Genomic DNA, 72,089 nt, shown 5'->3' on the forward strand with positions numbered 1-72,089 from the left:
TTTTTTTTTTAATTTATGTGCATTGGTGTGAAGGTGTCAGATCCCCTGGAATTGGAGTTACAAACAGTTGTAAGCTGCCATGTAGGTGCTGGGAATTGAACCCAAGACCTCTGGAAGAGCAGCCAGTGCTCTTTATCTGCTGAGCCATCTCTCCAGCGCCAACTTGGACTTTTTTTTTTTTTTTAAAGATAGGGTCTCCCCATATATTCCAGGGTGGTCTGAAACTTTTCATCTCTCTTAAGTCTCTAGAGTACTGGGGCTAAATAAGTGTACCACCACACCCAGCTTGAGTACTGGGGTTAAATGAGTGTGCCACCACACCCAGCTTGAAGGCTTTAAATACCTTCTGCTTGGTGACAACTCCCAGATGGGACCTCGAGCTTGGACATTTCAGGCATTTCAAACTTCATGTGTCCCAAATAGAACCCACGATTGCCACGGTCTCCCCTACTTGTCCCTCCACCGCCGCCGATGGCCCACCTTGGGAAGGAGCGCATTTGTTCCTGGAGATGGAGTCACACGCTCCATCATCCCCCCCCCCCCCCCCCCCCCCCCCCCCCCCCCGTCTGACCCTCTCCAGTCCTCAGCATGTCTCAGGAGCGTGATCAGGTGGAGCGCAGCTGACTTACCATCTATCCTGTAGGGAGTGGCCTCTACAGATGGCAGCAGGGGTCCTCATTGGAGACCCTCTAAAGTTCTGTGCTCCCCTCTAGGACATTCAGGACACACAGAGAGAGGGGGTCCCAGGAGTGCTCTGGACAAATTGTGTCACTCTGTTCAGCCCCTCAAAGGTTGTTAGTGTTCCCATAAGTGAGAACCAGGTACCTGTCCCTCGTGCTGCGGCCTGACCTACTGGCTTGCGTGCCCTCTTCCTTCATGCCTGGAGGGATACTCCCTCACTTCTGGAGGGTTCTGCCCTGCAGCCCAGGCCCTCTGTTTGGTTTTCACAACTACATCCTTGCCTTGTGTGTCTTGCCCTCTGGCTCCATGGACCCCTGTGCCCACCTTCTGTGTCTGGCCATTTGGTTTGTGTTATAGGGACAGGTTCAGCTGAGGGCTGGCTGCCCATGGCTGCAGCCTCTGGCTGTGAGAAGAAGGTGGGACCTTCCTTCCTTCCCGTTCCTTCTCTGCAGACTCATCTTTTTGGGAACAGAGGCCTGCCATGAGATGACCTCCTTTTGACCTCCCTGACAAGAGTTTTGTCAACACTTCAGGGAAGGCTTCTCACACTTGCCCTCTCCGCTTCTGTGGGGGAAGAAGGCTCCTGGTGTCCTCATCCCCCTTGTTCCTATGACTTCCCCCTCCAACGTCCTCCACCCATGGCTTCCAAGGCTTGGAAACACCTCTGAGGGGGCCCAGACCCTGCCCGAGACTGTGCTGACTTCTCTTTTAATTATGTGTTTATTAACCAAGTGCTCTTTCCCCGAGGCCCCACTTAACCCCGCCTGCCGCCTTTTAACCCCTTGATTAGACTCTCTGTTCCTACCTTCCTGCTCGACTGGTCATTTGAGGACTGTGGGTGGCCTCCTTCTGCTGAGATCAAAGGGTCTTTGCTTCACCCATGTTGAACACTCTGAAAAACGTTGACACACCGTGGCTCATCAAAGCCCTCTGCTGGCTTCTGAATCAGGAGTGGTGTTCCTCAGTGTTCCTTTGCCCTCAAGCCCCTCCCTGGTCCCTGTACCACCCGTTGGCCCCATTTTGACATTAGACACTACAAGAGATACCTGGCCACTTTTAAACTACTACATTCCCAGCTACTCAGGAGGCTGAGGCAGGAGAATTATGCATTTGAGGTCAGCCTGAGCTACAGAGTAAGGCTTTTTTTTTTTTTAAACTTTTTATTGATTCTTTGTGGATTTCACATCATGCATCTCAATCCCACTCAGCTCCCTGTCCTCTCGGTTCCACCCTCTGCCCTTGCAAACCCCCAACAACAAAACTGAAAAGTAAAACCAAACAAAAGCAAACAAGCCGAATAGAAAAATCTCATCGTGGAAGCTGCCTTGTGGCCCCATGAGTCGCACAGTTTACCCTTTAGTCCATACATCTTTACTTGTGTTCATTGCCATGAGCCCCCTCTGTAGCCTAGCCTGGTTCAAGGCCTCTGGCCTCTGTTCTACCCTCCATACTGAGCTCACTGGGGCTCCTCTTGGATATCCTGTTGTTGTCCGGTGACATGGAGATCCTGCTGTTTTGGATCTGTAGGTTCATCCCCATCATATGTTCTAACAGTCCATAGATGAGGCGGGTGTTGGGGTGGGCCACTTCATAGTCCTGGTTCGGGTCCTGGGTGGTAGCTGGGTTGGTCAGCCCGCCATCTTTCCCTCATCGTCACCACCTGGGCGAGCTCTCCAGCACTGCCTCAGCTAGCTCCTCCACTGCAGCAGACAGCGGGGAGCCAGGCCAGCTCTGCTCTCATGCCCCTGACAGAGTAAGGCCTTTTGAGAGAGAGAGAGAAGAGAGAGAGAGAGAGAGAGAGAGAGAGAGAGAGAGAGAGAGAGAGAGAGAATCAAAGAAACAGGAAGGAGAGGGGGTGAGAAGAGAAAGGAAAACGGCTGTGAAGTGACTTCCTACAAGACTGAAGGGAAATCATGACAAGAGATGAAGCATTACAGTTTCTCAGAGTGCAGACTCCAAGACCTTGAAACCCAATGCAGTGATTTCTCTGGAGACCCTCATCTGGTCTACAACCAAGAAGAACACTGGTGTCCTCAACATGCCGCCCTTCTGAGCTTCATCTCTAGTATATCTTAGCCCCTTACCCCACCACATCAGACTCCAGTACTGCTTTCACACACAGGTCACAGGCCCTTCAAAGGGCATCGTTCTTCACATGACCTTGGTTGGTCCTGATGCTGACAGATGGGCTGGGCATACACAGGCTGGACACGGCAATAGTTCTAGAGTGCCCTAGTCTTCAGTCCACGTTGCCTGAAATGTTATGCAGCACACGACTGCACCTGAAATGTGACCGGTAATGTGGGTACAATGTCCTCTGGCTAGAGCACATGGCTTTACGGAGTTAGGGGTCACTCAGCTTCCTCTTGCCTGTGGCCTCATGCCTCTTCCACCATGACTTAATCCAGGCCATCACAGAGGCAAAACCTTCTTTTTTCTTCCAGACTCTACTCAGCATCCCAGCCAAAACCTTTTTCTCTTCAGAGAGCCCTGTGACCTCCCCAGGCCGGGCTTTGAGGTTCACCCTTAATGCATTTCCTGACTTGACTTAGACACACATCCTGTTCTGTTTGTCCTCAGAAGATAGTCCCTTTCGGTTCCTTTCCGATCTGTTTTGCCCCCTCCATTCGGCCTCCTCTGATTGCCACACCGAGTCCTTGCCAGCTGCCTGAGGCCTTTTCTTTCTTGAGCTCCACTTCTCACCTATCTCTCGCCTCTCAGAACAGCCCAGTGGCTCCTTCGTTTGTACCGACTCTGGGCTACAGTCTGCAGTGAGCAGAATGGGTCCACAGTCGGCTCTCGTACACAGCTGGGAAAGTTACTGCTTTCTAACCTCAGATCTGGTGTTGTCGTTCCAGATCGCATTCATTCCGCCTTTGGCTTTGCTTTCTTCTATCCAGAGGCCATACTCCAAACCCTGGAGTTAGGGTTTCTGTTGCTGTGATGAAACACCTTGACCAAAAGCAACTTGGTGAGGAAAGAGAAAGTCAGGGCAGACAACTGGAGACAGGAGCGGATGCAGAGGCCATGGAGGGGTGCTGCTTACTGGCTTGCTCCCCATGGCTTGTTCAGCCAGTCTTACAGAACCCAGGACCACCAGCCCAGGGATAGCACCACCTACAATGGGCTGGGGCCCTCCCATATCACTCACTAATTAAGAAAATGCCCCTAGGCTTCCCTACAGCCAGATCTTAAGGAGGCATTTTCTCAATTGAGGTGCCTTTCTTTCAGATGACTCTAGCTTGTGTCAAGTTGACATAAAACTAGCCAGGACACGAACAAAACACTCATACCCATAAAAAAAAATTTAAAAAGAGATCTTTCTTACTCTCTTTCCGTTTCTTCTTTCTCTTGTTTTTCTGTGTTTTTGTCCTTCTCTACTTTGTTTTTGAACTTCAGGCCCTTGCTCAGTGTCCTGGATGCTAGGATTACAGGACATTGCAGATGTGTGCCACCTTACCACACACAGACAAATTTTAACCGATGTGCTGTGACCATGTCCAACAAACCCGGGTTCAGGAGTGAGCCCCAGACTGTCCTTGCTTTAGTAAATACACCATTTGCTCTGACAGGAACACTAACACATCCCAAGGCCCCATCACCATCAAAAAGAAATGGAGCTGCCAAGCGGCAGGAAAGCTTCCAGAAGCTTTGGAAACCTAAGACCTGTTTAGTGCTCAGTGATGTAAGGATAAGGGCTGCCGTTGTTTGCAGGACATAGTAGCAGTATAGTAAACAATTCAGGTTCCTCGGGCTAGCCTCAGACTCACTAAGGAGCCCAGGTTGGCATTCAACTCCTGATATTCCTGCCTCCACTTCCCAGGTACTGGGATCACATGCCTGTGCTACCATGCCTGGCCTTCAATTTTTTTCAGTTAAGATATACTGAGTAGATCAGGTGCCATTTCACAGGGATAAAGATCACATCCAGGTAATATGTAGCCCCACTACCTACCACCTTGTGGATCAGTTCCCCCTGTGTCCCACCTGTGCAGGGGCCTGTTCTGACAACTGCCACAGGTATATTTTGTCACAGTGTGACTACAGAGTTACACATACAAACGAAAGCGAGCATCCTCTCCAGGTGATGCAATCTTACAGGACCCTGTTGCTTTGCAGTCTGTCAGCACCACAACGTTGCTATGCAGCACGTGACTATTTAAAGTGCTATTATAACGCTGGGTACAGTATCCTGTCATTAAACTGTAAGCACCTCACAGAGTTAAGCAGTTCCCATTATGAAAAGAATAAGCTTGGGCTGCCTTCAAGATCAATCTGCCACATTCTCCTACATCTGAGGCACATTACTCACAGCACTAGTCTCAAGAGTGTGGTACTGATGTCAGCTGAACTACAGAGAGGAAGATCATGTCTACACAAAGGAAGCAGAAAGGCTGGCGTCCCACAATTCCCTCCAGGGGCCTGCCCGAGTCTATCTGAGGACCATCCAGCAAGTCCCCTCTTTGTGGTCCCACTACCTCCCAACACACTTGGTGGGGAGGAGCAAACCATGTGAACACGGGCATCCTCTTCCCAGCAGGATTCATTTGTCCAGGTGGGCCTCATCCTGCTGCATGCCACCCTGTGGCCCCAGCTGTCTTGTCGAATCAGCGTGCCCCACCCATCCCTGCGGACTCTGCTGTCTAAACTCATGTTAGGGGTAGAGTTAAAAAATGGTATGAATGGGGCTGGAGAGACAGCTCCACAGTTAAGAGCACTGACTGCTCTTCCAGAGGACCTGGGTTCAATTCCCAGCACCCACATGTCAGCTCATAACCATCCGTAACTCCAGTTCCAGGAAACCTGACATCCTCATACAGACAAAACAGGCAAAAACACTAATGCTCATAAAATAAGAATAAATAATAGTTTTTAAGTGGTATGAATAAGATGCCTCCAGAACGCCTTTGTGCCATCTGGAGCCACCTGAAGGAGATGGTGAAGGAGATGAAGGCCGGGTCTGCTCTAGATTTATCTGCTTGGCTCTAGCCTGGATCCAGACAGTTAGTCTTCCAAACAGATGAGGCAACCCTCTGGTTAAGTTTCCATCACACATGCATTTTGCCAAACAAAACCAAACCCTCACCAAGGAGTGCAGCATGGAGGCCCAGCGGGGGTGTCCAGGACATACCTTGCCCTTGAGGATTAGAGTAGCTGGGAAATTGCTCTCCCCTAGTTCTGTCCCCCTGTGGGTGACTGGTACAGGGGCAACAGGGCCCGTCTTGACCTTTGTCCGTCACCCATGCCTCTCAGGACTGGCGGTGGGCCTCCATGACCTCAGTCCCACAGCGGTTGTGTGAGTGTGTGGACCTTACTATGCAGCCCAGGCTGACCTCAAACTCATGGCAATCCTCCTAGTCTAGCCTCCCAAGTATAGAATTACAGGCAAGAGCCACTTTGCCCAGGTTGGTTTGCTTTTTGTTTTTGTTTTTATATATGTGTGCATGTGTGCATGTTCATGTGTGTACAGTTGTGCTTGCTCATTTGTATGTATGGTTGCACATGCTCATATGTGTGTATGTGGCCCAAGAAGATCTGTGGCCTGTGGAACCCAAAGGATAACCTTGGTGTCATCCTTAGGAATGCTATCTACTCTTTGCGTCATTAATATGCTTAAAATTATATTTAATATTAGTATGCCTTTCAGTAGTTAGGGATCATGTGAAATTTTTTTCAGTAATTATGAATGAACCATAATTTCTCATTTATGCCTGGCCTTACTCTCTTAGGAATTGAAGATAATATATCGATAGGATTGGTTTTTTTCTTTGTATATAAAATAGATATAACTTGAACCAGTAGTGGACTTTCCTCTGATTGTAAGAACCCCGGGTGCAGCCGGCAGGGCTGACTGAGCTGCCTCTCAGTGTGACAGCAGATGGCCTTCGTACTTCCTTGACCCTTCCTTCAGGCCCCCTGATTCATTCTTGCAAGGTGGCTGCCCAGCTCCAGACATCACATCTGTGCTCAACTTGGGAGGAAGCGGAACCGTCAGCACGAGGACCATTCTTTTCTTAGAGAGCCAGCCCCGGTTGGAGGGACACTCCGCAGTTAAGAACATGTGCTGTTCTTGGCAGGGTCCCAGTCCAGTTCCCAGCACCCTCATGGGGCCGGGGGCTCACAGCAGCTTATAGCTACACCTCCAGGGGATCCAGATACCTTCTTCTGATCCCTCCGGGCACCCATACATACCTATACAGCACACACACGTACATACAAAATTAAAAATAAAATATTTTTTTTTAAAAGAAAAGAAAATCAAAACTTTCTAAGAACTTCCCAGAATTCTTCATCTTCATGCGCAGATTTTAGTCCCCTTTCGATGGTCCCCTCTGGCTGGCTGGGAGGGCAGAGAACAAAGGTATCCCTCCCCAGCCTTGTCAGAGGTAGACCAGAGATATGAGAGTAGACCCTGGGTTGACCAGATCACCGTTGTCAGCCACAGCAACAACCAGGCTCCTTCTGTCTGTTTATCTGCCATCTATTAGTGGATATCTGTTTCAGCACCATTCATCCTGAAGATCTCTGAGGATTTCACTTGCAGCCAAAGGTACTGCGTCACTGTGTCTCTCACACATTACCAAATTCCTTCCCATCAAGATTCACCACTACCGCAGAGTGCTTGAGAACTGGCCTCTCCCTACGGCTTGGTGAGCTGTGACCACGGCCAGCGCACAGACAGGATACTCGGTGGCACATCGCTCTTCTTATAGGTTGCACAGGAGCATGTACTGGTGTGTTGTAAGTGCCTGGAGCTGGTGGCTCTTCTAGAGAGGACCCAGCCAGCAGAGTGACAGGCAGTCCAGCCAGCTCCCCCACCCCACCCTGCCACCATGCCTTTCCTCCACCAGTTTCCCAGGGGAGGATAGTTATTGGGCTATTCATGTTCCTCAACAGGTGCATATGATGGGCATATGGATCTGGGGTGGATCAGTTCCTCACTATGAGGTCAGCTCACACACACGGGGCCATTTGGCCTCCCTAGCCTGCAGGGAAATGCCAGCAGCAGTATCCAGTCTATTCCAAGCAGAAAAGTCCCTTCCTTCCCTCTGTGCCATCAACTGTGTATGAGGAGAGCCCAGGCCCGTGGTTCCAGCACATCTTGTCAATGTTTGCTAGCAAACAGAGTGCTTCTGGGAGATGAGCGTCTGGAAGAGACTTAAACACGTGCACTGGCCTCTCCTTAGCCATGGCTAGCAGTGTTTGCCCCAGTTCTACTGTAGACGTCTCCAGGGAAGGTGTATGTGCTGGCTCCACCCCCAGGGGTGGGACTAAAGGGGACAGAGTCTTTAGTCCTCTAGTGGTCTTGAGACTGGACGCTGTGGTGTCCTAGGTCAATAAGGAGAAAGGTGTGGGCCTGTGCGGGAGGCTGGGAGGCCAGGCCAGGTCCACAGGCTGGGCCCTGGAGAAACTGCACACCCAGGCCAGTCTGCAGGGCTTCTGGGAATTTAGTGTACCCTGGACTGTGGCCAGGGCCCAGGGAGGAGCCCCACCACATGCTACCGTGGCTTTGTGTGTGCAGTGCTACCTATGTGCTTACTTGTGTGTCACAGTCTCAGGGGACCCCAGGGAGGGTGGCAGAAGGGCCGAGACACAAGTCAGAACTGTGGACTTTTCCCCCTTGTGACGCAGGCCTGACACCACAAAGTGCTTAGCAAGAGTTTCTGTAGCTGGCAGTGTTAGAGGCTCAGTGGCAGGCACTGGCGTGAGTTCAGCTCTGTGGGGCCCCACCGTCTCTTCCCTTCCCTGTCCCTGCAATAGTCATGGTGGAGAATGAGGATGCGCATGTGTGTGCGCGCGTGTGCGTGTGCGTGTGCGTGTGCGTGTGCGTGTGCGTGTGTGTGTGTGTGTGTGTGTGTGTGTGTGTGTGTGTGTGCGCGCAAACAGTAAGAGTGAGGGTGAGGGAGAAGAGACAGACCGGCCCCACACTGTCTTTGAGGACTATGCCCCTGGTGACTTAAGGACTTGAATTCCCACAGCTTCCCAATACCACCACTCTTGGGAACCACACCTCTAACAGGTGAACCATACTGAAGCCGTGGCAAGGTGCCTTCCTGATAGCCTGGGGCAGCTAGGTACCCCTCCTTCTAGGGACAGCTCTGAGGGACAGGTAGATTGAGGGCTGACTGGAAGAGAAGAAAGGGAGCTAGAATGGCTCCCTTACATCCATCAGGAAGAAGAGTGCCTGCTTCAAGTGATTTAAGTCTTCGAAGGATGATGTTTTATCTCCTGAGAGCATGTAGAGCATGCCACAGCGGGGACAAACGGAGTGTGGAATTTATAAAGAGTACGATTTCATCCTTGTTCTTAACCCAATAAGCAAGCATTGGAAGCGTGCTTGGAGTTAACATTTAACTGCTCCTTTAGACTGCTAGTAAGTGAAGTTTTATTTAATTCCAAGCTGAGGATGGAAGATGGGGGGTGCTGGAAAGATGGTTCAGCTATTGAGAGCACTTACTGTTCTTGCAGAGGACCTGGGTTCTGTTCCCGGCATCCACATGGTGGCTCACAACCACCTGTAACTCCAGGTCCAGGGAATCTGATGCCCTCTCCTGACCTCTGAGGGCACCACGCATGCGTGTGGTGTGCAGACATGCAGGCAGAACTCTATTACACATATAATAAAGTAAATATTAAAATATTAAAATATTAAAAATATTTTTAAAAAGCTAGCTCAGTGGGTAAAGGGGCTTGCTGCCAAGCTGGACTACCTGAGTTTGAGCCCACGACCTACAGGGTGGAAGGAGAGAAAAGACTCCTGTGAATTCTTTTCTGACTTCCACCCAAATCAATAAATTTTTAAAGTTTTAGATTTATTCATTTTATTATTTTATGTGCATGAGAATTTTGTCTGCGTGCATGTCTATGTACCATGTGAGTGCCTGGTGCCCTCAAGGTCAGAAGAGGGTGTAGGATCCCCTGGGACTGTAGTTACAGATGGTTGTGAGTTGCCATGTGCATGCTTGGAATCAAACTTGAGGTCTTAACCACTGAGCAAACTCTCCTATCCAAATTATATTTTTTAATTAAGTAGATTAGTATTGTATATGTATGTACATGTACACGGGGTGGGGGCTGAAGTCCTTGGATGTCTTCCACTGTTACTGTTCACGTTATGTTTCTAAACTGGGTCTCTTATTGAACCCAAAGCTCACCAATTGGCTAGGCTGACTTGCCAGGAGCTGGTCCTATTGCATCCACAGTCAGGCATGCCACTACTCAGCTCTCTTCCTTCTTTTTATTCAGCCCAGAAAACCAGCCCGTGCAATGGAGCTGCCTACATTTAGAGTGGGTCTTCTGACCTCAGTTAACCTCATCTAGGAACTCCCTCACAAACATGCCTAGAGGTTGATTCCCATGGTGCTTCTGAATCTCATTGAGTTGACAAGATTAACCATCATGGTAGCCCTTCAGTGACCAGGCTCAGAGAGCGAAGGCCTCCTGTCCACAGACCTTGCTGAGGGTGTGCCCTGCAGGAGTGATGTCCACAGGCAGAGCACCACCAGATGCCTTCATGAGCCCTATCTGGACCCTCCACATTCCACCCCAAATCCAAAGCTCCTGGGCCTCTCCAACTCGCCTTTAGCTAGTACGATAGATAATAATACCCATACTGCAGCTGTGTGTATGATTCCCTCACAGTCAACACAGTACTGGAGACATGCTGTGTGCCCACTAACGCTACTGAGTGATTAGTTGCTGCAGGCCTTGCTCTGTTGGACTGGAGCCTTGGTCCTAAGGAGGAATCCATGAACAGCCAACTCTGGGTACTTCTTGAGCACTTAGCAGTGCTCAGGTCCCAATGAGCCTCTGCCTATGGCTGTCCCATCCAGTGTTGCCCAAGTATCCAGTTTGGGCTTCCATGGGGACCACAGAGATTTCATACATGATAGATGAGGTGACTTTAGGTGGTTTGTTAATTATTGAAGTGGTGATAAAATTGATCCTTTCTTGTGGTTCTTCTTCATGGTGGCCTTGGAAAGTGTCTGTTCCACACTAGCAGTCAACCCTGACTCCCAGCCAACTGACCCAACCAGAGGGTTTTTTAAACCTTGGTTGTTTTTCCCTAAACAATGCCGTGTAACCGTCAGTCATCTTTCTCATCACATGACAAGATAACAGGAAGACAACTTATTTAGCTCATGCTTTCAGAGGTTCAGTCCATCATGGTGGGGGGGGGGCCTGAAAGAGCAAATTAGCTCACACTGGAACCCAAGCTCCACTGCCTTCTCACTTTCACTTTTTTCCACACTCTCTAGTCCCCCAACCCATTTGGATGTTGTTGCCCACGTACAGGGTTGGGTCTGGCCCACTCAGTTCATCGTCTCTGGAAATACCCTCAGACATACCCAGAAGTGGGGCTCACCCAACTCCTAGGTGATTCTAAATCTAGACAAGTTGACAGTGAAAATTAACCATCACAGCAACCATTTGCATAGCATCATAGAGTACCAGGTGTGATAACACTAGCCAGAGACAGTTTGAAGTACACAGAAGGGAGTCATAGCTTCTACACAAGGCCCACACTGCTGAGCACCCAGTGCTTTTATCATCTGTGAAGAATCTGGGAGCCAATCATCTTTGCTGAGGACACATCTTTTCCTGTGCTTGTTCGTATTTATTTTATGTTTTTAAATAAGCCCCCACCTATCCCAAGCCGGCCTCAAACGTCCTATGTAGCCGAGGATGATCTGGAACTTCTGATTCTCCTCCAGCACCTATCAAGTACTAAGATTAAGGTGTTTGCCACCACACCCCACTCCTCCTCTAAGCCTCTTGATTTTCTTTTGAACCAAGAACGTTTATTAAGAGCTTCTGGCCAAAATAATAATAATAATGATAATACTGTTATCGGTATTTTGTTTGTTTATTTTGAGACAGTTGTTGACATGGAGCCCTAGCTGGCTGGAACTGGTTAGGCAGACCAGGCGACTCTGAACTTTGGGCAGTCCTCTTGCCCACTGAGTAGTGTCAGTGTATGTTTTCTTAAAGCTATCATCTATTTCTGGTGTGAATGCTTTTATAATAATTAAAATATTATAATTGTATAATAGTAGGAGAGAGTCTTGTATTTAAGATTTAGCATTATAAAAAGTGTTGATATGGAGAAAGAGAAAATGAATAATGGGTGAGGTGGTAGATCAGCAAGGAGAGAGTTTAGATGGTTGCCCCGGAAGGGCAGCAGTTTGGCAAATGTTCTGTAATCCCATGGGCGCAGAAAGGCAGAGGTCGGGAGTTGAGCCAGGTCCCCCAGTTCTATGCAGAGGCATTCTGGAGAGAAGGGGACACAGAGTTAGAGGCAGGGGATGCATTTCTCTTTCCTTGTGCCCCGCCTTCCTCATCCCTGAAGTGAGGGCAGTTAAGTCATTTACACCAGCAGTTGCTTACTGTGACGGCTGCTGAGTCGTAGTGGTGATTGGTACTCAGTGTCCATGGGGATTGGATTGGCTCCAGGACCCCCACAGATTCCCAGATTCACTGATGTTAGGGTCCCTTCTGTAAAATGGTGAAGTATTTGCAAAGAACCTGTCTCATCCCTCTGCATACTGTATGTCATCTCTGGATGATTTAAGATATCTAATACAATGTAAATGCTGTGGAAATTGTTGCCATACTATGTTGTTTAGGGGATAATGACAGAAAATGCAAATACAGGACAATTGCAATCACCAAATACTTTTAAATTACTTTATTTATTACTATTACTGTGTGTGTATATGTGTATGATGTATGTGAGTACAGGTGCATATGTGCCATGGTCGATGTGTGGGGATCAGAGAACAACTATCAGGAGTCGGTTCTTCTAAATGAATTCCCAGGACCTAACTCGGGTTATTAGCACAATTTTACCACGGAGGAGGAGGAGGAGGAGGAGGAGGAGGTATAATAATAATAAATAATAATAATAATAATAATAATAATAATAATAATAATAATAATAAAGTAATACAAGGTCTTTCTGGGTAGCTGAGGCTCCCTGGTTCTGGGATTACAGGCATGCGGCCCCACCCTAGGCCTCCACCTGCTTCAGCTCTGAGGTTGGTGGGACCCGAAGCTACTGAGGGCTGGCAGCACACTGGGGCCATGCTGCTGTGTTGTCCTGCTCTCCCCAGTAGTTAACAGCCATGTTCCCCTTGCAGGTTAGCTGTCGGGAGCGATGGGCGACTGGAGCTTCTTGGGGCGGCTGCTGGAGAATGCGCAGGAGCACTCCACAGTCATCGGCAAGGTGTGGCTGACCGTGCTGTTCATCTTCCGCATCCTGGTGCTGGGGGCAGCGGCCGAGGAGGTGTGGGGCGACGAGCAGTCGGACTTCACCTGCAACACGCAGCAGCCCGGCTGCGAGAACGTCTGCTACGACCGTGCCTTCCCCATCTCGCACATCCGCTTCTGGGCGCTGCAGATCATCTTCGTGTCCACGCCCACCCTCATCTACCTGGGCCACGTGCTGCACATCGTGCGCATGGAGGAGAAGAAGAGGGAGCGGGAGGAGGAGCTGCTGAGGAGAGACAACCCTCAGCACGGCCGTGGCCGCGAGCCGATGCGTACAGCGAGTCCACGGGACCCGCCACTGCGTGATGACCGTGGTAAGGTGCGCATTGCAGGCGCGCTGCTGCGGACCTACGTCTTCAACATCATCTTCAAGACGCTCTTTGAGGTGGGCTTCATCGCGGGCCAGTACTTTCTATATGGCTTCCAGCTGCAGCCACTTTACCGCTGTGACCGCTGGCCCTGCCCCAACACGGTAGACTGCTTCATCTCTAGGCCCACGGAGAAGACCATCTTCGTCATCTTCATGCTAGCTGTGGCCTGTGCGTCACTGGTGCTCAACATGCTGGAGATTTACCACCTGGGCTGGAAGAAGCTCAAGCAGGGGGTTACCAACCACTTCAGCCCAGATGCTTCAGAAACCAAACACAAGCCCTTGGAACCCCTACCCCAGGCCTCCAGCTCTGATCCGCCCAGCGCCTCCATTGGGCTCCCGCCTTACTACACACACCCTGCCTGTCCCCCAGTACAGGCAAGGGCCACAGGGTTCCCTGGGGGCCCACCACCACCAGCAGACTTCACAGTGGTAACCCTGAACGATGCACAAGGCAGAGACCACCCTGTCAAGCACTGCAATGGCCACCATCTAGTCACAGAGCAGAACTGGGCCAGCCGAGTGCCGGAGCGGCAGACTCCAGCCAGCAAGGCCTCTTCGGCAGCGTCCAGCCCCGAGGGTCGGAAGGGGCTCACGGACAGCAGTGGCAGCAGCTTAGAGGAGAGTGCCTTGGTAGTGACGCCAGAGGAGGGAGAGCAGGCCTTGGCCACCACAGTGGAGATGCATTCCCCACCATTGGTCCTCCTGGACCCAGGAAGGTCCAGCAAGGCCAGCAGCGGGCGGGCCAGACCTGGTGACTTGGCCATCTAGCCATAGTCTCTCCAGACAGCCTTATAAACCTTCCCTTTCCTCCTTAGAAACAAACAACAACAACAAAGCCAAAACGCATTTCAAATCAGCAGGTCGAGAGAGAGAGAGCCTGACAGCGCTGGAGTCCCCGGAAACACCGAACAAACCCAGTCAGGTGTCTGTTTTAATGCTTGCTGTTCCTGTCGCTGTGGGATATAGTGGGTCTGACACCAGCGTGTCTGAGATCGAGAGGGGGCGGGGTTGTTGGCTCTTAAAGATGTTCCCAGCAGCGGTTGCTCCCGGACTCCTCCATCTGCAGTTACTCTTCTGCCATGATAAAGCAACAGGTGTTTGCAGCCCTTCAGTGGGAGACAATTGGGTTTCCATTCCTAAGCTCTCCAAACAGCCCAGAGAGTCACAGAGGCACTTAGCTCTATCTCGGTTTGATACTTTTAACTTAGAGTTGAATTTCATTTGGGATATTTGCCAAACTGTACTAAAAAAAGATTTAGCGGGACTCTATCTAGTGTCATTTGAGTTTCTGGAATTGCATGTGAAGTCCAGGCTATCCAACTGCAGGCTGCACGGCAAAGCGACAACGAGCAGCTGCCCTCCAGAGGGTGGTTCTGTGGGGCAGGACCACAGACATTACTGGTAGAGGCAGGTGGAGATGCAGAGACCCTGGAAAGCCCTTCAGCAGATGAGGAAAATGACCACAGTGTGGCAGGTATGCCGTAGGTGTTTATTCTTTGGTGACATTTTGTGCTTAGCCTGAATGGTAAAAAAACTATTTGCAACACACACACACACAGAGAGAGATTTTTATCTTTCATTAAAAAACCTAGCTCTGTTAAAAGGACTGCTGATCAGGAAGATGTTTAATTAGTTGAGATTTTGAACTTTGCTTTAAAACAAATTCACCTTCCATGTCATCTGACTAATCACTGTGAGGGTGTCTAGATGATAAGTTAATCACTGTGAGAATGTACGCTAGGTAAAACTTGGGGGATTCGCGTGCATTTTGAATACTTGAAGTTTTAAAGTTTCCGAACGGGAGGTTCACCACTATAACCAGGACAAATATCTCTACAGATGAATCACTGATGACCTACACTTAAAAGTACAAAATAAAACACTTCAAGTTCCCTAACCGCTTTTTGGTGCCTGTTTGCTTTCTAAAGTGTAAATAAAACTGTCTTGATTTGACTGCCTGTGTAAGAGTGTGTGGCTGATTGTGGGTGTCCACTCTGTTTCCACCCACTTAAGTACTGTCCTGCAGGGAAGCTATTTATGTACTGGGCTGGGCAGGAAGAGGGCAGAATCCCTCTGTGGTTCTCACTGCGTTGTCTCTGTTACTGTCACCCTTTGTCATAAGCCAGTGAATAATGGTCATGCAGAGCCTGCCCCCACCCCACTCGCTTCCACTCTGAGTAGTCCATCCTTACTCAGCAAACATCATGTATTTTCCTATTTCATTTATTTTTATAAGTTAATCTAATGATTAATTTGGGGCACACCCCACATACTTTCTGTCTCCTATGTTAAAGGGGTGGAGAGGAACTTCCAGACTGAGCCTTTTGTGTGCATACATGTATAGTTCGTTAGTGCGTTCGGTTTGCTGTCGAATGCGATGGGCAATCATTGCTGTTTAAAATACACTGACTCTCCATACAGAGCCTGGGCCACAGTTAAGTCCTTTGGAAAATTCTAGATACATAAATACTAGCTCGGCACATGCAGTCTTTGACTTAGGGAGTCGGACTTAGCTCTTTAGAGAGAAGGGCTATGAGAAATCCTGGTGCTAGAGAATTCTGATAAAACAAGCAAATAAACTACTTGGTTCTCTTAGAAAATGCATTAGCAGTCACCAAAGAGCTAACGTTCAGTCGCACATCGATGTGGGTGCTTCCTGAGTTCTGCAAGTTGGACTGAAGTAAATGTTACATATGAGCCCTGCGCTTACCCACAGTTGATTTTTGATGGAATATTTATTTAGTTTTCACATTTAAAGACTGGGACTGGAAAGACAGCTTTGGGACCTGAATTGGGTGCCCAGTACTTATGGGTTTTGTTTGTTTGTTTGTTTTTGTTTTTGTTTTTTTTTTTGTTTTTGTTTTGTTTTTTAAATGGGCTGTGGTGGCATGTGCCTGTAATCTGAAGCTGGGAAGGTAGAGGCAGCAGGTCTCTGGAGCTGGCTGGCCAGTCGAGCCAAATAGGCTAACTTCAGGTTCAGTGAGAAACCCTGCCTCAGAAACTAAGGTGAGGAGCAACTGAGGAAGACACTCCATACATGCGCATCCTTACATGCACATACTCAAACACATGAGCACAAACTGAACTCTCTTCACAATATGCACAAAAATGCCAATATTATTTGATTAGGCATGATCTAACATAGACATTACCTACAGCCTACTTCTTGGGTCAGTGTGCAGGCCATGAGAAGAAAGAAGGCTTGTCTTGCATGGTGTTGCTATTTGAAATACGGTATCTTAGAGGCAGGGCTGCCTGTCCCCTATGGCTGTGTGGGATCACTGTGTACTTGTGTGATCAAAATAGAAATTGATTATGTAGGCAAGAGTCCACACAAATGTTCTCTGGCCATTTCATGAACTAGAGATTTTACCAACACTGTTTTTCTATTTATTTAATAGAAAAATTTTAATTCCTAAGCTTATTAAAAAGCATATATTGTTTCAACTGTACCATATAACACAGTCCCTTTAAAAATTTTTGGGACCAGGTGGTGGTGGCACACGCCTATAATCCCAGCTTTTGGGAGGCAGAGGCAGGTGGATCTCCATGAGTTCGAGGCCATCCTGGTCTACAAAGCAAGTTCCAGGACAGCCGTGGTGGGTACACAGAAAAATCCTGTCTTGAGAAACTTTAAAAAAAAAAAAAATTTGAGGATGTGGTGGTGGTGGTGGTGGTGGTGGTTTTTGTCTTGTTTTGTTGCTTTGAGACAGGGTCTCTCTGTGTGGTCCTGGCTGTTTTGGAACTTGCTCTGTAGACCAGGAGCCTCAAACTCACAGAGATCTACCTGCTTCTGCCTCCTGAGTACTGGGATTAAAAGCATGCGCCACCACCACCCGGCTACTTCTTATAACTATTTAGACTCTAGACATTAGTTGACCCTGCGCCCAAGCTAAGGGGTGATAAAATGTGAACATGAATAGCCACAGAACACAACTCATTCTTAAATTCTAGACATTCCTTATATTACCACCTTATAAGATTGATTTTACTGAACTAGTTTTGTTTTTTCATAAAACTAAGTCCAATAGAGAAAAGAAAAAGAGAGATCAGGTAGCAATGCATACTTCTGGCAAATCCTGGCTCTGGATAAGTAAGTAGGTGGAGCATCGTGAGGGGAGATGTGCACACATGCATTCTCATATGTGGTTTTGGGACAGGGTCTCACTCTGCAGCTTAGGCTGGCCTGGATCTCATGGAAATTCTCCTGCCTCAACCTCCTAGTGCTAGAATTACAGGCATGAGCTACCACATCTGGCTCAGAGTATTGGTTCTTGGGGTCTGTTGTTTTAGATAGAGTCTCTAACCCAGGCTAGCCTTGAACTCCCTATGCCAGCAATTCCAACCTGTGGGTCAAAACCCTGTTGGGGGTTGAATGACTCTTTCACAGGGATCACATATCAGATATCCTGCACATCAGATATTTACATTAAGATTCATAACAGTAGCAAAATTACAGTTATGAAGTAGCAATGAAAATAATTTTTTGGTTGGGGGTCACTACAACATGAGGAACTGTATTAAAAGGTCACAGCATTAGGATGGTTGAAAAACACTGCCTTACAAAGCTAAGCATGGCCTTGACCTTCTGATCCTCCTGACTCTACCTCCCCAAAGCTGGGATTCTGGGTGTGTGCCACCCTGATTATGAAATGCAGTGGATCAAACCCAGGGCCTCTTGCCTGCTATGAAAGCACACTACAAACTGAGCTATGTCCCCAGCCCTTAGAGAATAAAATTTTTATAAAAGGTGCCTAGAGCCAAGCATGCTAGCACATGCACATAATTCCAGCATGTGGGAGGCTGCTGAGGCAGGAGGATGACTGTGAGTTCTGGACCAGTCTGAACTATAGTGTGAGACCTTGTCTCAAAAGAGCAAAATGGGAGCCAGGAATGGTGGCGCACACCTTTGATCTCAGCATTTGGGAGGCAGAGGAGGGTGGATCTCTGTGAGTGCAAGGCCAGCCTGGGCTACATAATGAGTTCCAGGACAGCCAGAGTTATGTAGAAAGATCGTGTGTGTGTGTGTGTGTGTGTGTGTTGTGTTTCAAGACAGAGTTTCTTTGTGTAGCCTGGGATGTCCTGGATCTTGCTCTGTAGCCCAGGCTGGCCTCGAACTCACAGAGATCTGCCTGCCTCTGCCTCCTAAGTGCTGGGATAAAAGTCGTATATCACCACTGCCTGGCTTGAGATTCTGTCTCAAAAACAAGCAAATAAACAAATCAGAACAAAATGGAGAGAAGAGAGAAGGGCGTGAGAGCACAGAGAGTACTAGAGTAAGGAGTAAGACGGTAACTCAAACATTGTCTTATTTAAAGCTGGCCTAATTGGGTTGAGGTATCTTTTGCAGTTAAGCTCATTATGGTCAGTATTAATATTTTTTTTAATGCTTAGGGAATTCCTGAATAAAATCCTTTTTCTTGAGCTTTTTGTCTTTCTTCTGATCTTTGTTATTAATCAGTCCATGGATCTCCACCACGATAAATACTTGAAACTTATGGCATGACTTAAGAGTGCAGATGTGTTCAGTAAAGAGCAATAAGTTAGCCAGGCAGTGGTGGTGGTGCACGCCTTTAATCCCAGCAATTGGGAGGCAGAGGCGGGCAGATTTCTGAGTTCAGGGCTAGGCTGGTCTACAGAACAAGTTCCAGGACAGCCAGGGCTATACAGAGAAACAAGAACAATAAGTTTCTGCCACAGTTTGGGTTTAGTCTAACATCCTTTAAATACCAGGTGTGGGCATCATGCATTTCCAGTCAGGAGGGATGAGGGGGCGTGGCTTGATGGTTAGCATCAGCTTGGCATGCACAAGCCTGAATGCTCCACCCTGGCACCAAAAGAAAAAGCCATGGAGGAGAAAATCTCTCTTCCTGTATCTGCATTACACTGCAAACCTCAGGTCCACTCTGAGATTTCTTACTACCGAAAAGATTTTTTTTTGACTAATACTCTTGGGCCAGTTAGGAATTTCGTGACACTAGAAAGAGTGAGTTGCTTCTAGAGAGTTCTGTTAGAGTGGTATTAGACAATGGTCACATGTCAATCTCAATTTTGCTCCTATCTTTACAAAACTCTTACTTAATTTTTTTTTAAAAATTTACTTATTTGTGTCAAAACACATCTTTTGTCTTTCCTGGATTACACTGTAACTGGAAAATAAGCATTTTCTAAAAATCAGCAGTAACAAGTGCCATATGTTTAAATTGCTAGTGGGCAGAGTGTTTGAATAGATTCCCTGAGCAGGATTCCTGAACAAGTTCCGTTTTATTAAAACAAGGAGCAGAAAGCTGCTTCCTGTCGAAGCTTAAGAAATTATTGCTGTGACCCTTCTGCCATCACTCAGGCTCCTCTCACCTTGACGTAAGACTCTCCCCAGAGCTCTTTGGATGTCACTCCTGGGGTGACTCACCACATGCCCAGCAACTTTTATTTTAAACAAAGCATTCAGATTGAGCCTCATGGCTCTAATCCAGCTTCCTGGGAGGCTGAGACTGTACACACATGGTGCACATACATACATACATACATACATACATACATACATACATACATGCAGGCAAAATACTCTTGTGTAATATAAATACATCTTTTTAAAAAGAAAGAAATTCTGCCCGTAGCTGGGAGCCGTATTCCAGCCAGAAGCCTTGCTGCTGCCCCATCTTTTACACTTTATTCACGTCCTTGAGTTTCAGAGTGACTTCCCGAGTGAGGAAATGGAGCAGGTAAAATGACAGCACTGGACTGTGTCCACATCCCCTTTCCTGGGACCTATGAATGTTACCTCACTGCCAAAGAGACTTCCTAGATCTGTCTAAATTAAAGCTCCTGAATGGGCACATGACCTGGGCTCTAAAGGTGGAAGACATATGATCTCAAGGGTCCTCAGAAGAGAAGAGAAAGCCACGTGACCCAGGAAGCAGAAATGAGAGTGATGCATGAATATACAGTGCATGCTACGTATGTATGTGCGTGCACATCCACACATACACAAAGAAGAAAGAAATTGAAGCGATGGATTTGGAAGACGGAGGAAAGCCAAGAGCCAAGGAGGGCAAGCAGCCACTGGAAGCACAGAGCCCAGCAGAGCTGACACCTTGATTGGAGCCCGGTGCTGATGTTGGATTTCTGGCTTGCAGAATGGTTAGGATGAGAGATTTCTACACTAATCTCATTGCGGTTTGTTGCAGGAACCACAGGGAAGCCAACCCAAAAGAATTACTAGATCTCACTCCAAACTAGCCTGGATCTTTCTACATTGAAACCTGCTGATGTGGTGGCTCGTTGAAGTAGTCCTGGAACTTGGGAAGCTGAGGCAAGAAGATGCTGTGAGTCTGAGGCCAGTCAGTGCTACATAATTTCAGGACAGTCTGGAAATGGTACCCCCACCCCAGGAAAGAACTTCTTCACTTCCTACCACCTCTGTCCTGGCTGTCACATCCAGGAAAGAGATGAGTCACCTTCACCGATTTGTTTTGAAGGACACAGCTCAGGCATAACCAGAGAGCAAAAAGATGCCAAGGGCTAGATGTCACACCACCTCCCAGTACCATGGGGCCTAGTACAGCTGAAAAAAGATCTAATTAGGAACATGTCTAAAAGGGTTGTCATTATCGACAATGTTTTGATGACACCAGCCCTTTTTTTTTTTTTTTTAAGCTTTGCATTCTATAAGTCACATCCTGGAGGACCACAAAACAAAGGAATCAATAAATATTTAATACTCTGAGTTTCCTGTTAATTTTTTCAGGCGTTTAACACAATCTGATCAGTTAAGTTGCTGTTTGAGCTGAAATCCTTTTACTTTGTTAAGTACAGCTGTCACGTGTGCGCATCAGGTTATGTGTACTTGTAATCGTTGATAATTGTAAATTGTAATCAAACAAAATTGTAATCAAACAAAGTTGTAGAAGGTCTAAACACTTTGAAGATCCAGATTCTGCTCAAAAGTAAATGCTCAGGGCTGTGCTATGCTGTGCTGTTGAACCCTCTGTGGTCTAGGATTTGCTTAGGAATCCTCTCGGAGAGTCCTGTAGCTGTGGTATGTTGATAGTCTGCTACAAAAAGACATGCCATGTCCTGAAGATAGCATTTCGCAGTGCTCTTCACCAGTCCTGCTCGGAACATTCTTTCTGCCCCTACTCTACAAAGTACCCTGAGCCTCGGAGACTGAGCACTCAACAGAGACTAAATATTCTTCAATATTTCATAGCAGACTTTAGGTAAACCCAGCCTGAGAGCCTTTCCTTCTGGAACTCTCTAGAGCTCCTAGTCTCTTAAATTTGGCCAAGAATAAAAGGCTTTTGACATTCTCTCCTTGAATATCTGCACACACACACACACACACACACAATGTGGGATCAGATCAAACAGGAAGGTCCTCCCTCCTTGTTGGATGACCAGACCAAACCAAACCATGAGATGGGTTAATCAGTGATGTCTTCACAGAAAATTGTTCTGAGAAGGAACAATTGTCATGGAAGGAAATTATGATCAAAATGGAGTCATGGGCTGGAGAAATGGCTCAGTGGTTAAGAGCAGTGACTGCTCTTCCAGAGGTCCTGAGTTCAGTTCCCAGTGACCACATGGTAGCTCACAACCATCTGTCATGAGCTCTTGGGCACTCTTTTGGTGTGCAGGCATACATGCAGATAGAACATTGTATTCATAATAAACACACACACACACACACACACACACACACACACACACACACACACACCTCATCTCATTGGGCCATTAAAAATAAATAAAGCTAGGTGTGGTGACTCATGCCTTTAAGCTCAGCACTGGGGAAGCTGAGGCTGACAGATCTCTGTGAGTTCCAGACCATCCACAATTACAAGGTAAGACTCAGACTCAATCATAATAATAATAATGAGAAAAGAAAGCTTTCCATGAATATGGGCTTCACAGAAAACTCTTCAGAAGATACTTAAAGAGATTCTTTGGAATGAACAGAAAAGTAAACCATCCACCTGGCCACAGGGAAGAGTAAACCACTTTTGAATAAGTTAAGCAAGAGCTGGGTGGTTGTGGCACATGCCTTTGATCCCAGCACTTGGGAGGCAGAGGCAGGCGGATTTCTGAGTTCAAGGCCAGCCTAATCTACAGAGTGAGTTCCAGACAGCCAGGACTACACACGGAGAAACCCTATCTTGAAAAATAAAAACAAAAACAAACAAGAAAAGAATAGCAAAACACCAAATACTGCAAAATCAACAAAATGATAGAAAATAATATACACTTCTCAATGACTCCAAATACTGATAGTCTCCATTCTCTGTTCAAAACCACGGACTACCAGATTGGATTAGGGAGCAGGAACTATCCACTTGACGTCTTTAAGAAATACCTCCCCATGAGACAAATGCTTCCTGAGAGCAGAAGGACGAAAAGACAAGCAGCACTAGGACACAAGGAGCCCTCACTGGTCTAGATCTGACAAAGTAGAAAAAAAATGGCTCTTTATACCAATTGGTGAGCCACACATCAACAGTACATTATAATTCTAAACATAAGCAAATGTGACTGTGCCTAATTCCACAAACAAATACTACTACTTTAGCACAGTAACAGTGGGCAACTTGAACACCCCACTTTCATCAATCAACAGGTTATCCAGGCAAAAAATAGAGAAACATCTGGATCAAACAGCATCATAGGCCAAGTGGACTTAATATGTCTCTACAGAGCATTCCATCCAAACACGGAAAAATATACTATTTTCTCAACAGACCACAGAACTTTCTCTAAATTAGATCATATGTTAGATATAAAGCAAGTCTCAACAAATAAAGGGAACCTGGGATAATTCCCATATTCTGTCTGTTCACAATAAAATAAAATTTCAAATCCACAGGAAGAGAAACTCCTGAATACTCATGGAGATTAAATTACACAATGGTAAACCAGGCAGTGGTGGCACACGCCTTTAATCCCAGCATTCAGGAGGCAGAGCCAGGCAGATCTCTTCAAGGCCAGCCTACAGAGCGAGATCCAGGACAGCCAAGGCTACACAGAGAAACCTTGTCTAAAAAACCTAAAACATAAGTTACTACTGAACGATGAAGAGGTCACTGAAGAAATAAAAGATTCTTTAAATCAAATAAAAACGAAAACACAATATACCCAAACCTATGGGCCATGGTGAAAGCGGTCCCAACAGGGAAGTTTATAACTGAGTGCCACATGATCCAATCAGAGAAATTCTGTCTTAGGTACTTTTCTGTGGCAATAATAAAGCACCCTGATAAAAACAACTTAAAGGGGAAAGGGCTTATTTTGATGTGCCCTTTCAGGGTGATAGAGCCCATCATGGGGAGGAAGATATGGAAATAGTCAAGGAAGGCCGAGAGGCAGAAGCAGGAAGCTGGCTGATCATATTGCAACCACACTCAGAAAGCAGAGAAAGAAAAGGAGAGGCTGGCTTAGCCCAAGGGAAGCAAAGAAGTAATCAGAGTCTGGAGGTAATTGCTGTTCTGTCAAGGTCACTGTGAGCAATGAATGGAAACAAGGGTATTTAGGATGAACTTGAACTTTAGTGGACAAGGACTCATAGAACACTAGCACCCAAGGAGCCAAGTGTACAGCCCAGGGTGCCTCCAAATAGTCCAATATGCTAGCACCCCAAAGGATGTAGCTTAAAGTTGGAAATCTCTCCAAGGACTGCAAGCCAGCTTCATCTGTGCTGATTCCTGGTGCTGAGTGGGAAGGGGTCTTTCTGCTCAAGTGACTTTGCTATAGACTGGTGCTCACAGGAATTTGCATCCTGACTCCATATCACCAACTGGACAAAATACTTCCAAGCTGAGACTTGGGTTTCAGGTGTCTACATACCAGGAGAGATGCCTGCAAATCTTCAAAGAGGGAGGCAGCATTTTCCACCATCTCCAATAAGCCACCTGCAAACAGCCTCAGGCAACTCTTCCAGGAGCAAGAACTGTATTTTTTTTTTTTATCTTTACACAGCTCTCAGGAAAATTTATCTTATGAACAAAGAAATGAGGTCCAGGGAGTGAGAGTAAACAGGAGAGACCTACAGAGACTTTTGATGTAAGAATTATCGATGCAGCATGTTTTAAGAACTGAAAGACTGGAAATGTAGGTGGAGAACAAGGAATAATGAATAAAGACTGAATGAAAACTTATGGATTACATAATCACAACAGAAAACTCAATGGGTAGGTTGGACACAGAGTTAAGGAAAGACTCAGCAAACTAAATAATAAAGCCGAAACGGGGTGTCATGGCACACACCTATGATCCCACGGTAGAGGCAGGAAAATTGCCATAAATTCAAGGTGAGTCTAACTGTATTTGACATGGTTCTCTAGAGTAATAAAATTTACAGAATCAAATGAATATTAATCTATAACATATATATGGGATTTATTAGAATGATTTATAGGCTGTGGTCCAGCTAATTCAACAATGGCTACCTATGAACAGAACATCCTACAATACAGTAAGTATTGGTTCACTGAGGCTGAATGTCTCAGCTGGTCTTCAGCATATACCAGAATCTCAAAGTGGCCTCTAATGCACTGGTAATCAACTTTCCTAAAGCTTTGACACTTCAATATGGCTCCTCGTGCTGTGGTGACCCCGAAACATAAAATTATTTTCATTGTTACTTCATAACTATAATTTTGCTCCTCTTATGAATTGGAATGTAAATATCAGATATATGTCATGGTCTTTGGTAAACCCTGTGAAAGGGTCTTTTGACACCCAGAGGAGTCACAACCTATATGATGAGAATCGCTACTCTAACACCAACCAGTAAAGAGATGGACTTGCTAGGGAGGGCAATGGTAAGCACCCCATCAAAACATCTGGATTTTGGGGGTTTCCTCCCAAAAATAGCCATCAGAAGTCCACCCTTGTTAATTTGACAATCATATCACATTATATCATACTTAATTTGCAAATGAAATACTAATGAGGTTATAATTACACTTAAAGTGACATAACAGTCCAATATAGAATAACAAAAGCATTATATGTTTAACCAGGTCATAATTATGCCTGAAATAACTATCCCTTTTACAACTTCCAAAGCATTATAAATTTAGGATAGATGTCAAGGACACTTGACACACATTCTTTTAGTATCTGAAACTTAAAAGTGATAACTTTTAATATTCTCCTAATTGATGTTACATCCCTGCACAGCTACAGCTCCAGCTCCAAAGAGTTTCTATTGCATTCTGGAGAATTTGAGGCTCTGAAACACTGACCATGAGTTCCACAAAAAGAGGGCTAGAGAATAGAAACAGTGTTGAGCTGTTTTCCATGGAAGCAGGGGTTCCCCTTGTAGTACAGGAGACACAATGCCAGGAGTCTGATGACCATAGAGGGTAGAGGGCAGGTCCCAGTCACTCAGGAATGAAATTCCACCAGTATCACATCCCCTGCCCCTCTACTGGCCCCCACTGAAATGACAAGGATGAGGCAGGAGTTTCTTTTGAAACCTTTATTTGATTCCACTTATTACTCTTCACTGAGGAGGCAGAGGAAGAAGCTTACACATACACAGCATAATAATTCCAAAGTTGTTAGAGAAAATTCAAGGGATCTCCATTATCTTCTCTGAGAGCCTTGGTGGTCATAAGAAGTTGACCATGGCTGAAGAAGGCTGGTGTCTCTAGGGACAAAGCAGGAAGTAGGTGTGGAACTGTCAAAGGATAGCTGGGATTCCATGGACCCATCTGGGAACCAGTGAATCCTCCCTGGATATCATCAGTAATGGGTTCCCTGAGACTTTGCAGAAGGTACAGAGATGCCATGATCCCAAGGCTGGTACACAGGAGATGGCAATACCATTGGAGGTTGAAGGTACATTGAAAGCAGGGATTTACCAGCCCAATCATAGAGAGGTTCTGAGAGAAGAAACACAGATCAAAAGCATGGCACCCTCACCCTCATTAAATCACATTCAGTAATTGCCTATCTTGTCTGTCATAGTCAACAATAAACAAGTCTAAATTCCATTGCCTGGGGTAACAGAGGAAGACTGACAGACTGTGATAGAGGCCTGTGGGAATGGGGCTTGGCTACAATGTGTGATGTGCTCTATGCTCATCATGGACAGGTGAGGTGATGACCAGTTCTAGAGAACTTCAGAGGTCCAAACAGAAAGGACTAACCTGGAAAATGGCTTCCCTGTAATCTGGAGCCCAGGGTCCTAAACAGAGCCTCCTCCTCATAAGGAGAAAACACCACTTCTATTCTAGGTCTCTCATTACATAAAGTCCTGTGCAGATTCAGCAGACTCAGCAGCAGGTTGAAACAGCTTTTCCAGGTCTTCCGCAGGTCCCGCTCATAGAGTCGCTGGTGAATAGCCCTGGTTTTCTTGTATATCTTCCTGCCTGGGTGGCTGACTTCCTGTTCAATGACTTCCCACTCCAGCAGGAAGATTCTGATTTCATAGTAATTCCATGGCCTATGGGAAGGACCTGCAAAGGACAGAGGGATGGGATCAGAACATTTCCCAGCATGCACATGTACATCTGTGCTTTCCCTAGGGACTCTTCCTGCACACTGATCAGCCCCAGTGCCCTCATTCGTGTATTATGACATTACTAACACTTGCTTCCTGGCAAGGATCGGGCATCCACTCTGCTGGCGATCACAAGGAGTCCACTTACTGGGAGAGCATAGGTGTCTTCAGGTTTAGAAAATACATTTTAGAGTAAAAGTGGCTCTCACAGGACATGTGGGTCCTGGGAACGCTGTCCCGACCTACACTCACAACCACTCCTCCCACACTCCAGGGAGCTATCACAGTCCCCTGAACCTCTGTCTCTACTGTGAGAAGGTCAGAGGTCTGGAAACACTGAGTACCTCTCCATTCTCACCATAGCTGCTCACATCTGGGCTCTGGCATAAACCTGGGAATCACACAACAAGAAATGCAGTGGAAGGTTTTTGGTTTAGCACACATTTCACTCTGATTACCTGAGGGTCTTCCTTGTCCTTCCTGCTGCCGACTCTGGTCCATTCTGCCTTGCTGCGTGTTTCTCAAGCTTTTGACTTGCTTTGCTTTTCTCTGTCCAGAAATGAACAAATAAGGTATCAACACCATTTTCAGGCAACAGCAATCTCTGTCTCTTAGCTGTGTGTGGATTAAGGAACCAGCCTCTTGCAGCATTAGCAAACAATGGACCCTTCATTCCTCATCTACAGATGCTGGTCATTCTCACCTAATGGAAAGCTTGGTTGTCAAGCTTGACTAGGGAAAGCCTCCAGTGAGTATCAGAGGTGCCCCTGTGGAAGGGACACATGAGACACAGAAGGACCTGTCCCGTGGGAAGACCTTACCCATTGTCTCCAGCTTATTATCCCGGTTAACATAGTGAAAAAAGTCCATATGAAAATCTCCTAATATAATGTAAATAAACTTTAAATCGCCAGCTCTGCTGTACATAATAAGGCATCAACCAACTATGCCAACCAATATTTTTCCATCTCCTATCACATAAGATGAGTATTTGGCTGGTGGCTATAATCCCAGGTCTTACCTAAGAGGTGCAGGGAGATTCAACAGTTCAGGGTCGTTCTTTACACACTAGGTTGTGGGCTACCCTTGAATAAAGAAGAATCTGCCTCAACAAACTAAAAACAAGTAAGAACAAGAACAAGAAGAATGTTGCCTTTTGTACCTCTGATAATTGAAGAAATGGGCTCACATTGAACTCAGTTAATCACCTTTTGCCACATTTCCTTGTCCAGTACCAATACCTTCCATGAGGCTTGCCCTGAGTACAAGATTATTCCATATCCATGTAGAGTGGAGAAGCCTGTCAGAGGCACACTGTAAACCTTCTGAGATGAATGGAAGGACAAATATCCCAGTCAGCCTCCAGAAAACACAGAGTGGATTACCCCAACTCATATAACTTTTCCATCCTGAGCTCCATTGTGCTCCGCAGAATCAAGGAACTAGGGTGCTGGAAGGTGCAACAAAGACTGGAGTGTGGAAAAAGAGATCTGCTCACTTCCCTGGGCTTCTGGAAGTCTGAGACTCTGTGACTTGAGTCCCTTTATGCAGCTTTTGGTTGTGATTGAATCTGGCCTAGCCTGTCTGGATTATAGGGTGGGTCAGCAGAGGATAACAATGAGATTTAATCCTATCTCAGGAGGCTGAGACACAAGGGTGGCCCAGATTTCTAGCACTCTTAGGCTAGACCAACAAGCAAAACCACATAGTCTCAATTATAATTATCAAAGAAACACAGCAAAAAACATAGGCAACTAAATTGGATTTCTAGTGAGACAGTGTTTTGTTTTTACATAGTCCTGGCCATCCTGGAACTCACTAACATGTAGACCAAAACGTTCAGAACATCAAACTGATCTGACTGCCTGTGGATCCCCATCTCAATGCCAGGATTAAAAATATTAAGTGGATCATGGCTGATCCATTTAATAACACAACACAATTGCTAAATATCTTCACTTCATGTAAACTTTCATCGAAAACCTGAGAAATACAGATTTTTTTGGACCTGTTCTTTTGTAACTAAGAATTGTCTCTAAAACCTGTAGCTAATCCAAATACTGGGGAAGTGGAGCCAGGCAATTTCATGAAAAGGAAGCAAAAAGAGTAAAAGGGCCAGGCTGTGGTGGTGCATGCCTGTAACCCCAGCACTCAGGAGGCAGAGGTAGGTGGATCTCTGTGTGTTCAAGGCCAGCATGGTCTACAGAGCTAGTTCTAGGACGGCTAGGCAATTACACAGAGAAACTCTGTCTCGAAAAAGAAAGAGACAGAGACAGTGAAAGGAAGCAGTGCAGGAGAACAGGAGGGCATGTAAGCACAACCTGTGGAAAACGCAAGAGTGGTGCCCCAGCAGGGCCTTCTAGGATGGAGGCCACACTGGATGTGCCAATGCTGGGCCAGAGTTCGAACCCTTCTGTCTCTCAGTTCAGCTCACTACGGCCACAGCCTGAACACCTCAGTCATGGATGCTTCTCCCTCCTATAGAGGCACACAGTTCCTTATCCACCCCAGTGGTTCTCAAACTGTGGGTCAGGACCCCTCTAGAGCAGGGATGGTCTAAGATTATCAGCAAACACAGATATTGACATTATGATTTAAAACAGTAGGTGATTGCACTTACAAAATAGCAACTGAAATAATCTAATGGTTGGGTAGTCACCACAACATGAGGAACTGTATTGAAGGTGACAGCATCAGGAGGTTGAGGAACACTGCTCTATCCTGTGGGACAGAAGGTTTCCCTGCTGTGTTCACTTTACAGCAAAGGGGACTGAGGGACACCAGGACAGTTACATCCAACAGGGACCCACGGCATTAATATTCAAGGATAGGGAAAACCCTCTGTGGGTTTTGTAAGTTTGAGGTTCTGGAGACAGTATCTCATGGATCCCAGGCTATCATGCAGCCCACCTTCTTCTCGAGGATGACCATGATCATTTGTCCCTCCTCCCTTGATCTCCCCGTTGCTGGCATTATCCACAAACACATGTCATGATACAATAGAGGGCTCACAGACAACAGCAGAGCTGGAGTAGAGAAAGAGACTTTAATATGGACTTTCAACACCAGAACAAGAGGAGGTCAACTGGCAGGCACCCGTGTGAAGGATCCATGCATTTGTTTCCTTCTTTCTACTTTGGAGACAGGGTTGCCAGGTATCCTGGAGATGGACTACAACTCATTCAATAGAATTAGGATGATCTTGAACTCCTGATATGCCTGCCCTCGGTGGTTTGGGATCTCTGCCCATTTACAGATCCTCAGGTATGCAAAGATCTGTGTGAAAGAGTGGAGATGTGTGCCCCATATCAGGAGAGCCTCTCTGAGTAGCCAGTGTCCATGCAAGTCCTGTCTTTTAGGTGCAGAAGGCCGAGTTTTCCAAGCAAGCCTTAATACACTTGATAACTCAATGTGGCTATGAGTTTTGTATTAGTCTCTCTCTCTCTCTCTCTCTCTCTCTCTCTCTCTCTCTCTCTCTCTCTGTGTGTGTGTGTGTGTGTGAGTGTGTGTGTGTGTGTGTGTGTGTCTGTGTCTGTGTCTGTGTCTGTCTGTCTGACTTTCTCTGTCTCTCTCCCACACTCTGTTGGTGTATGAGGATGTCTTGAGATGATTTACTACAATGCATTGTGACCTGTGGTCCAGCTAATCCAACAATGGCTACCTACGAAGAGAACGTCTAAGGATCAAGTGGCTGTGGTTCGCTCCCAAGACATGTCTCAGCTGGTCTTCAGTATCAGCCAAACTCTAAAAGAAGTAGCCTCTCATGGAGTGGTTCTCAACTTTCATAATATTCAGTCCTTTCAGAAAATTCCTCATATTGTGGTGATCCCTAACCATTCAATTATTTTGTTGATACTTCATAACTATGCTTTCACTAATATTCTGAATCCTAAAGTAAATGTCTGATAATTGAGATGTTTTAGGAGATCCCTGTAATACAGTTGGTTGTTCCACCCATAAAAGGGGTTGTGACCCATAGATTGTGAACCCTTGCCCTAATCACAGTCTGCCCTAATGGAACATCTGTTTTCCCACCTCTAAGTTCTCAAAACTGGAACATGCCACACAAAATGATTAAGCAAAAATCCCTCACAAGTGTGCCCAATAACTTTGGGGTTCTAGCTAATTGTGGATGTAGTCAAGTTGAATACTAAGAATACCCATCATGAGTCCACCCCTATCCAACTGGATACACTTTCATATCACCTTATGTCATGCTTAATTCCCAAATGTAACAAGATCCAAGTCACAGTGATCCCTAGAGTGAGTGTAACTGTATGATATGACTATGACCAGTAGATGGAAAATAGTGACATGACTACCCAACCTTGAAAGGCAATGGCATTATATATTTAACCAGGTCAAAATAAAGTCTAACATGATGTAACTGTCCCTCATTCAAAGAGAAACACATTCTAAACTTAGAATAGGTGGCAATGTTGCCTGTCTGGCCTTCTTTCATATCTGGAACTTACATTTGAGAAACTTTGATATTCTCTTACTTGATGTTCTATCAGTTCACCACACAGCTATGTCTCCAGCTCCCAACTGCTTTCCATTGCATTCTGGGGAATCTGAGGCTCTGAAACACTGTCCATGGGTTCTACAACACGAGGGCTAGAGAACGGATACAGTGATGAGCTGCTGTTTATGGAAGCAGGGGTTCCCCTTGTAGTCAAGGAGACACAATGCCAAGAGTCTGATGAAGATAGAGCGTAGAGGCCAAGTCCCAGTCACCCAGAAATGAACTTCCATCACTATCACATCCTTTGCCCCTCTATGCTTATGGGCCCCACTATGGTGATATTTTATTTGTGCTGAAATGTGATTTTATTTATATGTTAATAAATAAAGTTGCCTGGTGGTCAGATCTAAAAGCAAAGCATTTAGCAGAAGTCTGGAGGAGGTAGCCTATGCCCTTAATCCAATCACATGGCAGGCAGAGTCTCTGTGTGTTCAAGGACATTGCCAAGCAGTGACCCGAACCTCTAATATCAGTAAGAACCATAGACACCTGGAGGTCTGTATAGACAGGCAGTGATGAGGAAATCAAGGGTTGAGTTTAAAGCCAATGAGAAGATAGAACAGAAAGGCAATAAAAAGACAGGTCACATAGTAGAAGGTCTCTCTCTCAGTTGAAGTATGTCAACAACTAGTAAACTAAAGGCTTTGCTAGTGCTCTGATCTTTTAACTCTGCATTTGGCTCTGTGTTTTTTATTTAATAAGACTGTTTAGAATTTCATCTACATTTGGTGCCCACATGTCAAGAATTCATTAAAAACTGTTGGTGGTTACGTCTCCGGCTTGACCCCCCGGCTCAGCCTCAGCTTGGCCCCAGCTCGGCCCTGGCCAGCCAGAGTTTACAGGCCTCAGGCCCAGCTGGAGTACTGGTCCAGCTGCACACGGTCAGAGCTGCACTTGACCACAGCTGCAGCAGCTACACTGGAGCTGCTTGTGGCTGAATCACCAACTCACATGGTCGGGGCTTAAGGAAGACTTAGCTCAGGCTGGAATTGGCTCAAGTGGGAGCATGTGGCTGGATTTCAGCTATTAGCCTTCCTTCCTTCCTTCCTTCCTTCCTTCCTTCCTTCCTTCCTTTCTTTCTTTCTTTCTTTCTTCCTTCCTTTCTTTCTTTCTTCCTTTCTTTCTTTCTTTCTTCCTTTCTTTCTTTCTTCCTTCTTTTTTCTCCCTCTCTCCCTCTCTCTCTTTGAATTCTCATGTCAGACTCTAGGTAGCTGTTTTGAAATTCCCTCAGATTTCTACTGTTCTGTGCAGACTTGGTAAGTCAATTAAGATATCAGATACTTTAAAGGGAAAAACTACTTAAAAGAGAAAAAATGGGTATTATCTGTACAATAGGAGGAAACTGGACTTTTTTTGATAAAATATTAGGCAATCTGAAAATGGAACAATTATTTGAGAAGATTAATGTTGATGGGATGTACATTACACCAGTTATGCATTTTATTACTTTACTTATCCTTATTTTACAATTTAAAAAGATAGTCAATTTAAGTGGCAGGATAAAAGCTTTAGAAAAACCTGTTGAAATGAATTATAGAGAAATTCAGATTTAGACAGAAGAATTAAGGGTGAAATTATTTCAGGATTAGATTATAAGGTTAGAGAAAGAAAGCCTGTTTTCAAACAATCAAACTTAATTTATCCTGTAACCATACAGCAGTTACCTGATCAAGTGAATGCACAAACTAATTGGACTCCAATTGAAATGTTAGATTTAAGAAGGTTTAAGGAGGCAATAGTATCTCATGGCATGCATTCCCCATTTGTAAAGCAAATGTTAAACTCCTGGTCAACTTGTAATAGGACTATCCCTCAGGACTGGAAAGAATTGGTAACCACTGTCCTGGAACACGGAGCACAGCTTCAGTGGCACATGTGGTACCAAGATGAGGATAAGACCACAGAAAGTCAGTGGAGGGCTAGAGGTCTGGACATTTCCCAGGATCAGCTTCTTGGAGAAGGCCAATATGATGAAATACAAAGACATTATTTATATGATAACCAACCCCGAATGGTGGCCATGAATGCATGGGACAGAATTGAGGAAGCAGGAAAGAAAACTGAGTCATTCACAAAAGTTATACAGGACCCAAAAGAATATTCTGAATTCAGAAGCTAGCCAGATAATAATTGAATCTTTGGCTTATGAGAACGTGAATGCAGTGTGGAAGAGAATAATCAGGTTTTTAAAGGCAAGATCTGCATCCTTGGGAGATTGGATTAGGGACACATTTAATGCTGAGGCTCATGACCATGATGATATGTGGATAGGAGAAGCAATTTCAAGAGGTTTGAGAAATGTCAGATGTTTTGGATGTGGAAAGCAAGGACATTTGAAAAGAGACTGTAAATAGGGCATTCCTAGAAACCATGTTTCTTCAAGGAACAATGGCAACAGAATGCCCCTTGCTTCTGGAGTATGCAGAGGTGTGGTAAGGGAAAACATTGGACCAACAAATGTAGATCAACAAGGGACAGACAAGGTAATCCTTTGCCTTGGTCTTCAGGAAACTCCCAGAGGGGCTTCAGGCAGGCTCTCACAGCAAATCCAGTCCAGACATTCCCTGCCATCATAGAAGAAACCCCTACTCAGAGCAATTATATAACCAAATGTTTATTGGAATAAACCAGGCTGCTCGGGGTGATGGAACAGGTGAGACAGAGAGAACAGTAAATTCAGGAGAAAAAATAAAGAAAATTTTTTGGCAAACTTCTATAAATGAACAAAGACCAAAATTAACAATAAGAATAAATAACATTTTATTATCTGGTCTAGTAGACACAAGTGTTGATGTGACCATAACTGCACCAGAATTTTGGCATCCAACTTGGCCTCTTCAGGAGGTAAACATTCAGCTGTTGGGGATTGGAACATTATCTCAAGTGAAACAGAGTGCAAGATGGCTCAAATGTATAGGTCTAGAAGGACAGACAGGAAAATTAAAGCCATATGTGTCTAATATAGCTATGAACTTATGGGGTCGAGATCTGTTACAACAATGGAATACTCAAATTAAGATCCCTCCAACCTCAGAAACAAATCATAAACTAGCACATGTTTCTGAGAGAAATATTAGAAGGTATTATTCTAATGAGTGGTCACCAGCCATCCAGATTGTACAAGAACATGGCACAACATCTGATGTTCTTCCAAAGACACCAACAACTCTACCTTTAAAATGGTTAACAGCCTGTATGGGTTCAGCAATGGCCTTTAACAACAGAGAAACTCTAGGCTTTTGAAGAGCTGGTACAAGAGCAAGTAAATGCTCAGCATATTGAAGAATCCACCAGCCCTTGGAATTCTCCTGTATTTGTTATTAAAAAGAAATCTGGTAAATGGAGAATGGTAACAGACCTTAGAGCAATTAACAAAGTAATTCAGCCAATCGGCTCTCTACAGTCCAGATTTCTTTGCCTGCTCTATTACCAAAAGGATGGTCTCTTACAGTTATTGATTTAAAAGACAGTTTCTTTTCAATACCCTTACAAGAAAAAGACAGAGAAAGATTTGCCTTCATGGTGCCTACTTACAATAATTCTCAACCGGTTAAGAGATATCAAAGGAGGGTCCTCACACAGGGAATGTTGAATAGCCCAACTCTGTGCCAATATTTTGTACAACAGCCATTGGAAGTGATAAGTAAAAAATTTCCTAAATCTAGAATTTATCATTATATGGATGATATTTTGCTGGCTGACACAAATGCAGATAATTTAGAAAGAATGTTTGAAGAAGTAAAGAAAATTTTGCCTTGCTGGGGATTACAAATTGCTCCTGAAAAGATACAAAGAGGAGATTCTATTAATTATTTAGGGTATAAAATAGAACTACCAAAAATTAGACCCCAAGAGGTGCAAATGAGGAGAGATTGACTACAGACTCAACTCCTTCACATTGGACTTTGCATACCTGAGGACCTGTGAATGGGCAGAGATTCCAAACCATCGAGGGCAGGCATATCAGGAGTTCAAGGTCATCCTAATTCTATTGAATGAGTTGTCGGCTCATCCCCAGGGTGCCTGGCAACCCTGGCTCCAAAGTAGAAAGAAGGAAACAGATGCATGGATCCTTCACATGGGTGCCTGGCAGTTGACTTCCTCTTGTCCTGGTGTTGAAAGTCCATATTAAAGTCTCTTTGTCTACTCCAGCTCTGCTGTTGTCTGTGAGCCCTCTATTGTATCATGACATGTGTTTGTGGATAATGCCAGCAACGGGGAGATCAAGGGAGGAGGGTCAGATGATCATGGTCATCCTCGAGAAGAAGGTGGGCTGCATGATAGCCTGGGATACATGAGATACTGTCTCAAGAACCTCAAACTCACACAACCCACCAAGGATCAGAATGAGGTTTTCCCCACCCTTGAATATTGATGATGTGGTTCCCTGTTGCATGTAACTATCCCGTTGTCCCTAGTCCCCTTTGCTTTAAAGTGAACACAGCAGGGGAACCTTCTGTCCCACAGGATAGAGCAGTGTTCCTCAACCTCCTTATGCTGTCACCTTCAATACAGTTCCTCATGTTGTGGTGACCACCCAACCATTAGATTATTTCAGTTGCTACATTGTAAGTGCAATGACCTACTGTTTTAAATCATAATGTCAATAATGTGTTTGCTGGTAATCTTAGGCCATCTTTGTGATTTGATCATTCTAGCTCTAGTGGGCTCCTGACCCACAGTGTGAGAACCACTGGGGTGGATAAGCAACTGTGTGCCTCCATAGGAGGCAGAAGCATCCATGACTCAGGTGTTCAGGCTGTGGCCATAGTGAGCTGAACTGAGAGACAGAAGTATCTTATTATGGAGGGTTGTGAGCCCTCCTGTGGTTGATGAGAATTGAACTCAGGACCTCTGGAAGAACAACCAGTGTTCTTAACTGCTGAGCCATCTCTCCAGTCTGTAACTCTTTACTTCTTTCCTTTTTGTTGTTGTTGTTTTTTGTTTTATTTCTATTTTAGATTTTCCAGACAGTGTCTCTCTGTAGCTTTGGAGTCTGACCTGGAAGTCACTTAGTAGACCAGGTGGCCAGCAACTCAGAGATATCAGCCTGTCTATGCCTCCCAAGTGGTGGGATTAAAGGCCTGTGCCACCACTGCCTGGTGAAAAACAGCCTTGTAAATTAAAAAAATAAAAAAAAGAAAGAAAGACAGAAAGTTTACATGAAATTTAGCACATGAGGTAGAGTATGAAATCGACCAGCCAAAGTGGCCCAATGTTTAATGCCAGCACTCAGGCTGGGGATCCAGACATGGACTGATCAGTGAGATGTCCTGAAGGATTAAGTCTAAATTTTGGTGAGTTCCAAGAAAGCCAGCACTATATAGAAACAAACAAGCAACAACTAATAAACAAACAATCAAACCAACAATCAAACCAACATGAGACACCAAAAAAAACCAATGTCACGAAATCCAAATTGAAGTGAGTTGTCTTGTTTTTGTTGTGTTTCTTTGATAATTTTGAACTGAATCTGAGCTGGGTAAATCTGGGCCACCCTCCTGTCTCAGCCTCCAGAGATGTGATTCAATCTTGATGTTCTCCACTGCTGACCCAGCAGCCTATGATCCAGAGAGGCTGGGCCAGATTCAATCACAACCAAGGGATATATAAAGGGGCGGGTCTCTACTTGGTTCTCAGACTTCCAGAATTGCAGGGAGGTGAGCAGAGCTCTTTGTCCACACTCCAGTCTCTGGGGGACCTGCCAACAGCCAGAGAACCCCAGTTGTGTGACCATGTGGAGCCAGACAGATCTCAGGAGGGAAAAGGTATGTGAGTCAGGAAATCCATTCTGTGTTTTCTGGAGGCTGGCTGGGACACTTGTCCCTCAATTCACCTCAGAAGGTGGGTATTGTGCCTCTGGGACAATTCTCCAATCCACATGATTATGGAATCATCTTGTACTCATGGCAAGCCCCATGGAAGTTGTTGGTAATGGTTCATTGGACAGACCAGGACAGCAGGCAAAAATATAGTTTACTAGCTTGAATGTGAAGTTTGCTGAGGCAGATTGTGCTTTATCCAAGACTAGCCCACAACCTACTGTGTGGATGGGAATGACCCAGAACTACTCCATGCATCTCTCAGGAAAGAACTGCTATTATTTCCACCAGATAAACAACTTCGTCCTATGCAGGAGATGGAAAAGAAGTGGGTCTTATAATTCACCTGATTATTTTTAAGTTCTTTGAAGCACAGCTGGGGTGTATTAGGAGAGTTGAAGGTGGACTTTTAGCGGTAGGGTAAGAGAGAGGAGTTTGGAGAGAATGGGTGAGAGCTGGAGAGAGTGCATGAGGTCTAGGGCTGATATATTGTAAACCCCAATACAACACATCTGGGGATCAGAGAACAAAGCAGGACACTAGATTAGACATAAAGGCCAGAAAATATGGCACACACTCTTTTGTTTTGTTTTTGTTTTTTTTTTAATTTTTATTTTGCAATACAATTCAGTTCTACATATCAGCCACAGATTTTCTTGTTCTCCCCCCTCCCCCCCCTCACCTTCCCCCCATCCCGCCCCCCATTCCAATCTCCTCCAGGGCAAAGCCTTCCCCACAGACTGAGATCAACCTGGTGGACTCAGTCCAGGTAGGTCCAGTCCCCTCCTCCCAGGCCGAGCCAAGGGACCCTGCATAGGCCCCAGGTTTCAAACAGCCAACTCATGCAGTGAGCACAGGACCCGGTGCCACTGCCTGGATGCCTCCCAAACAGATCAGGCCAATCAACTGTCTCACCCACTCAGAGGGCCTGATCCAGTTGGTGACCCCTCAGCCATTGGTTCATATTTCATGTGTTTCCGTTTGTTTGGCTATTTGTCTCTATGCTTTATCCGACCTTGTCTCTGTGCTTTATCCGACCTTGGTCTCAACAATTCTCGCTCATATAAACCCTCCTCATTCTCGTTAATTGGACTCCCAGAGATCCACCTGGGGCCTAGTCATGGATCTCTGCATCCAGATCCCTCAGTAGTTGGATGAGGTTTCTAGCACGACAATTAGGGTGTTTGGCCATCCCTAAGAACAAAAACACTGAAGACACCTTATGCTGGAGAGGATGTGGAGCTAGGGGAACTCTCCTCCACTGCTGGTGGGAATGCAAGCTTGTACAACCACTTTGGCAATCAATATGGCGATTTCTTAGAAAATTGGGAATCCATCTCCCCCAAGATCCAGCTATACCACTCTTGGGCATATACCCAAGGAATGCTCAACCACACCACAAGAGCACTTGTTCAGCTATGTTCATATCAGCGTTGTTTGTAATAGCCAGAACATGGAAACAACCTAGATGCCCTTCAACTGAAGAATGGATAAACAAAATGTGGTACATATACACAATGGCACACACTCTTAATGCTATCGTGGGAGAGGCACAAACCTCTGAAACTCATTGGGGTCTCTGATTTCAAGGCCACTCTGGGAAGAGAGCCTTTAATCTCAACACTTGAGATCTCATGCCTTTGCTTGGGAAGCACACACGCCTTTAGTCCCAGGAAGTGATGTCAGGGCAGAGAAAGGTATATAAGGCCAGAGCAAAGAGAAACTCACACTCTTAAGGCTGAGGATTTTGTAGAGGTAAGAGCAATGACTGGCTCTGCTGTTTCCTTGATCCTTCAGATTTACCCCAATATCCACCCCAGCCCCCACTTTCTTTTTTGGTATTGATAAGACCTTTTAGCAATTGATGTTACACCATCATCTCCCAGGACAGGTCTTTCTGTGTCTCATCTGCTTCTTCCCCAGGGGCACCTCTGATACTGGAGGCTTTCCCTGGTCAAGCTTGACAACCAAGCTTTCTATTAGGTGAGAATGACCAGCATCTGTAGATGAGGAATGAAGGGTCCATTGTTTGCTAATGCTGCAAGAGGCTGGTTCCTTAATCCACACACAGCTAAGAGACAGAGATTGCTGTTGCCTGAAAATGGTGTTGATACCTTATTTGTTCATTTCTGGACAGAGAAAAGCAAAGCAAGTCAAAAGCTTGAGAAACACGCAGCAAGGCAGAATGGCCCAGAGACGGCAGCAGGAAGGACAAGGAAGACCCTCAGGTAATCAGAGTGAGATGTGTGCTAAACCAAAAACCTTCCACTGCATTTCTTATTGTGTGATTCCCAGGTTTATACCAGACCCTAGATGTGAGCAGCTGTGGTGAGAATGGAGAGGTACTCAGTGTTTCCAGACCTCGGACCTTCTCACAGTAGAGACAGAGGTTCAGGGGACTGTGATAGCTCCCTGGAGTGTGGGAGGAGCGGTTGTGAGTGTAGGTCAGGGCAGCGTTCCCAGGACCCACATGTCCTGTGAGAGCCCCTTCTACTCTAAAATGTATTTTCTAAACCTGAAGACACCTATGCTCTCCCAGTGAGTGGACTCCTTGTGATCGCCAGCAGAGTGGATGCCCGATCCTTGCCAGGAAGCAAGTGTTGGTAATCTCCTGATACACAAATGAGGGCACTGGGGCTGATCAGTGTGCAGGAAGAGTCCCTAGGGAAAGCACAGATGTACATGTGCATGCTGGGAAATGTTCTGATCCCATCCCTCTGTCCTTTGCAGGTCGTTCCCATTGGCGGTGGAGTGAGTATGAATTAAGTATCTTCCTAGTGGAGTGGGAAGTCGTTGAACTGGAAGTGGGCCACAAAGGGAAAAGAACTTGTAAAAAAGTCAGGAGTATTCGAAAGCGACTCTATCGTAGGGGCCTGAGGAAGACCTGGCACGACTGTTTGCAACTGATGGTGGGTCTGCTGAATATGCACTACTTGCTCTGTGAAGAGAGAGCAGGCATCGAATCTTTGTTGTTTCCTTATGCGATGGAACTCTTCAGGATCCTGGGCCACAGACAAGAGTGGAGCCCCTTCCCAGGTTAATCCCTTCTGGAGTTCCTCCAGAGGGTGGCGTCAGCTGGCCTTTCTTCATGGACACAGAATGTAGGCAAGCCCCATTCCCACAGGCCTCTGTGGCACGAAGCAGCAATGTCTGGCCTCTCCGTGTGTCTAACACCCTCTCACACCCAAGCAATGGAACTCTGACTTGTTCACAGCTGATTTTTGACCAAGGGGCCAATTAATTACTGAAGGATCTGGCTTCCCTGTGCCTTTCTGGAGCGCTTCAAGGGATCCCACCACCGATGATATACAGCGGGGATTCTTGATTCCCTGATGGGAGACTTGGAAAACATTTGACTGTACCACAACTACTTCCTGCTTTGGCTCTGGAGAAACCAGCCTTCATCAGCCATGGTCAACATCTTATGACGGCCAAGGCCCTAAGAGGAGACAGTGGGGATTCCTTGAATCTTCTCTGACAACATCGGGGTCCTTTTATGTTGTTTTGTATGTGCCAATTGCTTTCTCTGCCTCCTCAGTGAAGAGTAATGGGTGGAATCAAATAAAAATTTCCAAAGAAACTCCTGCGTCCTCCTTGTCATTTCAGTAGGGCAGATCAGCATGGTGGGGCAGGGGATGTGGTAGTGGTGGAGGTTCATTCCTGGGTGACTGGGACTTGGCCTCTACCCTCTACCCTCATCAGACTCTAGGCATTGCGTCTCTTCTACTACAAGGGGAAGCCCTGCTGCCATAGACAGCAGCTCAACACTGTATCCATTCACTAGCCCTCATGTTGTAGCACTCATGGTCAGTGTTTCAGAGCCTCAGACTCCTCAGAATGCAATGGAAACCAGTTGGGAGCTGGAGTAGTAGCTGTGTGGCGTGCTGATGGAACATCAAGTAAGAGAATATCAAAGCTTCGCAAATGTAAGTTTCAAATAGGTAAGAAGGCCCAACAGGGGACACTGCCACCTATTCTAAGTTTAGAATGTGTTTCTCTTTGAATGAGGGACAGTTACATCATGTTAGCCTTAATTTTGACCTGGTTAAATATATAATGCCATTGTCTTTCAACGTTGGATATCATATCTCTATTTTCCTTCTACAGGAGATAGTCATATCACACAGTTTCACTCACTCGAGGGGTCGTTGTGACTTGGATATTGTTAACTTTGGGAATTAAGCATGACATAAGGTGATATGAAAGTGTGTCCAGTTGGAGAGGTGTAGTCTCCTGGTGAGTATTCTTAGTATTGAACTTGACTACATCCACAATGAGCAAGAATCCCAAAGTAGGTGGGCACACTTGTGAGGTGTTTTTGCTTAATCATTCTGTGGGGCATGTTCCACTTCTGAGCTAGATCTTTGAGGTGGGAAAACAGATGTTTCATTAGGGCAAACTGGGATTAGGGCAAGGGATCACAACCTCGTCTATGGTGGGTACAACCAACTGTAATACAGGGATCTCCTAAAACATCTCAATTATCAGACATTTACTTTAAAATTCAGAACATTAGCAAAAGTATACTTATGAGGGAGCGACAAAATAATAGTGTGTTTTGCCATGACTACAACATGAGGAGTTTTATTGAATGATCTGAACATTCTGAAAGCTGAGAACCACTCCATGAGAGGCTACTTCTTTTAGAGTTTGGCTGATACTGAAGAGCAGCTGAGACTTTTCTTGGGAGGGAACTACAGCCACTGGATCCTTAGACCTTCTGTTCATAGGCAGTCATGTTTGGATTAGCTGGACCACAGGTCCCAATGCATTGTAGTAAATCATCTCAAGACACCCTCACACACCAACAGCATGTGGGAGAGAGACAGAGAGAGTCACACACACACACACAGACAGACACACAAACACACACACATACACACACAGGGAGAAATATATATATATTTAGAGAGAGATACAGACCAAAAAAAAGACTGACTAACACAAAAACACATAGCCACATTCAGTTATGAAATGAATATTAAACTTGCTTGGAAAACCTGGCCTTCTGCACCTAAAAGACAAGGCTTGCATAGACACTGGCTACTCAGGGAAGCTCTCCTGATATGGGGCTCACATCTCAACTCCTTCACATTGGACTTTGCATACCTGAGGACCTGTAAATGGGCAGAGATTCCAAACCATGGAGGGCAAGCATATCAGGAGTTCAAGGTCATCCTAATTCTACTGAATGAGTTGTAGGCTCATCCCCAGGGTGCCTGGCAACCCTGGCTCCAAAGTAGAAAGAAGGAAACAGATGCATGGATCCTTCACACGGGTGCCTGGCAGTTGACTTCCTCTTGTTCTGGTGTTGAAAGTCCATATTAAAGTCTTTCTCTGCTCCAGCTCTGCTGTTGTCTGTGAGCCCTCTATTGTATCATGACATGTGTTTGTGGATAATGCCAGCAACGGGGAGATCAAGGGAGGAGGGACAAATGATCATGGTCATCCTCGAGAAGAAGGTGGGCTGCATGATAGCCTGGGATCCATGAGATACTGTCTCAAGAACCTCAAACTCACACAACCCACCAAGGATCAGAATGAGGTTTTCCCCACCCTTGAATATTGATGATGTGGTTCCCTGTTGCATGTAACTGTCCCGTTGTCCCTAGTCCCCTTTGCTTTAAAGTGAACACAGCAGGGGAACCTTCTGTCCCACAGGATAGAGCAGTGTTCCTCAACCTCCTTATGCTGTCACTTTCAATACAGTTCCTCAGGTTGTGGTGACCACCCAACCATTAGATTATTTCAGTTGCTACATTGTAAGTGCAATGACCTACTGTTTTAAATCATAATGTCAATAATGTGTTTGCTGGTAATCTTAGGCCATCTTTGTGATTTGATCATTCTAGCTCTAGTGGGCTCCTGACCCACAGTGTGAGAACCACTGGGGTGGATAAATAACTGTGTGCCTCCATAGGAGGCAGAAGCATCCATGACTCAGGTGTTCAGGCTGTGGCCATAGTGAGCTGAACTGAGAGACAGAAGTATCTTGTTATAGAGGGTTGTGAGCCCTCCTGTGGTTGATGAGAATTGAACTCAGGACCTCTGGAAGAACAACCAGTGTTCTTAACTGCTGAGCCATCTCTCCAGTCTGTAACTCTTTACTTCTTTCCTTTTTGTTGTTGTTGTTTTTTGTTTTATTTCTATTTTAGATTTTCCAGACAGTGTCTCTCTGTAGCTTTGGAGTCTGACCTGGAAGTCACTTAGTAGAGCAGGTGTCCTGCAACTCAGAGATATCAGCCTGTCTATGCCTCCCAAGTGGTGGGATTAAAGGCCTGTGCCACCACTGCCTGGTGAAAAACAGCCTTGTAAATTAAAAAAAATTAAAAAAAAGAAAGAAAGACAGAAAGTTTACATGAAATTTAGCACATGTGGTAGAGTATGAAATCGACCAGCCAAAGTGGCCCAATGTTTAATGCCAGCACTCAGGCTGGGGATCCAGACATGGACTGATCAGTGAGATGTCCTGAAGGATTAAGTCTAAATTTTGGTGAGTTCCAAGAAAGCCTGCACTATATAGAAACAAACAAACAACAAGTAATAACCAAACAATCAAACCAACAATCAAACCCACATGAGACACCAAAAGAACCAATGTCACGAAATCCAAATTGAAGTGAGTTGTCTTGTTTTTGTTGTGTTTCTTTGATAATTTTGAACTGAATCTGAGCTGGGTAAATCTGGGCCACCCTCCTGTCTCAGCCTCCAGAGATGTGATTCAATCTTGATGTTCTCCACTGCTGACCCAGCAGCCTATGATCCAGAGAGGCTGGGCCAGATTCAATCACAACCAAGGGATATATAAAGGGGCGGGTCTCTACTTGGTTCTCAGACTTCCAGAATTGCAGGGAGGTGAGCAGAGCTCTTTGTCCACACTCCAGTCTCTGGGGGACCTGCCAACAGCCAGAGAACCCCAGTTGTGTGACCATGTGGAGCCAGACAGATCTCAGGAGGGAAAAGGTATGTGAGTCGGGAAATCCATTCTGTGTTTTCTGGAGGCTGGCTGGGACACTTGTCCCTCAATTCACCTCAGAAGGTGGGTATTGTGCCTCTGGGACAATTCTCCAATCCACATGATTATGGAATCATCTTGTACTCATGGCAAGCCCCATGGAAGTTGTTGGTAATGGTTCATTGGACAGACCAGGACAGCAGGCAAAAATATAGTTTACTAGCTTGAATGTGAAGTTTGCTGAGGCAGATTGTGCTTTATCCAAGACTAGCCCACAACCTACTGTGTGGATGGGAATGACCCTGAACTACTCCATGCATCTCTCAGGAAAGAACTGCTATTATTTCCACCAGATAAACAACTTCGTCCTATGCAGGAGATGGAAAAGAAGTGGGTCTTATAATTCACCTGATTATTTTTAAGTTCTTTGAAGCACAGCTGGGGTGTATTAGGAGAGTTGAAGGTGGACTTTTAGCGGTAGGGTAAGAGAGAGGAGTTTGGAGAGAATGGGTGAGAGCTGGAGAGAGTGCATGAGGTCTAGGGCTGATATATTGTAAACCCCAATACAACACATCTGGGGATCAGAGAACAAAGCAGGACACTAGATTAGACATAAAGGCCAGAAAATATGGCACACACTCTTTTGTTTCGTTTTGTTTTTTTTTTGTTTTTTTTTTTAATTTTTATTTTGCAATACAATTCAGTTCTACATATCAGCCACAGATTTTCTTGTTCTCCCCCCTCTCCCCCTCACCTTCCCCCCATCCCGCCCCCCATTCCAATCTCCTCCAGGGCAAAGCCTTCCCCACAGACTGAGATCAACCTGGTGGACTCAGTCCAGGTAGGTCCAGTCCCCTCCTCCCAGGCCGAGCCAAGGGACCCTGCATAGGCCCCAGGTTTCAAACAGCCAACTCATGCAGTGAGCACAGGACCCGGTGCCACTGCCTGGATGCCTCCCAAACAGATCAGGCCAATCAACTGTCTCACCCACTCAGAGGGCCTGATCCAGTTGGTGACCCCTCAGCCATTGGTTCATATTTCATGTGTTTCCGTTTGTTTGGCTATTTGTCTCTGTGCTTTATCCGACCTTGGTCTCAACAATTCTCGCTCATATAAACCCTCCTCATTCTCGTTAATTGGACTCCCAGAGATCCACCTGGGGCCTAGTCATGGATCTCTGCATCCAGATCCCTCAGTAGTTGGATGAGGTTTCTAGCACGACAATTAGGGTGTTTGGCCATCCCTAAGAACAAAAACACTGAAGACACCTTATGCTGGAGAGGATGTGGAGCTAGGGGAACTCTCCTCCACTGCTGGTGGGAATGCAAGCTTGTACAACCACTTTGGCAATCAATATGGCGATTTCTTAGAAAATTGGGAATCCATCTCCCCCAAGATCCAGCTATACCACTCTTGGGCATATACCCAAGGAATGCTCAACCACACCACAAGAGCACTTGTTCAGCTATGTTCATATCAGCGTTGTTTGTAATAGCCAGAACATGGAAACAACCTAGATGCCCTTCAACTGAAGAATGGATAAACAAAATGTGGTACATATACACAATGGCACACACTCTTAATGCTATCGTGGGAGAGGCACAAACCTCTGAAACTCATTGGGGTCTCTGATTTCAAGGCCACTCTGGGAAGAGAGCCTTTAATCTCAACACTTGAGATCTCATGCCTTTGCTTGGGAAGCACACACGCCTTTAGTCCCAGGAAGTGATGTCAGGGCAGAGAAAGGTATATAAGGCCAGAGCAAAGAGAAACTCACACTCTTAAGGCTGAGGATTTTGTAGAGGTAAGAGCAATGGCTGGCTCTGCTGTTTCCTTGATCCTTCAGATTTACCCCAATATCCACCCCAGCCCCCACTTTCTTTTTTGGTATTGATAAGACCTTTTAGCAATTGATGTTACACCATCATCTCCCAGGACAGGTCTTTCTGTGTCTCATCTGCTTCTTCCCCAGGGGCACCTCTGATACTGGAGGCTTTCCCTGGTCAAGCTTGACAACCAAGCTTTCTATTAGGTGAGAATGACCAGCATCTGTAGATGAGGAATGAAGGGTCCATTGTTTGCTAATGCTGCAAGAGGCTGGTTCCTTAATCCACACACAGCTAAGAGACAGAGATTGCTGTTGCCTGAAAATGGTGTTGATACCTTATTTGTTCATTTCTGGACAGAGAAAAGCAAAGCAAGTCAAAAGCTTGAGAAACACGCAGCAAGGCAGAATGGCCCAGAGACGGCAGCAGGAAGGACAAGGAAGACCCTCAGGTAATCAGAGTGAGATGTGTGCTAAACCAAAAACCTTCCACTGCATTTCTTATTGTGTGATTCCCAGGTTTATACCAGACCCTAGATGTGAGCAGCTGTGGTGAGAATGGAGAGGTACTCAGTGTTTCCAGACCTCGGACCTTCTCACAGTAGAGACAGAGGTTCAGGGGACTGTGATAGCTCCCTGGAGTGTGGGAGGAGCGGTTGTGAGTGTAGGTCAGGGCAGCGTTCCCAGGACCCACATGTCCTGTGAGAGCCCCTTCTACTCTAAAATGTATTTTCTAAACCTGAAGACACCTATGCTCTCCCAGTGAGTGGACTCCTTGTGATCGCCAGCAGAGTGGATGCCCGATCCTTGCCAGGAAGCAAGTGTTGGTAATCTCCTGATACACAAATGAGGGCACTGGGGCTGATCAGTGTGCAGGAAGAGTCCCTAGGGAAAGCACAGATGTACATGTGCATGCTGGGAAATGTTCTGATCCCATCCCTCTGTCCTTTGCAGGTCGTTCCCATTGGCGGTGGAGTGAGTATGAATTAAGTATCTTCCTAGTGGAGTGGGAAGTCGTTGAACTGGAAGTGGGCCACAAAGGGAAAAGAACTTGTAAAAAAGTCAGGAGTATTCGAAAGCGACTCTATCGTAGGGGCCTGAGGAAGACCTGGCACGACTGTTTGCAACTGATGGTGGGTCTGCTGAATATGCACTACTTGCTCTGTGAAGAGAGAGCAGGCATCGAATCTTTGTTGTTTCCTTATGCGATGGAACTCTTCAGGATCCTGGGCCACAGACAAGAGTGGAGCCCCTTCCCAGGTTAATCCCTTCTGGAGTTCCTCCAGAGGGTGGCGTCAGCTGGCCTTTCTTCATGGACACAGAATGTAGGCAAGCCCCATTCCCACAGGCCTCTGTGGCACGAAGCAGCAATGTCTGGCCTCTCCGTGTGTCTAACACCCTCTCACACCCAAGCAATGGAACTCTGACTTGTTCACAGCTGATTTTTGACCAAGGGGCCAATTAATTACTGAAGGATCTGGCTTCCCTGTGCCTTTCTGGAGCGCTTCAAGGGATCCCACCACCGATGATATACAGCGGGGATTCTTGATTCCCTGATGGGAGACTTGGAAAACATTTGACTGTACCACAACTACTTCCTGCTTTGGCTCTGGAGAAACCAGCCTTCATCAGCCATGGTCAACATCTTATGACGGCCAAGGCCCTAAGAGGAGACAGTGGGGATTCCTTGAATCTTCTCTGACAACATCGGGGTCCTTTTATGTTGTTTTGTATGTGCCAATTGCTTTCTCTGCCTCCTCAGTGAAGAGTAATGGGTGGAATCAAATAAAAATTTCCAAAGAAACTCCTGCGTCCTCCTTGTCATTTCAGTAGGGCAGATCAGCATGGTGGGGCAGGGGATGTGGTAGTGGTGGAGGTTCATTCCTGGGTGACTGGGACTTGGCCTCTACCCTCTACCCTCATCAGACTCTAGGCATTGCGTCTCTTCTACTACAAGGGGAAGCCCTGCTGCCATAGACAGCAGCTCAACACTGTATCCATTCACTAGCCCTCATGTTGTAGCACTCATGGTCAGTGTTTCAGAGCCTCAGACTCCTCAGAATGCAATGGAAACCAGTTGGGAGCTGGAGTAGTAGCTGTGTGGCGCGCTGATGGAACATCAAGTAAGAGAATATCAAAGCTTCGCAAATGTAAGTTTCAAATAGGTAAGAAGGCCCAACAGGGGACACTGCCACCTATTCTAAGTTTAGAATGTGTTTCTCTTTGAATGAGGGACAGTTACATCATGTTAGCCTTAATTTTGACCTGGTTAAATATATAATGCCATTGTCTTTCAACGTTGGATATCATATCTCTATTTTCCTTCTACAGGAGATAGTCATATCACACAGTTTCACTCACTCGAGGGGTCGCTGTGACTTGGATATTGTTAACTTTGGGAATTAAGCATGACATAAGGTGATATGAAAGTGTGTCCAGTTGGAGAGGTGTAGTCTCCTGGTGAGTATTCTTAGTATTGAACTTGACTACATCCACAATGAGCAAGAATCCCAAAGTAGGTGGGCACACTTGTGAGGTGTTTTTGCTTAATCATTCTGTGGGGCATGTTCCACTTCTGAGCTAGATCTTTGAGGTGGGAAAACAGATGTTTCATTAGGGCAAACTGGGATTAGGGCAAGGGATCACAACCTCGTCTATGGTGGGAACAACCAACTGTAATACAGGGATCTCCTAAAACATCTCAATTATCAGACATTTACTTTAAAATTCAGAACATTAGCAAAAGTATACTTATGAGGGAGCGACAAAATAATAGTGTGTTTTGCCATGACTACAACATGAGGAGTTTTATTGAATGATCTGAACATTCTGAAAGCTGAGAACCACTCCATGAGAGGCTACTTCTTTTAGAGTTTGGCTGATACTGAAGAGCAGCTGAGACTTTTCTTGGGAGGGAACTACAGCCACTGGATCCTTAGACCTTCTGTTCATAGGCAGTCATGTTTGGATAAGCTGGACCACAGGTCCCAATGCATTGTAGTAAATCATCTCAAGACACCCTCACACACCAACAGCATGTGGGAGAGAGACAGAGAGAGTCAGACACACACACACAGACAGACACACAAACACACACACATACACACACAGGGAGAAATATATATATATTTATAGAGAGATACAGACAAAAAAAGACTGACTAACACAAAAACACATAGCCACATTCAGTTATCAAATCAATATTAAAGCTTGCTTGGAAAACCTGGCCTTCTGCACCTAAAAGACAAGGCTTGCATAGACACTGGCTACTCGGGGAAGCTCTCCTGATATGGGGCTCACATCTCCACTCCTTCACATTGGACTTTGCATACCTGAGGACCTGTAAATGGGCAGAGATTCCAAACCATGGAGGGCAGACATATCAGGAGTTCAAAGTCATCCTAATTCTACTGAATGAGTTGTAGGTCCATCCCCAGGGTGCCTGGCAACCCTGGCTCCAAAGTAGAAAGAAGGAAACAGATGCAGGGATCCTTCACATGGGTGCCTGGCAGTTGACTTCCTCTTGTCCTGGTGTTGAAAGTCCATATTAAAGTCTCTTTCTCTGCTCCAGCTCTGCTGTTGTCTGTGAACCCTCTATTGTATCATGACATGTGTTTGTGGATAATGCCAGCAACAGGGAGATCAAAGGATGAGGGGCTGATGATCATGATCATCCTTGAGAAGAAGTTGGGCTGCATTGTAGCCTGGGATACATCAGATACTATCTCCAGAACCTCAAACTCACAAACCCCACCAAGGATCAGAATGAGGTTTTCCTTACCCTTGAATATTGATGATGTGAATCCCTGTTAGATGTAACTGTCCTGTTGTCCCTCAGTCCCCTTTGCTTTAAAGTGAACACAGCAGGGAAACCTCTGTCCCACAGGATAGAGCAGTGTTCCTCAACCTCCTGATGCTGTCACCTTCAATACAGTTCCTCATGTTGTGGTGACTACCCTATCATAATTATATCAGTTGCTACTTTGTATGTGCAATTGCCTTCTGTTTTAAATCATAATGTCAATAATGTGTTTGCTGGTAATCTTAAGGCATCCCTGTGATGGGATCATTCTAGCTCTAGGGCGATCCTGACGCACAGTTTGAGAACCTATGGGGTGGATAAGGAACTATGTGCCTCTATAGGAGAGAGAAACATCCATGACTCCTGTGTTCAGGCTGTGGCAGTAGTGAGCTGAACTGAGAGACAGAAGTGTTCGAAGCCTGGCCCAGCATTGGCATATCCAGCGTGGTGTTCATCCCAGAAGCCCCGGTGCCACACTGCTCCTGACTTTTCCACAGGCCGTGCTTTCCTGCTGTCCTCTGCTCTTCTGCACTGCTTCCTTTCTCTCTTTTTGCCTCCTGGTGAAGAAGATGCCATGGTCCAAATTCCAATATTTGGAGGAGCTGCAGTTTTAGAGATGATCCCCAGTTACCAAGTAACAGATCCAAAAAATTCTGTAAATCTCAGGTTTTCAATGAAAGTTTACAGGAGACGCAGTTGTGGAGAGGGGCTTGGTTTTGTCTCAGCTTGATATGCCAGACTTTTTAAATTTCTGGTCCAGGGTTTTACCTTCTCTGAGGAAGGGATGATGGAAGATATGGGGCAAGCAGGTGTAAGTGAGAAGAGAAACTTTGGTTGTTAATGAAAAAATACATTAAAAACAGCAACACTTATTTGTTATTTATACAGTGTTCTGTTTGCATTTATGTCGACAGCCCAGAAGATTGAGTCAGATCTTATTATCGATGGTTGTGAGTTCTATGTGGCCATGATTCATTCCTTCCTTCCTTCCTTCCTTCCTTCCTTCCTTCCTTCCTTTCTTTCTTTCTTTTCTTTCTTTTCTTTCCCTCTCTCCCTCTCTTTGAATTCCCATCTCAGATGCTAGGTAGCTGTTTTGAAATTCCCTCAGATTTCTACTGTTCTGTGCAGACTTGGTAAGTCAATTAAGATATCAGATATTTTAAAGGGAAAAACTACTTAAAAGAGAAAAAATATGGATATTATCTGTACAATAGGAGGAAACTGGTCTTTGTTTGATAAAACTTTAGGCAGTCTGAAAATGGAACAATTATTTAAGAAGATTAATGTTGATGGGATGTACATTACACCAGTTATGCATTTTATTACTTTACTTAACCTTATTTTACAATTTAAAAAGATAGTCAATTTAAGTGCTAGGATAAAAGCTTTAGAAAAACCTGTTGAAATGAATTATAGAGAAATTCAGATTCAGACAGAAAAATTTAAGGGTGAAATTATTTCAGGATTAGATTATAAGGTTAGAGAAAGAAAGCCTGTTTTCAAACAATCAAACTTAATTTATCCTGTAACCATACAGCAGCTACCTGATCAAGTGAATGCACAAACTAATTGGACTCCAATTGAAATGTTAGATTTAAGGTTTAAGGAGGCAATAGTATCTCATGGCATGCATTCTGCATTTATAAAGCAAATGTTAAACTCATTGTCAACTTGTAATAGGACTATCCCTCAGTACTGGAAAGAATTGGTAACCATTGTCCTGGAACACGGAGCACAGCTCCATTGGCATATGTAGTACCAAGATGAGGATAAGACCACAGAAAGTCAGTGGAGGGCTAGAGGTCTGGAAATTTCCCAGGATCAGCTTCTTGGAGAAGGCCAATATGACGAAATACAAAGACATTATTTATATGATAAGCAAACCCTAATTCTATGTCAAATGCGGCCATGAATGCATGGGACAGAATTGAGGAAGCAGGAAAGAAAACTGAGTCATTCACAAAAGTTATACAGGACCCAAAAGAATATTCTGAATTCAGAAGCTAGCCAGATAATAATTGAATCTTTGGCTTTTGAGAACGTGAATGCAGTGTGGAAGAGAATAATCAGGTTTTTAAAGGCAAGATCTGCATCCGTGGGAGATTGGATTAGAGACACATTTAATGCTGAGGCTCATGACCATGATGATATGTGGATAGGAGAAGCAAATTCAAGAGGTTTGAGAAATGTCAGATGTTTTGGATGTGGAAAGCAAGGACATTTGAAAAGAGACTGTGCCAGGCGGTGGTGGTGCATGCCTTTAATGCCAGCATTCAAGAGGCAGAGCCAGGCAGATCTCTGTGAGTTCAAGGCCAGCCTGGTCTACAGAGTGAGTTCCAGGACAGGCACCAAAACTACACAGAGAAACCCTGTCTCGAGAAACAAAAAAAAAAAAAAAACAAAAACAAAAACAAAAAAACCCCAAAAAAAAAAAAAAAAAGAAAAAGAAAAGAGACTGTAAACAGGGCATTCCTAGAAACCATGTTTCTTCAAGGAACAATGGCAACAGAATACCCCTTGCTTCTGGAGTATGCAGAGGTGTGGTAAGGGAAAACATTGGACCAACAAATGTAGATCAACAAGGGACAGACAAGGTAATCCTTTGCCTTGGTCTTCAGGAAACTCCCAGAGGGGCCTCAGGCAGGCCCTCACAGCAAATCCAGTCCAGACATTCCCTGCCATCATAGAAGAAACCCCTACTCAGAGCAATTATATAACCAAATGTTTATTGGAATAAACCAGGCTGCTCGGGGTGATTGAACAGGTGAGACAGAGAGAACAGTAAATTCAGGAGAAAAAATAAAGAAAATTTTTTGGCAAACTTCTATAAATGAACAAAGACCAAAATTAACAATAATAATAAATGATGTTTTGTTGTCTGGTCTACTAGACACAGGTGCTGGTGTGACCATAATTGCACCAGAATTTTGGCATCCAACTTGGCTTCATCAGGAGGTAAACATTATCTGTTAGGGATTGGAATATTATCTCAAGTGAAACAGAGTGCAAGATGGCTCGAATGTATAGGTCCAGAAGAACAGAGAGGAAAATTAAAGCCATATGTGGCTAATATAGCTATGATCTGTTACAACAATGGAATACTCAGATTAACATCCCTCCAACCTCAGAAACAAATCATAAACTAGCACATGTGTAGCTGGAGAATTTCTCTTCAGCTCCCGCCAAGTCCCGCCAGTCCTGGAGCCCACTTATAAAACAAACACACAGATGCTTATATTATTTAAACTGTTTGGCCTAATGGCTCAGGCTTCTAGCTATCTAATTCTTACATCTTAAATTAATCCATTAAGGTAAATCTATACCTTGCCACACAGCTTGTGGCCTACCGGCATCTTCACATGCTGTTTGTCATGGCAGAGGCTGGCAGTGTCTCCCTCCTCTCAGCCTTCTACTTCCCAGAATTCTCCTCTATACTTGTCACACCTATACTTCCTGCCTAGCCACTGGCCAATCAGTGTTTTATTTATACAGAGTGATATCCACAGCACACATGTTTCTGAGAGAAATATTAGAAGGTATTATTCTAATAAGTGGTCACCAGCCATTCAGATTGTACAAGAACATGGCACAACAACTGATGTTCTTCCAAAGACACCAACAACTCTACCTTTAAAATGGTTAACATTTTAAAGCCTGTATGGGTTCAGCAATGGCCTTTAACAACAGAGAAACTCCAGGCTTTTGAAGAGCCAGTACAAGAGCAATTAAATGCTCAGCATATTGAAGTATCCACCAGCCCTTGGAATTCTCCTGTGTTTGTTATTAAAAAGAAATCTGGTAAATGGAGAATAGTAACAGACCTTAGAGCAATTAACAAAGTAATTCAGCCAATAGGCTCTCTATAGTCTAGAATTCTTTGCCTACTCTATTACCTAAAGGATTGCCTCTTATAGTTATTGATTTAAAAGACAGTTTCTTTTCAATACCCTTACAAGAAAAAGACAGAGAAAGATTTGCCTTCATGGTGCCTACTTAAATAATTCTCAACCGGTTAAGAGATATCAATGGAGGGTCCTCCCAGAGGGAATGTTGAATAGCCCAACCCTGTGCCAATATTTTGTGCAACAGCCATTGGAAATAATATGTAAAAAATTTCCTAAATCTAGAATATATCATTATATGGATGATATTTTACTAGCTGACTCAAATGCAGATACTTTAGAAAGAATGTTTGAAGAAGTAAAGAAAAATTTACCTTGTTAGTGATTACAAATTGCTCCTGAAAAATACAAAGAGGAGATTCTATTAATTATTTAGGATATAAAATAGGTGAACAAAAAATTAGACCCCAAAACATGCAAATTAGGAGAGATTGATTACGGACTCTTAATGACTTTCAAAGATTATTTGGAGACATTTCTCATCTACAAACTATTGTTAGGGTAAAAATTGGTGAACTGAATAATTTGTTCAAAATCTTAGAAGATAAGAAGGATTTAAATAGTCCAAGAGAATTATCACCTGAAGCTGAGAAAGAATTGGCCTCGGTAGAAAAGAAAGTACATGAAGGACACGTGGATTGTGTCAAGCCAAAGCTTGATTGCAATTTGGTTATTTTACCCTCTAGATATTCTCCTACCATAATTTCAATGCAGAGGGAAACTATTATATTGGAATGTATATTTTTACCAAACAAACAGAGTAAAAAATTAAAAACTTATGTAGAAAAAAATCTCTGACTTGATTTTGAAAGGTTAATTGAGACTTCATCAATTAGCAGGAGTAGACCCAGCAGAAATTGTTGTACCTTTAACTAAGGAGGACATCGAAAAATCATAGGCAGTAAGTGAACCTTGGCAAAGAGCTTGCAGTAATTTTTGGGGTGATATTAACATTAAATATCCCAAAAGTGATAGAATTGATCTTATAAAGAGAGCTGATTGGATTTTGCCTCGAATTGTACGGGAAACCTTCATACCTGGAGCTCGTACATTTTATACAAACAAGGAAAGGCAGGTACAAATCAGAAAATGTAAGTAAAGTGGTTCAAAGCCCTTATAATTCAGTTCACAAATCGGAATTGTATGCTATTCTGTTGGTATTGATGGATTCTTCAGAACTTCTCAACATAGTTACTGACTCTCAGTATCCTGAAAGAGTGGTGTTACATATTGAGACTGCAGAATTTATCCCTGATGAATCAGAATTTTCACTATTTATTCAGTTACAAGAAATAATCAGGAATAGGAGTCATCCTTTATATATAACAGACATCTGATCCCATAGGGGTCTGCCAGGCCCTCTAGCACAAGGTAATGATGAGATTGATAAATTATTGATAGAAAATGTGCTGGAGGCCTCAGAATTTTATAAAAAACATCATGTCAATAGTAAAGGTTTAAAAAATGATTTTTCTATAACCTGGCAACAAGCCAAGGAAATGTCCTGATTGTTCCTTTTACAGTCAGACTCCATTACCAGCAGGATGTAACTCAAAGGGTACTCAGAGGAATGAAATCTGGCAGATAGATGTGTTTCACTTTGCAAAATTTGGAAAATTGAAATTTGTACACCATACCATTGATACTTATTCAGGATTTCAATGGGCAACTGTGTTGAGTTCTGAAAAAGCTGATTCGGTAATCATGTATTTGCTAGACGTTATGGCCATCATGGGTATACCTGCACAAATAAAAATGAAAATGCTCCAGCATATGTCTCTGGTAAAATGAAACAGTCTTTTGCTTATTACAATATAAAGCATATTACAGGTATACCATATAATCCTGCAGGCCAAACAGTTATAGAAAGATCAAACAGAACTCTAAAGGATATGCTAAATAAACAGAAAGGGGTAACAAAAACCCCCAGAAACAGACTGCATAATACTCTATTAACTTTGAATTTTCTCAGTGCTAATGAGAAAGGAACAACAGCTGCAGAGAGACATTGATAATAGAAAAGATTACAGAATTAAATCATCCTATATACTTTAATTATGTACTGACTTCAGAATGGAAACCAGGATATGTGTTATGTTGGGGACAAGGTTTTGCTTTTGTTTCTACAGGAGAAGATAAGTTGTGGATACCATCAAAATTGAACAAGAGAGACCTCTTAATTAGAAGAGGTGATAGTTCATCAACCAGCATGACCATCCAATTCAAACTAGCTTATACCATTAACACATGCCTTTTCTTTAATCAGATATAACTTGCCAAAAGGGAACCTCCCCAAAGTTAGTCTTGGGGAAAGTTTTTTGTTTTTGTCTTTAGAAGAATGAAAGCTAAGAAATCTGAAAAACAGTGAACAAATGAGACATCTGAAGAAAAAGGACAAATCATCTAGAAAAAAAATGTCCCAAGAAAAAGAGTAAAATGGCCTATTGTTGTATCATCTATAAAATGTAATAAGTCTTTCTAAATCTTTGTTTCTGCTCTTCTCTAAAAATAACATTAATGATCTTCTTGTAGTCCCAGTTCAATTAAAAATTAAAGCTGGCTTTGGAGTTGGAGAACGGCTCTCTCCTTCTTTAAACCTAAGCATGTTTTTAAAAGGAAAATGGAAACTCCCTGTATCATGCCAGAAGAAAGAGCCATCTTCTGATATGGGACAGGAGAAAACAAGCAAACAAAAAAATTTAAGGGACTATTTTATTACTACTAATCTCAATTCTTTGATTCTATTCTGATCCTTTAAACTTTTCTTAAAGTATGAATTTTATATCAAAATTTACAAGATTAATATACATATATATTTTAAACTTTGTTAAGATATTAATGGTCATATAGAGTACTAATGAATTCTAGAAAAAAGGCTTCAATTAGCTGCCGATACATGTCTTTGTGTTTGAGTCTCTATCAGTTTTCTGCAGGGAATCACGAACAGGCCTAACATCAAATTTGAAGTCTCCAAAAAGAAGATAGGGCCCCACAACAACAACAATTCCATGTGGACAATAAAAATCCCACTAAGCTGACAAACATCATCTACAGATCAACTTTGGACTACAAACTGTTCAGAGCAGTTTTGAGATGGCTAGCTGAGATGATCGAGTTTCACAGACTACTTGAACAAGGACTTGAGATAAGCCCTGAACTTTGGCATTATGCACAGACTGGACAACAAAGGATATAGCTATGTTTCTTAGAATTTGACTATTAACCCAAATTTTTTCTTTTCAGAATAAAGATGCCTTCACCCATAACCAGTAAGAAGCAATTTTAAGAACACAACACCCACCTTCTTAAAGAGGTGATGTGGGGTGTGTGTTTTTTGGTCTTTTTATGGGTTTTGGGTCTGGGATACTTTTCATTGTTTAGGAGGTTTGGTTACAAGTTGTTGTTAAGGGTTAGGAAAAGGGCTAGCCAAAGGATACTAGATTTAAGGTTCTTGTTTAAAAAAAAGATATACAGAAATGATAGAATAGAGTGTAGATTATTGAATCTACTCTGAAAAGTAAAGAGAAGATATGGATAATATATAGATAAAAAATAGATTATTTAATCTACTTTTAAATGACAATTGCTATGTTTTAAATAATTTACATTGGATTGGATTTTTGTTTATTGTATACAAATTATATATAGAGATTGATATTGTTAGAAAATGTTATACGTATATTTCTAATCTTGTTCAACATACTGTACTTACACAGTTTATTTAACAATGTAATGCAATTTGCTGATCCTTGAATGTTATTATTACCAACTATTAGGATATAAAGAAATCAAAGTTAATAGTTAGACATTACAGTCGAACTGGTGGTCATATTCGGTATGTTTTCAAGATCGAGCAGATAAATTTTAGATAGACAGGTCATCTTCAAACCCTTCAGAGATGTACAGAATATGATATTTAAAATGTTTTTAATAACTTAGAAATTTTTTCTTTTTCATGACTATGAGATATGTTGGCTCCTGGCAGTACCAATCTACTTCAGAGAAAATATGGGCATTGAAGAAACTGCATATGGAGTTAACTTTCATTGTGGCAAAAGTTAGCCACTGGAAACAAAGTATCCTTGAATCGACTACTGACAAACAGGACAAAATGGACAGACAGGACACAAAACAAAGGACTACTGACTCTTGCCAAGACAAGTGTGGTTGTGGTTTTAACAACAGGCATCTTCTGAGACCAGGACAATATGACACCATCCGTGAAGTGGCTTTGCAATCTGGAAAAGGTACAGTGCCTCTTTCTTTGAAGGCAGCTAAACTGGCAGTGGATCAATGGCTTCTGATGTGCAGTGGAACAGCAGCTGAAACAGTTATTCTTGAAAGAGTAACTAAGGTGATGGAGTCTAACCTGTCAATGGTAGACTGGCATTTAATAAAAAATGGAAGCCACGCACAAGCCGAGAAGAATGGGATGCAGAGAACAGGATGCCAAGATGAAGTCACCCACAAGCTAAGAAGAATGTACAGCTGAATTCAAAAAACATCAACAATTTCCAGAGTTTAAAACCCTGATCATGACAGGACATTGGTGGAATTCAGGTGTTTCTGGACTGCTCTCACCAAATGTTAGGTTGAACAGTTGGCTTTGTGTACATCCTACTTCACAAATGAGTCTGTTGGATACGCTAAGCCTATAGGCTGAAGATGATGCCCCAACATTGCTGAGACACCTCAGGTGACGGTCCAGGCAGCTGGCTGTTTCTGTCAACTCACATTTTTTTGGAAGCCACTTGCATGCACTTCCTGTTTTTTTTTTCTTTTTTAGGTAATATTATGTCCTTCTTGGGTCTCTGAGGAAGTTGAAGTTTAGATAGTTATAGTTACAGTTATAGTTAAAAATTAGATAGTTATAGTTTTCCTAGTTAAGAAATTCAGAAAAGAAACTCACTAAAGAGGTGTAAGTGTATAAATTTGAAAGATGTTTTAAGATAGTTCTGTTAGTATTATAAGTTAGGATAGAAAGTGAATCAGGTACATTTTGAACTTACCAAAATAGGATAGATAATGGCATTTTTTTCTGGGTTTGTCCGATGCAAATGGACTAGACATTGTTTAAGTATTTATTGCTTGTATAAATTGTATATATTTATTGTACTTATTGTATATAGTTTTTTATATTAGTTATACCTTTGTTACTTTTTTTCTTTCTATTAGAATAGGAGGGGGAATATGGTGATATTTTATTTGTGCTGAAATGTGATTTTATTTGATTGTTAATAAATAGTAGCCTGGAGGTCAGAGATAAAAGAAAGCCATATAACAGAAGACTGGCAGTGATGGCACACACCCTTAATCCCGTCACATGGCAGGCAGAGTCACTGTGTGTTCAAGGACACAGCCAAGCAGTGACCCGAAACTTTAATCTCCATAAGAACCATAGAGACATGGAGGTCTGCACAGACAGGCAATGATGAGGAAAACATGTGGTTGGGTTTAAAGCCAATGAGTAGATAGAACAGAAAGGCAATAAAAAGACAAGTCACACAGGACAAGGTTTCTCTCTCAGGTCAAGGACAGCAGCGAGTGGTAAGCTAAAGGCTTTGCAAGCGCTCTGATCTTTTGGGCTTTTAACTCTGCATTTGGTACTGTGTATTTTATTTGATAACACCATTTAGAATTTCCTCTACACCCCACTGAAATGACAAGGATGAAGCAAGAGTTTCTTTTGAAACCTTTATTTGATTCCACCTATTACTCTTCACTGGGGAGGCAGAGAAAGATGCTTACATATACAAAACACAATGATTCCAATGTTGTTAGAGAAAATTCAAGGAATCTACACTGTCTCCTCTTAGGGCCGTGGTACTCATAAGAAGTTGACCATGGCTGATGAAGGCTGGTGTCTGAAGGGCCAAAGCAGGAAGTAGGTATGGCACAGTGAAATATTTTCCAAGTCTCCCATCAGGGAATCAAGAATCCCCTCTGTACATCATTGGTGGTGGGTTCCCTTGAAGCTCTCCAGAAGGCACAGGGAAGCCATAATCCCAAGGCTGGTACATGGGAGTCGGCCATAGCATTGGAGGTTGAGAGTACATGTGAAGCATGGGGTTATCAGCTCCTCCATCACAGAGAGGTCCTGTGGGAAAAGAAACAGAAAGAGAGAGAGAGAGGGAGGGAGAGAGAGAGAGAGAGAGAGAGAGAGAGAGAGAGAGAGAGAGAGAATTCTCATAAGCATGGTGCCATGGTTCCCCCTGAATCACCTTCAGTAATTTGTAGCTTGAGTTTTCCTGCCTGGCCCACGGTCAGGGTAAATCTCTGTCACCCGCCAGTCCCACAGCCACTTAGACCCGACCAAGTACACAGAGACTTATATTGCTTACAAACTGTATGGCTGTGGCAGGCTTCTTGCTAACTGTTCTTACAGCTTAAATTAATCCATTTCTATTAATCTATACCTTGCCACATGGCTCGTGGCTTACCGGCATCTTCACATGCTGTTTGTCATCATGGCAGCTGGCAGTGTCTCTCTGACTCAGCCTTCCACTTCCCAGCTTTATTCTCCTCCTTGTCCCGCCTACACTTCCTGCCTAGCCAATGGCCAATAAGTGTTTTATTTATTGACTAATCAGCAACACATTTGCCATACAGAACATCCCACAGCAGTAATTCATTGGCCCCTTGGTCAAAAATCAGCTATGAACAAGTCATAGTTCCATTTCTTGGTTGTGAGAGAGAGTTAGACACACAGAGAGGCCAGACATTGCTGCTTTGTGCCACGGAGGCCTATGGGAATGGGGCTTGCCTACATTCTGTGCTCATGAAGACAGGCCAGCTGAGGCCACCCTCTGGATGGCCTCAGAGGTCTATGCAAAAGAGACTAACCTGGAAAGGGGCTCCACTCTTGTCTGTGACCAAGAATCCTGTAGAGGTCCTCTGAATAAGGAGAAAACAAGGGTTTGACTTCTGCTCTCTCATTAGAGAGCCGCCAGTGCAAGGTCTTTAGATTGATCATCACTTGCAAACAGTCACACCAGGTCTTGCTCAGGCCCCACTGAGAGAGTCTCTTGCCAATGGCCCTGAATTTCTTCAGCATCTTGCCTGGGTGCACCACTTCCTGTAAAAAAACTTCCCACTCCAGCAGGAAGATCCTGATTTCATAATCATTCCATGGCCTAGGGGAAGTTCTGCAAAGGAGAGAGGGATGGAATCAGACCATTTCCCAGCATGCACATGCACATCTGAACTTTTCTTGGGGACTCTTCCTGCACACCCATCAGCCACAGTGCCCTCATTCACGTATCATGAGATTACCAACACTTGTTTGCCGACCACGGATTGGGCATCCACCCTACTGGTAATTACAAGGAGTACACTCACCGGGAGAGCTTAGGTGTCTTCAGTTTTAGAAATACATTTCAGAATAGAAGGGGCTCTAACAGGACAAGTGGGACCTGGGAACACTGTGCCAACCTACACTCACAACCACCCCTCCCACACCCCAGGGAGGTTATCATAGCCGCTGGAACCTGTGTCAACTGAAAGAAGGTTAGACATCTGAAACTACTGAGTACCTCTCTAGCTTTACCACAGCTGCTCACATCTGGGGTCTGCCATAATTCTGGATATCACACAACAAGAAATGCAGTAGAAGGTTTTTGGTTTAGCACACATTTCACTCTGATTACTTCAGGGTCTCCGTTGTCCTTCTTGCTGCCCACTCTGGTCCATTCTGCCTTGCTGCGTGTTTCTTAAACTTTTGACTGAGTTGGAGAAATCTGGGCCACCCTCCTGTCTCAGCCTCCAGAGATGTGATTCAGTCTTGGTGTTCTCCACTGCTGACCCAGCCTATGATCCAGACAGGCTGGCCAGATTCAATCATAACCAAGGGATATATATGTAAAGGGCTGGATCTCTAATTGGTTCAGAGACTTCCAGAATTGCAGGGAGGTGAGCAGAGAGCTCTTTGTCCACACTCCAGTCTCTGTGGGACCCACCAACACCCAGAGAACCCCAGTTCTGTGACCCTGTGGAGCCAGACAGATCTCAGGAGGGAAAAGGTATGTGAGTCGGGAAATCCATTCTGTGTTTTCTGGAGGCTGGCTGGGACATTTGTCCCTCAATTCATCTCAGAAGGTGGGTATTGTGCCCCTGGGACAATTCTCCAATCCACATGATTATGGAATCATCTTGTACTCATGGCAAGCCCCATGGAAGTTGTTGGTAATGGTTCATTGGACAGACCAGGACAGCAGGCAAAAATATAGTTTACTAGCTTGAATGTGAAGTTTGCTGAGGCAGATTGTGCTTCATCCAAGACTAGCCCACAACCTACTGTGTGGATGGGAATGACCCTGAACTACTCCATGCATCTCTCAGAAAAGAACTGCTATTATTTCCACCAGCCAAACAACCACGTCCTATGCAGGAGATGGAAAAGTATTAGATCTTATAATTCACCTGATTATTTTTAAGTTCTTTGAAGCACATCTGGGGTGTATTAGGAGAGTTTAAGATGGACTTTTAGCAGTAGGGTAAGAGAGACGAGTTTGGAGAGAATGGGTGAGAGCTGGAGAGAGTGGGTGAGGTGTTGGGGTAACATATTGTAAACCCCAGTAAAACTTATCTGGGGATCAGAGAAGAAAGCAGGACACTAGATTAGACACAAAGGCCAGAAAATATGGCACACACCCTTAATGCTATCATGGGAGATGCACAGAACCTTCTCGATCTCATCTGGGTCTCTGATTTCAAGGTCACACTGGGAAGAGAGCCTTTAATCTCAACACTTGAGATCTCATGCCTTTGCTTGGGAAGCACACACACCTTTAATCCAAGGAAGTGATGTCAGGGCAGACGAAGGTATACAAGGTCTAAGCAAACAGTAGCTCACACTCTTAAGGCTGAGGATTTTGGAGAGGTAAGAATATGGGTGGCTCTTCTATTTGTCTGATCCTTCAGATTTAACCTAATCTCAGCCATACTGAAATGACAAGGATGAGACAGGAGATTCTTTCGAAACCTTTATTTAATTCTACCTATTACTCTGCACTGAGGAGGTAGAGAAAGAAGCTTATGTATACAAAACACAATTCCAATGTTGTCAGAGAAAATTCAAGGAATCCGCACTGTCTCCTTTTAGGGCCTTGGTGGTCATAAGAAGTTGACCATGGCTGATGAAGGTTGGTGTCTCCAGGGCCAAAGCAGGAAGTAGGTGTGGCACAGTCAAATGTTTTCAAGTCTTCCATCAGGGAATCAAGAATTTCTGCTGTATGTCATCAGCAGTGGGTTCCCTGGAAGCTCTCCAGAAGGCACAGGGAAGCCATATCCCAAGGCTGGTACACAGGAGTCCGCCATAGCATTGGAGGTTGAGAGTACATGTGAAGGTGGGGGTTACCAGCTCCTTCATAGTGAGGTCCTGTGGGAAAAGAAACAGAGAGAGAGAGACAGAGAGAGACAGAGAGAGACAGAGAGAGACAGAGAGAGACAGAGACAGAGACAGAGAGATCATAAGTAAGCATGGTATCATGATTCTCCCTGAATCACCTTCAGTAATTCATTGGCCCCTTGGTCAAAAATCAGCTATGAACAAGTCATAGTTCCATTGCTTGGTGGTGAGAAGGAGTTAGACACACAGGCAGGCCAGACATTGCTGCTTTGTGCCAAAGAGGTCTGTGGAAATGGGACATGCTTACATTCTGTGTTCCCTCATTCACATATCATGAGATTACCGACACTTCCTTGCCGACCAAGGACTGGGCATCCACCCTGCTGGTAATTACAAGGAGTCCACTCACTCAGAGAGCTTATGGGTCTTCAGTTTGAGAAAATACATTTTAGAGTAGAAGGGGCTCTCACAGGACATGTGGGTCCTGGGAACGCTGTCCTGACCTACACTAATAACCACTCCTCCCACACTCCAGGGAGCTTATCACAGCCCCTGAATTTCTGTGTCTACTGTAGGAAAGTCAGAGATCTGGATCAACTGAGTACCTCTCCATTCTCACCACAGCTGCTCACATCTGGGCTCTGGCATAAACCTGGGAATCACACAACAAGTAATGCAGTAAAAGGTTTTTGGTTTAGCACATATTTCACTCTGATTACCTGAGGGTCTTCCTTGTCCTTCCTGCTGCCCACTCTGGTCTATTCTGCCTTGCTGCATGTTTCTATAACTTTTCACTTGGTTTGACTTTCTCTGTCCAGAAATGAATAAATAAGTTGTCAACACCATTTTCATGCAACAACAATCTCTGTCTCTTAGCTGTGTGTGGAATAAGGAACCAGCCTCGTGCAGCTTTAGCAAACAAGGGACCTTCATTCCTCATCTACAGATGCTGGTCATTCTCACCTAATGGAAAGCTTGGTTGTCATGCTTGACAAGATAAGTCTCCAGTGAGCATCAGAGGTCCCCTTGTGGAAGGGATAGATGAGACAAAGAAGGACGTGTCCTGTTACATGACAGTGTAACACCAATTGCTAACAGGTCTTATTAATAAAATACAAAAACAGGGCTGAATATTGGGTTAAATCTGAAGGATCAGACAAATAGAAGAGCCACCCATATTCTTACCTCTCCAAAATCCTCAGCCTTAAGAGTGTGAGCTTCTTTTTGCTTAGACCTTATATACCTTTGTCTGCCCTGACATCACTTCCTTGGATTAAAGGTGTGTGTGCTTCCCATTAAAGGCATGAGATCTCAAGTGTTGTGACTAAAGGCTCTCTTCCCAGTGTGACCTTGAAATCAGAGACCCAGATGAGATCGAGAAGGTTCTGTGCATCTCCCATGATAGCATTAAGGGTGTGTGCCATATTTTCTGGCCTTTGTGTCTAATCTAGTGTCCTGCTTTCTTTTCTGATCCCCAGATAAGTTTTATTGTGGTTTACAATATATCACCCCAAGACCTACCTACCCAGACCCAATACTTTTCTATCCTCTGCATAGGACGTGGTTGTTTGGCTAGTGGAAATAATAGCAGTTCTTTCCTGAGAGATGAATGGAGTAGTTCAGGGTCATTTCCATCCACACAGTAGGTTGTGGGCTAGTCTTGGATAAAGCAGAATCGGCCTCAGCAAACTTCACATTCAAGGTAGTAAACTATAGTTTTGCCTGCTGTCCTGGTCTGTCCAATGAACACATTACCAACAACTTCCATGGGGCTTGCCATGAGCACAAGATGATTCCTTAATCCTGTCGATTGGAGTATTGTCCAAAAGGCACAATGTCCGCCTTCTGAGATTAATTGAAGGACACATTTCCCAGCCAGCCTCCAGAAAACACAGAATGGGTTCCCTGACTCACATACCTTTTCCCTCCTGAGATCTGTCTGGCTCCACAGGGTCACAGAACTGGGGTTCTCAGGGTGTTGGCAGGTCCAAAAAAGACTGGAGTGTGGACAACGAGGTCTGCTCACCTCCCTGAAATTTTGGAAGTCGGGAACCAAGTAGAGATCCGGCCATGTACAAAACTCTTGGTTGTGATTGAATCTGGATCATAGGCTGTATCAGCAGTGGATAACACCAAGATTGTATCCCATCTCTGTAGGCTGAGACAGGAGCTTGGCTCATATTTCTCCAACTCCGACTCTATTTAAAATTATCAAAGAAACACTACACAAACAAGGTCAACTAACTTCATTTTGGGTTTTGTGACATTGGTTTTTTTGATGTCTCGTGTTTGTTTTTTTGTTTGTTGTTGTTTGTTTGTTTCTATATAGTCCTGGCTTTCCTGGAACTAACTGAAATTTAGACAGTCCATCAGATCTTCACACTGATCAGCCCATGTCTGGATCCCCATCCTGAGTGCTGGCATTAGATATGTGGGCCACCTTGGCTGGTAGATTTCATACTCTAACACATTTGCTACATTTCATGTAAACTTTCGGTTTTCTTTCCTTCCTTCGTTTCTTTCTTTCTTTCTTTCTTTCTTTCTTTCTTTCTTCCTTTCTTTCCTTCTTTATTTCTTTTTTAATTTAAAAGGCTGTTTATCACTGGGCAGTGGTGGCATAGGCCTTTAATCCCACCACTCCAGAGGCATGGAAAGGTTGATATCTCTCATTTGCAGGCCAGCCTGGTCTACTAAGTGACTGCCAGGATAGGCTCAAATACAACAGAGAGACACTGTCAGGAAAATCTAAAACAGAAAACAAACAAACAGAAAAAAAAAAAAAAAGAAAGAGTTACCGACTGGAGTGATGACTCAGCAGTTAAGAACACTGGTTGTTCTTCCAGAGGTCCTGAGTTCAATTTTTAGAAACCACAGGAGAGCTCACAACCATCTATAATAAGATCTGGTCCACTGTTCAGGGCTGTAGACATGCATGCAAACAGAGCACAGTATACATAATAAACCAATACTTTTCACATATTTTTTCTTTCATTTCCTATAACAACCAATGTTTCTCTTGTCCCCTATACCTCCTCGCCCCACAGCTTCCCTCATCTGATCCTCAGAGAGGGTAAAGCCCTGGACCATAGGTTAACAAAATTGGCATATCCAGGTGAGGCAGAACCAAGTCCCTCCACCACCTGCATCTCTTGTAAACTTTCATTGAAAACCTGAGATTTACAGAATTTTTTGGATCTGTTACTTGATAACTGGGGATCATGACTAAAACTGCAGCTCCTCCAAATATTGGCATGTGGACCATGGCATCTTCTTCACTAGGAGGCAAAAAGAGAGAAAGGAAGCAGTGCAGGAGTACAGGGGATAGCAGGCAAGCACGGCCTGTGGAAAAGTCAGGGGCAGTGGGGCAGCGGGGCCTTCTAGGATGGAGGCCACACTGGATATGCCAATGCTGGGCCAGGCTTCAAACCCTTCTGTCTCTCAGTTCAGCTCACTACGGCCACAGCCTGAACACCTCAGTCATGGATGCTTCTGCCTCCTATAGAGGCACACAGTTCCTTATCCACCCGAGTGGTTCTCAAACTGTGGGTCATGACCCCTCTAGAGCTAGAATGATCAAATTACAGGGATGGCCTAAGATTATCAGCAAACACAGGTACTGACATTTTGATTGAAAACAGTAGGCAATTGCACTTACAAAGTAGCAACTGAAATAACCACAACATGAGGAACTGTATTGAAGGCGACAGCATCAGGATGTTGAAGAACACTGCTCTATCCTGTGGGACAGAAGGTTTCCCTGCTGTGTTCACTTTAAAGCAGAGGGGACTGAGGGACACCAGGACAGTTACATCCAATAGGGACCCACAGCATTAATATTCAAGGGTAGGGAAAACCTCTATCTGATACTTGGTGGGGTTTGTAGGTTTGACGTTCTGGAGACAGTATCTCATGTATCCCAGTCTACCATTCAGTCCACCTTCTTCTCGAGGATGATCAAGATCATCTGTCCCTCCTCCTTTGATCTCCCCTTTGCTGACATTATCCACAAACACATGTCATGACACAATAGGGATCACAGACAACAGCAGGGCTGGAGTAGAGAAAGAGACTTTAATATGTACTTTCAACACCAGGACAAGTTGAAGTCAACTGGCAGGCATCCATGTGAAGGATCCATGCATCTGTTTCCTTCTTCCTATTTTGAGACAGGGTAGCCACGTACCCTTGGGCTGGCGTACAATTCCTTCAATAGAACACAATAACCTTGAACTCCTGATGTGCCTGCCCTCAATAGTTTGGGATCTCTGCCCATTTAGAGGTCCTAAGGGACGCAAAGTGCCATGTGAAAGAGTGGAGATGTGTGCCCCATATCAGGAGAGCCTCCCTGAGTAGCCAGTGTCCATGCAAGCCCTGTCTTTTAGGTGCAGAAGGCCGGATCTTGATGGGACTCCACAAAGATGATTCCACATATACTGTGGTAAAGCCATTAAGCTGATTAACACCACAGAAAGATTGGCTTTGGACTACAAACTGTTCAGGAGAATTTTGAGATGATTAGCTGAGATGATTCAGCCTGACAGACTACTTGAACAAGGACTTGAAACAAGCCCTGCACTTTCTCATTATGCAGTGACTGGACAAATGATACAGGACTTGACAATTAATCCAAAAATTTTCTTTTCAAGATTCCCTAAAGATATCTTCACCCCTAGAAAGCAAAAAGAAAAAGAAAATATAGGTATGAGATAGATCATCGAATCTACTCTGAGAAAAAAAGATAAAGAAATAATAGGATAAATGGGTAGATCACTGAATCTACACTGAAAAGAAAAAAGGGAAGATATAAAAATGACAAAAGGTAGATTATTGAAACTTTTATGAAAATATGAATATGGTAAGATAAAAAGGTTAATTTTTGAATCTACTTTTAAAAAGGCACTACTTGTTTTAAACAAGATAAGTAATGAAATTTTTTTTGTCTGAGTTTATCAAATGTTACTGGATTGGACATTGTTAATATACATAATGGAATTTGTATCTGAATTTGTCAAATGTTAATGGACTAGACATTGTTAATGTAATTCTTGACTGTATATATTGTATATAATTATTGGATAATTTTTCTTGTATTAGTTATGAGCTTTTTTAAATTTTAGACAAAAAAAGGGGAAATGTGTTCGTATTGTGTTCCCTAAAATATTGTGCACCCGAATAAACTTATCTGGGGTCAGAGACAGAGAGCCACAATTTTAAACATAAAGGTTAGGCAGTGGTAGCACAAACCTTTAATCCTAGCATTCCAGAGACAGAAATCCATCTGTTCAAGGATACAGCCAAGCATGGTGACTCACGCCTTTAATCCCAGGGAGTGGTGGTAGAAAGCGGAAAGGTATATAAAGCATGAGGACCACAAACTAGAGGCATTTGGCCTGGTTAAGCATTTTGGCTGGTTAAGCTTTTAGGTTTTGAGCAGCACAGTTCAGCTGAGATCCATTCTGGATGAGGACTCAGAGGCATCCAGTCTGAGGAAACAGGATCAGCTGAGGAACTGGCGAGACCATCTAAGATTCCTGCTACACTTGCCCTAATCTCAGTCTGCCCTAATGAAACATCTGTTTTACCACCTCAAAGATATGGCTCAGAAGTGGAACATTCCACACAAAATGACTAAGCAAAAGCACCTCACAAGTGTGCTCCCCTACTTTGGGATTCTAGCTAATTGTGGATGTAGTCAAGTTGAATACTAAGAATACTCATCAGGAGATTACACCTATTCAATTGGACACATTTTCATATCACCTTATGTCATACTTAATTCGCAAAAGTAACTAGATCCAAGTCACAATGACCCCTAGAGTGAGTGTATCTGTATGATATGACTATTACCTGTAGCTGTAAAATAGTGATATGACTATCCAACGTTGAAAGGCAATGGCATTATATGTTTAACCAGGTCAATATTACAGCTACCATGATGTAACTATCCCTCATTCAAAGAGAAACATGTTCTAAAGTTAGAATAGGTGGTGATGTTGTCTGGCCTTCTTTCATATCTGAAACTTACATTTGAGGAACTCTGATATTCTCTTACTTGAGGTTCCAAAACTGCACCACACAGCTACATCTCCAGCTCTCAATGGTTTCCATTGCAGTCTGGGGATTCTGAGGCTCTGAAACACTGTCCATGGGTTCTACACCACAAGCACTAGAGAACGGATACAGTGTTGAGCTGCTGTTTATGGAAGCAGGGTTTCCCCTTGTAGTCGAGGAGACACAATACCAGGAGTCTGATGAAGGTAGAGGGTAGAGGCCAAGTCCCAGTCACCCAGGAATGAACCTCCACCACTACCACATCACCGGCCCGACTACCCTTATGGGCCCCATTGAAATGACAAGGATGAAGCAAGAGTTTCTTTTGAAACTTTTATTTGATTTCACTTACTACACTTCACTGGGGAGGCAGAGAAAGAAGTTTACATATACAAAACATAATGATTGCAATGTTGTCAGAGAAAATTCAAGGAATCTACACTGTCTCCTCTTAGACCGGTGGTGCTCATAAGAAGTTGACCATGGCTGATGGAGGCTGGTTTCTTCAGGGCTAAAACAGGAAGTAGGTGTGGCACAGTCAAATGTTTTCAAGTCTCCCATCAGGAAAGCAAGGATGCCCACTGTACATCATTGTTGGTGGATTCCCTGGAATCTCTCCATAAGGCACAGGGAAGCCATAATTCCAAGGCTGGTACATGGGAGTCGGCCATACCATTGGAGGTTGAGGATATATGTGAACTTGGGGGTTACCAGCTTCATCATATTGAGGACCTGTGGGAGAAGAAACAGAGAGAGAGAGAGAGAGAGAGAGAGAGAGAGAGAGAGAGAGAGATCATAAGTAAGCATGGTATCATGATTCTCCCTGAATCACCTTCAGTAATTAATTGGCCCCTTGGTCAAAATCAGCTGTGAACAAGTCATAGTTCCATTGCTTGGGTGTGAGAGGGTGTTAGACACACAGAGAGGCCAGACATTGCTGCTTTGTGCCACAGAGGCCTGTGGGAATGGGGCTTGCCTACATTCTGTGCCCATGAAGAAAGGCCAGCTGAGACCACCCTCTATAGAGCCTCAGAGGTCTCGGCAGAAGGGACTAACCTGGGAAGGGGCTCCACTCTTGTCTGTGACCAAGGATCCTGTAGAGGTTCTCCGAGTACGGAGAAAACAGGGATTCGACCCCTGCTCTGTCCTGAGTGAGCCTCCAGTGCAAGGTCTTTAGATCAGTCATCAGTTGCAAACAGTCGCGCCAGGTCTTCCTTAGGCCCCGCTCATAGAGTCGCTGTCGAATAGCCCTGACTTTTTTACAAGTTTTTTGCCCTTTGTGGCCCACTTCCTGTTCAACGACTTCCCACTCCATCAGGAATATCCTGATTTCACTGTCATTCCATGGCCTCTGGGAAGGACCTGCAAAGGACAGAGGAATGGGTCAGACCATTTCCCAGCATGCACATGCATATCTAAACTTTTCCTGGGGACTCTTCCTGGACACTGATCAGCCACAGTGCCCTCATTCACATATCATGAGATTACCAGCACCTGCTTGCCAAACAAGGATCGGGCATCTACCCTGGCCTTAATTACAAGGAGTCCACTCACTGGGAGAGCATAGGTGTCTTCAGGTTTAGAAAATACATTTCAGAATAGAAGGGGCTCTCAGAGGACGAGTGGGACCTGGGAATGCTGTCTTGACCTAAACTCATAACCACTCCTCCCACACCCCAGGGAGCTATCACAGCCCTGAACCTCTGTCTCTACTGTGAGAACGTCAGAGATTTGGAACCACTGAGTAACTCTCTATCCTCACCAATGCTGCTCACATCGGGGTCTGCCATAATCTCAGGAATCACAGATCAAGAAATGCAGTAGAAGGTTTTTGGTTTGGCACACATTTCACTCTGATTACCTGAGGGGCTTCCTTGTCTTTCCTGCTGCCCACTCTGGTCCATTCTGCCTTCTTGGGTGTTTCTCAAACTTTTGACTTGGTTTGCTTTTCTCTGTCAAAAAATGAATAAATGAGTTATCAACACCGTTTTCATGCAACAGGAATAGCTGTGTGTGGATTAAGGAACCAGCCTCTTGCAGCATTAGCAAACAATGGACCCTTCATTCCTCATCTACAGATGCTGGTCATTCTCACCTAATAGAAAGCTTGGTTGTCAAGCTTGGCCAGGGAAAGTCTCTAGTGAGTATCAGAGGTGCCCCTGGGGAAGGGACAGATGAGACACAGAAAGACCTGTCCTGGGAGATGACGGTGTAACAGTGATTGCTAAAAGGTCTTATCAATAAAAAACAAAAAAACGAGGCCAGATATTGGGGTAAATCTGAAGCATCACAGAAACAGAAGAGCCCGCCATTGTTCTTACCTCTACAAAATCCTCAGCCTTAAGAGTGTGAGTTTCTGTTTGTTCAGGCCTTATGTACTTTTCTCTGCCCTGACATCACTTCCTGGGATTAAAGGTGTGTGTGCTTCCCAAGCAAAGGCATAAGATCTCAAGTGTTGAGATTAAAGGCTCTCTGCCCAGTGTGGTGTTGAAACCAGAGACTCAGATGAGATCCAGAGGGTTCTGTGCCTCTCTAGTGATAGGATTAAGGGTGTGTGCCATAAATTGTCTGGCCTTTATGGATAATCTAGCTTCTGCCTTTGTTCTCAGATCGCCAGATAAGTTTTATTGGGGTTTACAATATATCACCCCAACACCTCACCCAATCTCTCCAGCTCTCACCCATTCTCTCCAAACTCCTCTCTCTTACCCTACTGCTAAAAGTCCATCATAAACTCTCCTAATATACCCCAGCTGTGCTTCAAAGAACTTACAAATATCAGATGAATTATAAAACCCAACATTTTTCATCTCCTGCATAGGACGTGGTTGTTTGGCTGGTGGAAATAATACCAGTTCTTTCCTGAGAGGTTCAGGGAGTAGTTCAGGGTCATTCCCATCCACACAGTAGGTTGAGGGCTAGTGTTCAACAAAGCAGAATCTGCCTCAGCAAACTTCACGTTCAAGGTAGTAAACTGTATTTTTGCCTGATGTCCTGGTCTGTCCAATGATCACATTACCAACAACTTCCATGGGG

General features: G+C 44.4%; 1 protein-coding gene and 1 pseudogene across 1 annotated transcript; one reads left to right on the plus strand and one right to left on the minus strand.

Annotated features, from left to right (window-relative positions):
- Positions 1-12,838: 12,838 nt before the first annotated feature.
- On the plus strand, positions 12,839-14,876 carry Gja3 (gap junction protein alpha 3). The gene has a single exon (XM_059274389.1). The coding sequence runs from the start codon at positions 12,839-12,841 to the stop codon at positions 14,090-14,092; it is 1,254 nt and encodes a 417-aa protein (XP_059130372.1). The 3' UTR covers positions 14,093-14,876.
- Positions 14,877-25,906: 11,030 nt separating this feature from the next.
- LOC131918965 (putative uncharacterized protein MSANTD5) lies at positions 25,907-45,087 on the minus strand (annotated as a pseudogene).
- Between the last annotated feature and the right edge of the window lie 27,002 nt (positions 45,088-72,089).

This window comes from Peromyscus eremicus, chromosome 9 (assembly GCF_949786415.1).
Source record: "Peromyscus eremicus chromosome 9, PerEre_H2_v1, whole genome shotgun sequence".
Lineage (NCBI taxonomy): Eukaryota > Metazoa > Chordata > Mammalia > Rodentia > Cricetidae > Peromyscus > Peromyscus eremicus.

Coding starts and splice junctions, on each gene's coding strand:
- Gja3 (XM_059274389.1), top strand. CDS start 12,839: ATGGGCGACTGGAGCTTCTTGGGGCGGCTGCTGGAGAATGCGCAGGAG.